This window comes from Electrophorus electricus, chromosome 5 (assembly GCF_041902795.1).
Source record: "Electrophorus electricus isolate QZ-2024a chromosome 5, ASM4190279v1, whole genome shotgun sequence".
Taxonomy (NCBI): domain Eukaryota; kingdom Metazoa; phylum Chordata; class Actinopteri; order Gymnotiformes; family Gymnotidae; genus Electrophorus; species Electrophorus electricus.
Window position 1 is genome coordinate 19,459,496 of NC_137501.1, and position 60,948 is coordinate 19,520,443.

A 60,948-nucleotide genomic window follows, 5' to 3' on the forward strand; every position below is an offset into this window, starting at 1 on the left:
AACCCTGCCTGTTATTTATGGCCATACCATAATTTAGTGCATACAACATGGTTGTTAAATCATGGTTTCCAGTGCTACAGTTTCCAGCTTGTTAGATATGTGTGTTATCTCTAAGTGCAACTGAGGTCCAATGTATGCAAAAGCTCATTAATCTCCTCAGTTTTTGCATTGTGTTGACAGTTGATCTGATTGGAGAACCATTGGTTGTTTAAATATTATCTGTTTTTTAAAAAAAAATAATATAGAGCAGTATAAATAGCAGTGCATTATAGCAGTATAAAGAGCAGTACATATAGCTGTATATATAGCAGTATAAAGTGAAGTTTATAGACCTGATAAAGAGCTACTAGACCTAATGACTTTTTTAGAACTTTAAGGGATCTGAAAAAAATCCTAAATGGAATTAATTTAAGATTGTGTAACGTTACAAAATATCTTTAAATGTTTAAATATTAAACAGAGAATTAAACAGATTTTAGGGAATGTCCAGCAAGCTTACATGACTGTAACTTAAGTAAGAAATACCTGCCCTTTTTGCTCATAGAAGGAGAAATGAGCATATACAAACATATTTATCTTAAATATATTTCATACAATATTCACCCTCCTTTAAGAGAGACATTTGCTTTCTTATTTCAAATTAACCACAGCACAGGACCTCTGTTTTCAATTGCCCAGCAACAGAGAAAACAAACATGAAATCACAGATCCAAAAGTGGTAGGTTAGCAAATATATTTTAATATATAATATTTATGCTCATTTCGGCACAATGACAATGGTATAATTTCAGTTCTGTCTAATTTTCTCGACCATAAATTGATCATACATATTTTCCATATAGTATCTTTTTAATATCTTTGCAAAATAGTTGTCCAATTTTCCCCTGAAAGAAAACAAAACAGCAGCATGCAGCCCAGGATTTGTTGATTTTTTTTTGGTGGGGGGGTAGGGGTGGGTGGGAGGAGTGTTGTTGGCGACTGTTGTCTCAAATTAATACATGTCCAATTGGGCAGTATAAGAAAAAAATACAAACATGACTATGTGGAATGCTACAGTGTTTGCCAACTGTTCTAATAATTAACTTGTTCAGCAGAGGCATACTTATAAATTTATTGACATTATGAACATATTCTAAACCACAGAGTAGTCGAATTTTTGGTATTGATTGTATAGCTGTCACCAACTAAAAATGAAAGGTTTTCATTGATAATTAAGAATATGTATTTCATCCCTCACCAGTTACCTTCATGGGATAAAACTACACAGTAAAATAGAATCAATCAGGAAGAGAACCTAGACTGGTGGACTGCTTTTGATGACCTGTCCACTGTCTGTTCGCCATCATTTCTGTCTTCTCCTTTAGTTGTTACATGACTACTGCACACTTTTGCCTGCTTCAGCACTGGCAGAAATGTATGTATTATAGCAGACCCTCATTTCCCACCCACATGCACACAAAACCAAACTGAACACCACAAATGACATATACTATATGAGGAGCTTAAAGGTCACACACTCAGTGCAGCACTCCAGCCTAACTAAAGCCACAAATCTCTCAAGTACTGTTTGCTTAATATATACTGTATTCATAATTTGTGAATACTACTGGTAATAGATAAGCTCTTCAAGTCTTTCTGAGCACCCTTTAGGCAGACTAACTAGGTTGGCACTAATAACAAGGTATGCACACATACATTTGTACTAAGGCTAATGTAAACTTGGTATATCCTGAAATTATTTCACATTTACTTATAAACACAGTCAATGTGTGGTCACCTCTACACATAATTGTCTAAACATACCTTGAGCATCTCAAACTGTTCACAAAAATTATATCTATTCTATTTTTTCAGCAATGGTTCCAGCTTTGAATGTGTTAACTATCAAACATTTTACTTCTCTTTCTAAGTCTTTAAAACTGTGTATACTGACACATTCAAAACCAGGAAAAAAAAAAAAAAAAAAAAAAAAAAATATATATATATATATATATATATATATATATATATATATATATATATATATATATATATATATTGCACTCATTCATGACACAAGTCCATCTCCATTCTAAACTTTACCTGCTTGTTTTAGAATTTGATTTACCTAGACATTTAGCTGATAGAGAAGTCAGTTAGGCTCATTTTCCAGCAATACACGTTTTTTTTTTTTCATATGTTCATGTAATTCTTACAGGAAGTGTCTGATTATAGAACTCAGGCACACACTCTGATGAGGGCTCCACATGTTCCAAGGTTAAGGCTTTGTCAAATAAATTTTTCTCTATCTCTACTCATCCTAGTCTTTTAACAAGGCAAACAAAAGAAAAGGAAAGAAATAAGCAAATCCAAAAACAAATCACTTGTTCTTAAAGGTCCCTCTTGCATAAACAGCCAGTGGAATAGTTTACTCCACATCAAAGACATGTCAAGCAAAAATCTGTTCAGAATGCAGCTGTTACTGTATAAGGAAAATGTTAGAAAGAGAACAGCAAACTACAAATGATCACTAAATATACCAATAAAGGAAAGGCGATGAAAGTATAAGTATAAAGATGAAAATGAACTTATGTATGTATAACAAAAGTTACAGGAAGATGACAAAATGTAAATAGATTAAAGAAGGTATCAAACGGGAAAACACTATTGACAGCTAGCAAAAAGATTATTTTGCAAGACTCCTAACCACAAGCTAAAATATTTTTGTTCATTTGAATTATACTTGTTTTCACAAGTGTCAATTCCCCATGTTTTTCCAGTTAGCAAATGTGTTTAAGGTAAACATAATTCATTACACAAACTCAAGATGCATTTGCATTAAATAAATTAATTAATAATTAAGCACACTGCTTTATTCACAATATTTACAACTAACCTTCTTGAAAAGGTACTTTATAAATGTAACTTGTAACTCCTTGTAACTTTACTTTTAAAGTGTGATTAGATTGTTTTGCCACCCAAGATTTTTTCTGCAATACTAAAGCTAAACACTAAACTCAGTCTCTGTTATAAGCAAACTGTGATAAATCTTTAGCACTAGCTATGTGTTTTTGCAGCATTGTTAAAGTTGATATGTTTTTAATATCTTGACATCCAATTTGACAAGATGATATTTTCATGTGTCTATGGCTTTACACAAAGTTTAAGACAGTGGTCTATTTATTAATCATGCATCATACATGATAAATTCTTGTATGGTCTTTGATTATTGGTTTAGTTGGACACAAATACCGAGTTCTCTAATGAGCTTTACATTGACCAAGATCAATAATAGCAACATATGTGACATCCACAGTGACTTTGCTATATATCTTCTGCATAGCGCTTGGTTAGTGCCCATGAACCAGAAAGAGGACAGTAATGTCACAATACAGTCATTGAATGGCATGCAAAGGATGTTAAATGGTCTTTTTACCCTGGGTTTATATGATATAAAGTCATAATCTAAGTCTGACCTCGTAGCTTCAACTACAATTACTGGTATACCAGCTACCAAGCAACAGAATTGGGCCTAAAAGCAACTCTTTACTCTTTATTATTGATCTTACTCTCCACTTGATACTCAAACTCGATTGACAACTTGACTCTTGCACTCTTTTATACCATAGCTCTGTATGTTTTTAACCAATAATTGCCTAATAGCCTTATAGTGACAAATCCATTACTCAAACAGCAGAGTGCTAATGGACAATTGATGTCATTCAACCAGTTCATCAGAATATTGGCGAGTCAAAGCTATATAATTAGTTGCTGTGCCAAATATAACCAGTGGCAGCAGTATCTGCGATGATTGAAGCTGCTGAAGAAAACTGCCCACAGACTAGACCACAAATGAAGTGAGGACATGTTAAGCCCTTTTTTTGCTGGTCTGGGGTCAGCTGTAATGTTATGCAGTGATAAACTACATTTTGCATGTGGCATTCTAATCAATGATCAAAATCACAGATACTAATAATGAAAGACAATGGATAACATTACTAACATAATAAAATCAGCAGAAAGAATTGCATCATCACTATGAAATAAAACAAAAGAGTCTGCATCCAAAAGAACCTGGGCTACACTATCAGTGAACTCACATTTTTGAGAAAAATGTGCACGCACTATGTATGTGTGTATTTGGAGATTTAGTCTTCTGAAGCTAACTGAATATATGATTCATCAACTCCCAAAGATTAAACAAGGAAAACCACCAAAGTCACACAGTCACGAACATTAAAATTTACAAGTTGATACCCATATACAGTTGGATTGAAAAATAACTAACAATAAAACCTCAGTTGAAACTCTAAGACTGAACCTAACCATTTTCTTAGTTCTGCCTTAATGTAGGGAGTGCTTTGGAGTAATTTATAAGATTCAGATTTAAGCATGATGGAAAACATGGAGGACAACTGAGTGGACCCATTCAATTCCTAGCCCTGTAGGTTATAACAGTGTATTTACACCTGTACATTTACTTCATTCAGTTCACAGCTAAAAGCAGCTAATTTTTAATCTAATCCACTTCTGAAAGCATTGCTTACTCTTGGCCTGCACAAAAATAATGTACCATTGATGATTATCTCAGATATGTTACAGGAACAAAGACACCAATTTAATTTTACAGGGCTTGGCAAATTTTTGAATTTTTTTCTAGACACCAGTAACTTATTCTAAGAAATTGAAACTGCATAGAATATGATACCTACTTTTTTTTTCAGACAACACCGTATTCATACAACTTGTATTGTAAAACAAACAACAGAACACAGAGTGCAATTCAAGCAAAATTTTGGCTTTTGGAATAAAAATAGGAGATGCAAGGAAAGTTATGGAGAGGACTTAGAATATTTAGATTACTTAAACTAATAGGATCCATTTTTGTACCTTTGCATGTTGGTGTGGTTTATACAGTTTATACAAATGTCAGCACAAATGCCACAGATAAAGTGCTGACATTTATCGTTTTTGAATGGAATTTCACAAATACACCACATTTTCACATCTTTATGAACCTTATATACATTTTCAGGTCCTTAATCTTATGTGAGTGAAGAGACACACAAAAACACTTGGAAATCATTCTGGTTCTCAGTGCCATATGAATGCATAACTGTATTTAGTATAGTGAAATAAACAGTCTGTTGAGGCTGGGGAAGGAGACACAGTGATATAGCAAATATTGAATGTCAATCAACAGTCTTTCTGCAATTGGGCAATGATATATAATGGCTTTATGCATGAAGATGCACTTGGGAATGATTTGTATAATTCCAGTATCAATACTGGGCATTCATTTCAGAGATGAAGGCAGAGTTTTAGCTTCCTGTGCAATTACTTGGCTTAAACACTAGTATGGGAATTGATATGTTTTTACTCTTTTGAACGTATTAATCTAATATTTTTTGCTTCACTCATTTTCTACAATCTAATTTATTGATCACCAACTCTACTTAACATTTATTCTAGTAAAATATAAAACTGAATATTCAAAATATTAATTACAGTGCCTAAATGCCATCAAAATTTCCCAGGGTTCTTTTTATACTGCATATGACATTTAATGTAATTTTAAGGTATACTGAGAAGCATAAATAAATATGAATATTGTCTTACCTTTTCATGTATCCTGTCTATGCTTGTGTAGATGTAACTTTGAGTCTGAAGCAAATAAAATGTTTTGGAACAATGGCTTTTTGGTTAGTATTTAGTTTACTCTTTTATGTAAAATGGACTTTTTCTTAGACAGTGTTTATATTTTGAGGTATCAAAGCCTAACATCCTGATATATAATAAGAGGTACACTTTTAATGTGGGCTCCATAAAAGTATACAATTTCTGTGGTGTGGATTCATATTATGATCAGCACCACAGAATATTTATGTATCACAGAAAATATTCTACTATTGATCTTAGTTTGATATGTGATGAGATACCAATATTGATATTTTTAGTTTTAATTAACTGTTTAGGATAATTCAACTTCAACAAAATAAAAAATAAAAAAATCAGTTTTTAAATCTAATTTTAGTCATATACACATCCCTCTATGGAAGGCATATGTTGGCTTTGTAATTTGTAAATGTAATTGAATGAATCTTGACAATAAATTCATTTGTGAGTTTTAAAGGGAATGTATAGCCATGTCAATTCTACTTACACTATTACTCAACAGTCTGGCTCGTATAAAGAAACAGGTTGAAATATGTAATTTAGAAACATGAAGCAGTTACCACAGGCAACAATGGAAACAAATGTTGGCTTCTGTTGCATTAAATGTTGCCATGGTGAAAATAAAAATTCCCTCTTTTACATGCACAAATGTACATTTCTAACCCAGGTAAAGCTTACTACTCATAGACAAATTTTCCACTGTAGGAGACAATCTCAGCAGTGGCTCTTAGATTATACAAAGACAACTGGTTTACTGGTCCTTTTCCTCTGTCCTTGTCTAATTGTCTGATCTGTTTCCTTCTTCCAAATCCCAAAACTTCCTGAGTCTCCAGGCTTTTAGTATGGCTGTGATACATTTAGCAATCTGACTGATGGCTTGGCTGTTAGAGTAGTGTTGAGTGGGGTAAGCTGGGGTTTAGTGACAGGGAATGAATTTGATTTGATGAGGTGGAGTGCCAGGGATGAAAGATGAAGGTCATGAACTTTGACTTCAGACTTTCTTAGGGGGAGGGGCCAGCTTGATGATCTCATCTTCTGATGGCTGGCGAATGATATCTACAAAGAAAGGAAGCATTAATACATTTTCTGAGAAATTTATGAGCTATATAGCAAATAGACTTCTGCAGTAAGTCAAAATCTGATTTGTTTTGCACCTTTTTTACATATTATAATACATTAAATTTAAGATGTATTGTTGTTCAGGTAATTGCCCAGAAGGTACATACAGTTACAGAACAATGGTGTTTTGCTTATGTTGTCTGTTCTGTTCATCAATGCATTGCACCAGTGAGAGCAGCCATTTGCAGTGGACATTTTAGTAGTTGTTTTATGCAGGTTTGAAAACTGCCCTGTGAGTTGTGACCTTGTAAAAACGTAAGAAAGTTGCTGATACCCTTGTATTTTTTAGCAGAGGGGATGCGTGTGAGTTTGGTGTCAATCTCATCATCTTCTGAGATCTTGAGCACTGTTGTACGGTACTCAATGACCCGGGTCAAAAGATCAGGCCGCCTTGAGATCTCAAAGATGTGCTCAATGTAGGAAAGGTTATCTGCACAAACCCAGCAATCCAAGAAACAGAAATACACAAATGATCACCAAAGATGATATAGCTTTTTTTTTTTTTTTTTTTTTCCTTTTCCAGTCTCTTTCTTTGTACACTTATTTTCTCACCCGGGGCTAGTTTGTCATTTTTTTCCAGGTAATTGAACCACTCTTTGGAGGAGGTGATGGAGTTGCTCTGCTCTTCTGGTATGTCCTCCTTGCAGGCTGACTTCAGCTGCTCCAGGTCCTCATTAGTGATGTTCTCTGCCAGGTCACTCAGCAGAGAGCTGTACTCCGACATGATCTGACAGAAAAGAAAATAATTATGAATATTAACAAAAATGTACCTAATCTTTTCATTAGGTATAATTCCAATTTATTACATACATTACAGCTCATTTGAATTAGCATTGTTACTCCACTCTTTTAAATTGCTCAGACTCATTACTCGTTGTCGCCCTCTTGTGGAGCTCTGTTTGAACAGAGTTGGAACAACCAGCATTAACGGGACCAGTTTATTTTTGAAACATAATGTCTAATTATGTTTATAATGTCCAACGCGAGTCATAAGCCACAAAGAGCAGATCCTCTGCTTTTTACGTATTGAAACCTTTTTTGGTTTTCCAGAGCAGATTTACATTTCTGTTCCATGTGGTCCTTAAAAAAAGAATAGGAGCGAAGTGCAGTGCAAATGTGCAAGCTCATATGTCAAACTATTCACTGGATCTGCAGCAGTCTGCAGAATAGTAAAACAAGCCCCCTCATGTGCATGCTCAAACAAAGAGCCCTCTGTGCCCACATATACAAATATACCTAGTCTGAGAATATTGTTTACAAATGCTGACATAGTTACCATCACTATCTGAGACCATTGTGTGTTACCACTGTGTGAGTGTGCAGCAAGCAAAAGAGCCTTTGCTGGTTGCAGTTCTTCTGATAGTGTTTCCTATTGTCTCTGTGCAAATATAAACAGAGGACTGAGTAAAGATGGCAGAAATACCAGTCTGCAGTTACAGTAGCCAGCCAGTAGAGAGCATGAGAGATAGACATTAAGTACACATTCAGTAAAGAAAAGAGGAAGAAAAATTCTCTGGAGTTTGGATTATAGATGTACCAGAGAATAACTATGGGCGCAAACAACAGTACACCAAAGCTCATATAAACATATAAATCACCAACATCATTGTTATTTTCTGAAGCTCCTAGTATTATCAGCAATAGCAGCTATTTGCTGTCCCACTGTCAACAGAGCCCACTATTTTTACTGTTCAGAGCTTCTTTGCCTGGTGGGTGCAATAAATCTTTTTAAAAACTGCTTAAATATCAAAAGTATGTTAAAATAATACTTTTTGACAAGTATAGTTTGTGTTACAGTAAATAAATGTGGTTGGACTAGTTTTATAATTAGTGTGCTCCCATAATTGGGGTTCTGGTGGTCAGATTGAAAACCCTCTTGTTGATACCTGCTACCATAAATATCACAGTTCATCTTATCAATTGCAGTGAGGGCGTATGTGAAGTTGTGGGAGGATGAGCACAGCAATACTGAAAGATGTGCATGGCAGCCTGGCATTATACATTATATAGGCCAAAATGTATGTGTGTGTGTGTGGAAAGAGATACTTTTTGTTTTGCCCATTAACATAATAACAGGAGGTAATGAGGTTTTATCATGACAGCTAGAGACCATGACAGATGGATTTTGGGCACCTTGGCTCCAGTGAAACATTTTTAAAAATGCCACTTTCCTTTTAAAATTGTCATTTTCAGTAACTTTGTGTCTGTCTAGTGTTATTTCTTCTGCTTCTCTGGAAAGAGTCTGACATTGCCCTCCACAGCCCTCCTTTGTTACACAGTGCACACACACACACACACACACACACACACACACACACACACACACACACACACACACACACACGAGAGAGAGAGAGTGAGCAGGAGACAGAGAAGGCAGACAAAAGCAGGCTTGTATGTGAGAATGTGAAGGACAGACCCGTTCTTCCAATGTGTGTGTGTGTGTGTGTGTGTGTGTGTGTGTGTGTGTGTGTGTGTGTGTGTGTGTGTGTGTGTGTGTGACAGAGAGAGCGAGGACCTTCAGAGGTACCTTCAGAGTCTGGGCATACCATTTGGTATGTTTTCTCTGTGTGTGTGTGTCTGTGTATGTATGTGTCTGCTTGTTGAAAGTAGAGACATGTAGACAGTTCTTTCCCGTGACTAAACTCTTAACTACCCCTCTTTACAAGGTCTGGCCCAAAGCCCCTTCATCTACAGATTGCTTGTTTAGTATATTTATCCCTCCCTTAAACACACACACATATACAAATACAAACAATGTTTTAGTGCTACTATTTTCCAATATATACTGTTTTTACTATGATGTACTTGCCAGCAAATGTTGGAAAGTGTATGTGAACAAATTGTGTTGCAGAAGGTGTTATAGACTGGATTTGTTTTCTCATAAATCAGTTCTCTTGAAGCAAATATATATATATATATATATATATATATATATATATATATATATATATATATATAGAGAGAGAGAGAGAGAGAGAGAGAGAGAGAGAGAGAGAGAGAGAGAGAGAGAATGCAACTGTATCCCCTTTTCAAATTGAAATGAAATGAAAATGCACAAACTTACAAAAGCTGGCTTAAGTGAGCCATGCCCAGCATCATCAGAAGAACCAAATCAGCATCATATTCATCAATTCATCAGCCTCATTTTCCTCCCATTCTCTTTTCACTACTTATCATAACTATGTAGTAGTTATGTAGACTATATAATATCTGATTTTTCAGTATATCAAATAAAATAGAAGAATGTACACGCACGCTTATGTACACGTGTGTGTGTGTGCCTGTGCGTATACATGCCACTACCACCCCAAATCTATTCATCCTTCACACAGCTAAGATCACCATGACAACCTGGCCCAGCTTGCCTTTCAGCTTGGTGACTGTAACCTAGCAACAGGGCAAGAGTGTAACCCCCCAGTTAAGTTCCCACCTCGCCCCTCCACTATCCCACCCCACTCTGAAAAGACAACACAAAAGAGACAGTGATGAGAGAGAGAGAGAGAGAGAGAGAGAGAGAGAGAGAGAGAGAGAGAGAGAGAGAGAGAGAGAGAGAAGAGAGAGAGAGAGAGAGGGAAAGACACAGAATAAGCAATAAATATGTATAGTCAGTTACAAAAATATGCCGTCACCCACATGCATAAATGGTAATATTTTATAGAAGAAAACATTTTTTGTTAATTTGTCATTTATCATATTTTCCTTATATGAAATATACTTGAAAAAACCAGTTTTAAAATCATAGCCTTCAAAAATAGAGAAAATCTATTTATTAGATGTGCAGTAATGGTTAATCTTGATATGAAAAGTACCATAAAATGTGGCTTGGTAATATTTACTTACTTTGTCGCTAAGATGTCTCTCCAGCAAATACACACACAGTCAGCCTCTGCGTAGGTCTTGCAATCACTCCTTCTAAGATATTGGTTTAAGCTAATCCTCACATCTGATGTCGCTGTTCCCCATTACATCAGCTCATTTGCTTTTTTGCATGTAGACTCTGCATGTTTACAGCACACTAATTCAGACTTGAGTTGACTCCTGCCAAATAAATTATTAATGCAGAGTTAATGATTCATCTTTTTCAGTTTATCCCCTGCCAACAAGGAATACTGTTTTCAAAAATTAAAATGAGTGTTTGGGTGCATATATCAAATATTTATGACAGGTTATCAAAGAAAACTTTCATCTAAAAATAATAGTTTAATCTCTGCCCCAATACTGATATATAAAGAAAAACCCTACACACTTACAACCCTACATTCTTTCAAAAACAGATGACATTTACTTCTTGATTTTGAAATAAAACTGCCAACAGTATGTGATTTTAGATTCACCAGGTAAACATGTGGCAGTATGGAACACTGCAGTCAAAGACAATCCAAGCAGTTCCACAAATGCAGGTTGTTTTTTTTAGATATCTCCCCTTTGAAAATCTCCATGAACAATGACAAGGGCCAATAACCAACCCATTCCAGAGTGATGGTTTGAATAGAATTATTCATTAGTCCTTATTTGTTTATGAATGTTCTTAAATGCAAACACTACTTATCTCCAACACATTCCTATGTATGAAGCTAAACTGTAGTCAAAAGATGTAACCATGGCAACTCTGTGACTAATGAGGATTTTGCATGTGAGGTCTCAGTGTCGGAACACACACACACACACACACAAACCACATACTCCTTCTCTCAGGAACATTCTACACCAGTTTACATTATTGTTACTTTTACTACAGGAAAACCAGAACCTCAAGTTTTCATTCTCCCCCTCTTTTACTTTCACTCTCTTTCTTGTCTTAGGTGCACGTGGCAAACTAATGCTGGCTGAAACCATGAGCAAAAACATCAGGAACACAATGTATGATTAATAAGTTAAAAATGGGATGACTACATTTTTATCTCATGTTACATTTGGTCTCTTCTTAATTTCTACATTTTATGGATGTGACAGCACGACCAAATATCCAGCAGCCTTACCATGCTACAAATGGATTTTATTCATGAAAAAAGTGCACTGATCAGTTGACCTGCACAAAAACACAGATGAACATTTTTCAGTTTTTTTTTTTACTTCGCTTTTCTATACAGATGTTTGATTACACTTACAAGTTCATTTTTAACATATCCCTTCGAGAGGTAACAGCTCTCTAATATATAGTGCAAAATATATAATCACAGAAGATATTTTCCTACGATTATGTTTCCCTCCATTTTACATACACACACACACACACACACACACACACACACACACACACACACACACAAAATTTAAGGGGACAAACACCAGAACCCCCTACAGAGAGCAGCTGCTGAGGAAGGAGAGGAGTTTCCTCCAAACACACGTTTGAGCAGGAACCCACACACAGAATCCCACACAATATATATATTTTTAACATTATTGACCATGATCTGAAATTCAGCAAAAAATAAACTGACTTTTAAATTCTTTCTCTCTGCCTAAAACAATATGAACATTCCACTAGACAATAACAGACCAAAATGTATTGGCCACACACACATACAGACCACATTACACCACATTACATCCAGGTTCTGAAACAGTAAATACTCAAAAAATAATTTGGATAAATTAACATTAAAAGGTAATGACAAGGGAGCATACATTTGTGGGTATTTTTTTAACCTATGGAAAAACAAAAGAATGTTGGGGCAAGCACTGTGCTAAAACAAGAAAATGTAGGGCATGCTGCTATTTTTCCCCTGATTTTTCTATTTTCAGATAGAGAGCAATCTTTTCATCTTAATGACCATCGTCACAATGCAGCCTACATCATCCCACATCAGCTGATTCACTCTCACTCACTCTCATCCTAACACACACACACACACACACACACACACAGATACACACATTCTTCCTAGCATTACTGAAAGCAGTGCTAAGAGGACTCGTTGGAATGTCTTATTTTGGAAAATATACACAAGAAACTGTTCAGTGCTGTATACATGCTGGGTCACAGTTTGCTGGATGTACTGAATGTTTTACTAGATAGGGCTGAAGTGCAGCAAGAAGAAGGTGTCAGTTACCAGAGCAAGGCACTATGGGTGTTGTGTGGGTGTCTCCCACACGTTCCCATCTCTGCAGTACCAAAAAATTGCTCATGGAAGTTGTACTCAATTATTCATAGACAGTTTTTCTTGAGGTCAAAATAGGAAACATGGTAAAGGCAAAAAGTATGACATCCACAACACCAATAAACAACAAGCTCTATTTCTAAAATATAAGCACATTCTTATTCACACATACCCTAATCAAACCTAAACTCTAAACTCAAACACAATGGCTCTGAAGTGTGGAAAACAGACCACAGAAAAAAAGGGATATCCACCATCCATATTTCTAACCTCTATATTTTTTTTACTCTATCATCCATTTCCCTTGTTTACTTCCCTCCGTCAATTTAATTCTTTAAACTGGACACCAGCCCAGTCATCATGCAGACCCAGCTGTAACTGGCTGGTCAACCTCACTTCCTGCTGTTACCATGGTAACACTTCCGGGTTGTACTGAGAGGGATGAGGAAAAAACAACAGCTGGGCTTTCTGTTCGAGGTACTGTATAATGTCAAGTAATCCTTTCCCCACTCTCCATTTTCTCTCAGATTAATAGTGTTATTCTCTGATGGAGGCTTATACAGTATTCTCTAGCATGTGAATTTTCACAACACTGAGTTTTTGTAACTTATGTACTCTTTGCATAAAGAATGCTAACTTTTTGCTGGTCAAACTCTGGTCTATGAAGTCTTTTTTTTTCATGTACCCCCATTGCTGCGCATATCTGTGGTCTCTCGCAGAGTTAAGGGTTATAAAATCACAGTGGCCACTTTGGCCCTGTCCCACCACAAATGGTCAATGGTAATTCAGGATGGTAAATCAGTGTCATATCACCAGCTATGAGATCCAAAGAGTGTCAAACCATTGCTCTTGGCCAAGATGAGATTGAAAGAAGGCTGGACCTGGGGTAGAGGGTTTTGGGAGGAGACTTGGAGTGGAGCTGAGTGGAGGGCCAAAGTCCTACAAAGTTTAATGATTGCTCTGCTCAGAGACACCTACTGAATCAGGTGCATTTACATGTGCAATCAACAAACCACACTGGTCTCTGGCTCTCTTGGAACAGGGTTTGACACTGGGTTTGAATTTACCCTCAGCCTTTGTGGCTTTGACTTTCTTCAAGCTGACCGGGCCCAACAGCAAAGTCTTGAGTGTATAGCACAGCCAACTAGCAAATGTATGCTCTCTAGAAAACAAGCTGGATGAGTTGAGGACTCAAATTACAAACCAATGTGAGATTAGGAAGAGGAGGTCGCTTCAACATTAAAAACAGATGGTGTTTGGACATACAGATTATCTAAAAACACTATTTAGATGACACAGAATTGCTGACTGTGAAATTTGGACCATTTCCATTTCATGGACCAAGAGTTTTTATAAGGGTGCTGATATTAGATGCATATGTTCCTCTACACACAAACTCTGTTACTTGATGCAATTAACAAACAGTAAACTGGACACCCAGACTCTGCACATGCAGACTCTGTTCATTGTGGCCCACGATCTGAACCAGTGCAACCTGCAACCTGCAGCATGTCCTTCCCAAGTACCACCAGCACGTGAGCTTTGCAACAAGGGAGAGAAAAATACTCGACAAAGTCTACAGCAACACGCAAGGTGCATACAAAACTGGGATGTGGCCACAAAACTGTGACAGTCCAACTACATCTCCATGTTCCTACACCCAGCATGCAGACACCTCCTCAAGCAGGCTCCTTTTAGATCGGCTAAATGTCTGGACTGAGGAAACTGATCGTGTGCTTCGGGACTATTTTGATAGTACTAACTGGAAAGTGTTTAGAACTGCTGCTATGCAAGAGGACGGTAGTGTGGATATAGAGGTCTACACTTCAGAGGCACTGTGGATATAGAGGTCTATGCTTCAGAGGCACTGTGGATATAGAGGTCTACACTTCAGAGGCACTGTGGATATAGAGGTCTACACTTCAGAGGCACTGTGGATATAGAAGTCTGTGCTTCAGAGACACTATGGATATTGAGGTCTATGCTTCAACAACACTGTAGATATAGAGGTCTATGCTTCACAGGCACTGTGGATATAGAGGACTACACTTTAAATGCAACAGGCTAGATCAGTACCTGTAATATTATCCCAACAAAATGCTACACATTTTCTCATTAGAGCTGACTGATGTGATTGCAGACATATTCAACCTGTCTCATGTACAAGCCTTAGTGTGCACCTGCTTCAACTATCATTGTACCCCTTCTGAACAAAAGCACAGTAACCTGCCTTAATGACTGTTCCACCATTGCACTGACCAAAGTTGTGATTAAGTGCTTTGAGAGAATAGTTTTGACTCACATCCAGAGAAGCATACCTAGCACTTTAGACCCCCACCCATTTGTATACTGTCAGAACTGGTCCATTTACGATTCTGTCAGCACTCCCACCCACACAGCCCTCACACATCCACATGGAGGGCAGTTATGTTTGAATGCTGCTTATTGATTTCAGGTCAGTATTCAATGCAGTCATCCCAACCAAACTGACTGAAACATTCCTCACTCTTGGACTCACACCTACCCTATGTAAAGGGGTGCTGAACTTTTATAACGGCCAGACCCCAATCAGTCAAAGTCAGAAAACACACATCCAGCACACAGTTGTGAGGGCAGGAACTAATCAGGGCTGTGTGCTGAGCTCCTTGTTGTACACACTCTTCACACATGACTGTGGGGCCTCCAAGTATAACACCAGCAGATGATACTACATTGGCCTGATTACTGGTGAGGATGTGATCACAGCAAACAGATGTGACACAGCAAACAGATGTGAGGTGACAGATGTGGTAACATGGTGTCAAGACAATAGTCCCTGAATTGAGACAAGACCAAGGAGATTGCTGACCCAAGTAGGAAGGGGAAGCAGCAGCATGCACCACTAAAGATGGGCAAAAGAAAGGTGGAAAAGGTGAACTCCTTCAAATACCTTGGAGTTCACATTAATGAGGACCTCATCCTTGACCAACAGTACACATCAAAACATCATAAAGAAATCCCAACAATGTCTGTACTTTTTCAAAACATTAAGGAAATGTGACATGCCAAATAAAATACTAAGCAACTTCTACAGGAATACTACAGGAGTGTTGTCATGAGTTTCTTGGTATGGTATGGGAATTGCACTACTCAGGAATGGGAGGCTCTCCAGCATGTGATCAGAATTGCACAATCCCTGTCAGGAGTCTTCCCATCATTGCAGGACATATAATGTTCCAGGGTCATTTTAAGAATCCATATCATCATTGAGGACAATATACACTTCCAACACAGCCTCTTCACTCCTCCCATCAAGCAGACGATACAGAAATGTGAAGTCCAGAACAATGAGGCTAACAAACAGCTTTAATCGACAAGTTAACAGGTTTATGAATGATTTCTACCCATTGCCCCCCCACCCCACTGCTAATACTGCCTACATACAATGTGGGTTGGACTCAACACATTCACAAAGAGTGCTAACACCTTCTCTGCTGTGACTAAACTAGAAATATTGCACTTTATGTACACTATGACAGATGCTCTCTGCTCATTGCACTACCAAGTACTGTTATATTAGAACTTCTATAATCAATATGGATAGCATTTGGTATTGTAAATACAACTTTCTTGTTTGATGTTCACACTATATATAACAATACACATAACTTATGTTTTTTTCTTTTTTTTTCTAACAAAGAGTAAATCTTTTCAATTTGTATATCTCATTGACTGTAGAACTAGCAATGACAGAATTTCATTTTATGGTGTAATTGTCTGTTTTATAATACACATGGCAATAAAATCTTGAATCTTGAGATGGAGAGTCTTCAGTTCTCAAAGACTTTAACAATACATACAACCTTCTGAGGAGATCCACTGGCTAAGACCTAATGTCACTTCCCCCTAGACCTAGACACAGACCCAGAGTAGGCTATGAAGATTAGCATCATACATTATCCGACACTGTGTATCCCCTGCTTATATGCCTGTGTTCACCTCCTGTACCACCTGCAAAACCTGCATCTAATCCCCATGCTGTTCAGCAAACTCAACTACTCTACACTTCATGTGCCATGCATAGTTTCATTTGCTGCACCATGTGCAGCAGCTGCACCTTTTCTGCTTTTATCCCAGGATAAGGGGTTACATGTCCCCCCCCATTCCCTCTGGGATCTCTACCCCTGGATGCAGGGAAGCCTATCAGTGAGGAGGCCCACCATCTGATGTCATGACAGCATTTTTAGACAGACTAATGGATCACCTAGAGTCCATAAGAGTGGAAGTTATATCAGTTTATTCTAAACCTAGCTATCCTAGTCCACAAAAGCCCAAGTGAGTTTGTACAATTAAAGCTGCCACTACAGAACCTGCTGCCAGATGTAACAGTGAGTGGTAAGGAGGCAGACGTATGTGTGGAGAAGAGCGAGATTTATTAGGGGCAAATCCAGATTCAGAGTCGGTATAATGGCTAGGGTCATTAGAGCCAATATGGAGAGTATGAGGATAAATGACTAAACAAACAAAAACACATGAAGGCAAACAGGGGAAGCAGGCTATAACAGAGGCTACGAAGAACTCAGAGGCTAAGAAAAACAGTCAGACTAGGATGCACAGAGTACAAACCTACAAGCATACAAATACAGGCTTTCAGACATTCAATGAACAGCAAAGAGACAGGGCACAGGGCACAACACAGGATTTAAATACATGAAATTAACAAGACTAGAAACGAGAAACAGGTGTGAAAAACCAAATGAGGGGCGGAGAAAATGAAACTATGGAATGGAACCAAAACACAAGACAGGGAAACCATGGAACAGGGAGGCTAGGAGGGACTAACTGTGACACCAGAGGATGGGAAAGAATTATTTAAATATCAGATCCATGTTGATCACCTGTTATTAGGGGCTAATTGTTGACTCCTTCCTAAATTCCCCCTGTCTATAGACAGATACAGTGACACTACTTACAGAGAAATTTAGACAGCCTCACCAGTTGGCTGAGATCACACCCAAAGTAATTCTAATAAGCAAAGACCTATTCCAATCCTTTTGTGATGGAGCAATCCTACAGCTCTTTTGCATACTTATGATCTGAAAATAGTAGATTCATATTGCGTTTATCATGACAAGGGTAGCACCCAAATGGCAGTTGTTAATCCACAGATTTGAACTATGTGCAGCATATACTGGAGCTCATCATTCCAGCATACTGGGATCAGATCTTACTCTGAAGATCCGTAAGACCACCTTGTGGTAAGACTCCACTGCATACTTTGAGCAATCCTGGATAATATGGGATGACCATATTGTGCTTGTGCTACTAAACATCTCTTCAATCTCACTCTGTCTTCCTGAATCTGAGAATAAAATTCCCTGGAATCATATATTTATCTAACTCTAAATAACAGAAATATCGCAAAAATATTTTTTTTGCTAGGATAAGGAGGAAAACTTAGAATATCACAAGTCAAAATGCAAAAAAAGATGCAATATACTTTTTATGGAGAAGTCTTTTAAATTTACATCTTTAAGACATTCTGGATATCAAGGAAAAAAAAAACATTTATTAATTTGACTGTGTAGAGAATGAACCGTTATGAGCTGAGCAGTGAAACTAGGCCTATTTCTATTTCTTTTTAAATTCATGGCTATTTTGTGTAATTTCTCCACATTTTGTAGCCAGTCTGAACTATAATAAGAGAACTGACACTGACAGGTCAACAAATGAGTTAATTAAATATTTTAGGTAATACTGTTAGATAAATGCATATCATTCATGTAGGTGCTAATGATATATGCCTTCACCAGTTGGAGATTACTAAGATTTAAGAGGTGGGTTGATTAGCAAAAGCAATGTCCAGTGCTTCAGTATGTTCTGGACCTATTTCAATACAGCATACCAATATAATGTATAGCTGGTTATTATCACTAAACTGTTGGATGTGCTCCATATACAAAATGGAGTTCATAGATAATTGGGCTATCTTTAAAGGTAAGCTTGCCCTTTTAGGGTGAGTGGAAAGAAGATTATTTTTTCCAGGAGCATAAGTTCCAATCTTATAGCAGATGTAATAATAGATAAATACCAGAGTGGTGGCTAGCTAGCAGACAGAGAGGCTAAACTGACCGTCTGCTGATTGAGACGTCATATTGATACTGTGTCGCTTCCTGAGACAAAAAAAACAAAACCTTTTTTGAAACAATTTGTGTGTTAATAATATAATTAGTTTTAAAGTAAATGATGTTCAGAACACCACCAGCACCTCTGATCTAAAGTGCTGATGATAAATTAAACCATCACTGATACAGGATTAATATGTTTTGTCTAACCTGGATCAGATCAAATGAAAGCAAAACATAGGAAGTCTATGTTTTCTGCTTAACTAGCCATGGAAGTGACATTGCAGTCATCTATACCGACACAATAGGTAGAAACCAGAAAGCTGATTATGATTTAAAATCCTTTGAAATAAATTTTATTCACGTAAATGATGTAGTCAGCAAAAATAATTAGTACAGGCCACCATGACCTTATTCTGGATGAGTTTGCAGATTTCCTCTCTAATCTGGTTATTTTGGTCGAAACAGCTACCATTGTCCTTGTCCCCCTTTTCATCTTCAGGATTGAGGGATGAGACCCATGCCAAGATGAGAATAGCACAACGCCAAATGGAGGCACAAGATCAGGAGATGGAGTTAAGATTAGCACTGCACAGGATGGAACTTGAATTAGAGCAGGAAGTACAGATATGGGAGTTGGTCTTAGAAGAGATGTTAGCTAGTCTGTATCTTCTACTCCTGACCGTACAATAAGGTCTGTATCTACTGCTCCTGACCCTACAGTAAGGTCTGTATCTACTGCTCCTGACCCTACAGTAAGGTCTGTATCTACTGCTCCTGACCCTACAGTAAGGTCTGTATCTACTGCTCCTGACCCTACAGTAAGGTCTGTATCTACTGCTTCTGTCCCTACAGTAAGGTCTGCATCTACCCCTCTTACTGCTCACTCAACTACTGCTTCTATTAATGTTTCTGCTGCTGCTTTTGAGGTAAGAAAAATGCTGTGTTAATGTTATATTTTTACAGAAGCTTAGGTGAACACTTACTGTAGTGACTTTGAACACATCACTATAGCCTTGAAATGGCCAAAGGAAGTATGGACTCGCCTACTCTGGTGTAAATTTGTGAGAAATGCACAAGAAATTTGATCATCCTTGTCTTTACAGGACAGTGTTGACACTTTAATAATCCTTAGGACTCTTTGAGATCAGCATTTAATTCCGTACTAGACTCAGTCAGTTTCAGTTGGTGTGTATAACCTACACATTATGGTGGACATGCATTTCATTTAACACTGACATGAGGCATAGACTTTGAAAGCATAACTTTTTTTCTTATTTTATTTGAACTACGTATCAGTCATGATATAGTCATGCCGCCTCACTACCACACTGAATGCACAATCACATCAGCACTTACCACATAGCTTTATTGCAAATCTCTAAAATGTATCAATTCTGTTTGGGATACCCTGAAACCCTGCAGAACTTGACCGAACAACTGAATGCTTACTCTACATTTACACTGCAGTGAAGCAAGGCTATTTTGGCTCTGCTTCTCATTAATTTCTATGGAGACAGGTGGTGGTTGTGCGTAGAGGATTATGGGAGCTACTGTATTGCGAACCAAGTGAAGAGTGCATTGAAAACTTAAGCTATTTTAAACTTTATGCAAATTAGAAGCATCACCTCATGTTTATCATGTAATCAAAGCTCAAGCCGAAATCAGTGCTGTGACAAAATGAAAAACATATCAACAATCATATACACTTGTAATGCTTTCTACAAAGTACTGACCAATGTTAGTGGATGATTGCTCAGATGTTTACTTTACTAGGGTTACATTTACAGTGCTATGTATTTGGTTAATGTAAGCTTTATTGCTTGCACCCATATACTGAAATGCAAACTCTGCCACTAAATGTATCCTTTCTTTCTGCTGAGGTACATCTACTCCTGATGTCATGTTGTTTCTTATTCTTAACCTGGCTCTTCCCACCCATTGACCTCTTCTCCTGCTGTGACTCCTCTTACACATCAGCATGATTTGTCATTTAATTGGATGGATATTTATGTACATATCATAAACACAGAGACACATATGCTCATGACCTACTTAATTAAAAACACCTTGTGGATTCATCCCACCTGAACAATACTGTGTTGCATAATACTGTGTTGCATAATAATTGCCAAATTATTCCACAATCATTGTCAAACATTTTGACTCAGAAACTAAAAAAAATTGTAAAATGAGAGGAAAGTTGACTCTGTTCACAAACTTGGCCACTACAGAATGCTGCTGTGATTATAGTCGTAGTGCACAACAGAAAACCTTTATATAATTTGTCTGACCACTGTATGTTTTTTTCATTGACAGTCATTATCCAAGTGGCTACGGGTAAAGCATTCTATTGACTTTTTAATAATAACAGCTGAAGATAATAATGGTAATGGCTTTCTTGAAATCTTCTTTGCATTGACTCTCTCAGAATTCTTTATCACACTGATATCTGTATATCAGGTCCATGGGGTCAGTTATGCCATGTTTTATATGAAAACAATAAATGTATTTTTTATGGTAGGTACATATATTTTCTTATAGCTGAATTTGTTACATATATTTTGGAAATCCAAAATTATATATAATGTTTATGCATGATTTACACATAAGTGTATCATACACAAAAAAAGTTTATGTAAGAATATTTTACATGCATTCAACTGAGAAAATAAAAAAGGAGTAACTGCACATACTGTTAACAAAGCTCTTGAATATCACAATACACTAAATAGTAATGTTGTATTAGTTATTGTGTTGCATTGTATTAATAAAGTGTTGAACTGTGTTAAACAGGCGAATAAAAGGTGAAAGAGTAATTGGGCAACCAGAGCAATATTGTGAAAAAGTGACTTTTGGTTCCAGGTGTTAACTTACAGTGACAGAGAGGGTGAAAGTAACAGTGAAATGTTCTCACATTCCTCCTGCTGCGAAAGTCTTTGTTTTCCATTTATCCCATTGTTCTCCTTCTCATCCACCCCTGCTTCCTGTCTCCCTTCTAGATCTCCTGTTACTTTGCCTGTTGCTTACAGTCTTCATGTCTAAGCTACAGTATCATTCTGAAGGCGTCTTTTGATATAACTTTTGATATCTTACGTCATGCTGACACCAAACTAAACTAAAATACATGAACAAATGAAGACGATGTTCCTGATGTGCATTCATTGTACATGCAGTACAGAAATAGATGTGTGTGTGTCTGTGTGACAGAGAGATAGAGATATACTGTTTAACAAGTCACAGCTGCACACACATAATACAAGCTCACACACAGAGAGGAATACACATACAAATCTGAATCACAGCCACTGTTTATCACTCTTTTTCTCTCTGTCTACCCTCTGAAACACATGTAAAGTAGCTTTAATCAGATTGGTGTTCACATTTCCAAACTAACATCCTCCCCCTACCCTCCTCTTTCTCTCTCTTTTCTCTCTCTCACAATGTTTCATAACTTCCTTTTTCCTTGAAGGCCTCTCTCAGTATAACCAATATGGCCACAGCACAGAAGGGTGAGGTCCCCTTCTTGACTCACCTAATACCCTACATTGCAAGTATGTCATCATGCCTGGAAAGGATTGTTAACTACTCAACTTCCATACAACTGCATACACGGTGAGCGTTCAGTCCAATGTTCACATCTGCAAGAAGGTTACAGTGTTAGATAGAATCAAAATATCCAATCCATACCTCCTTTTATTTGTATCTGCACATATTGTAATGAGATCATCATACATGGGAATGCCAAAATGCTGTTAGCCTTGAAGGTGATTCTTTCAAATGGTCCTCAGTGCCTTCCATGACTCTGGGTCTTGGCCAGGTCCTGGAGAGGGTGTACCTGATTGTCCTGATGGCTCTTTGACTCAGAGCAGGGAGTGGTGGGTAATGTTTGTGTGGGAGTGATGTTTAGTCAAACAGGCTGATGGTTTCACACGGGTTAGTTTAATTCAGGAGTGAGGCATTATGTGTGTGTGTGTGGCTGCAGTGGCTGCATTTGTTCATGTGTATGTCAAGTCAAAATTCAAGTCAAAATTTTTATATAACACACATTGTCACAAAGCATCTTTGCAAATGTATGGGTCCAGATACATGATGAGCAAACCTGTGGAGATAGTGGCAAGGGAAAACTCCCTGGGTAGGAATTAGGAAGAAACTTTGGGAGGACCAAGATTCAAGAGGGAACCCATCCTCCACTGGGCGGCCCAGCTAGTAATCAGTTCATGCTTTATTGCATTGTGTTAGTCCAAAAGGAGTCAAATATGTATACAGGGGTATGTATTATGCTTTAAAGGTCCATGCATGAATAGTTGCTCTATGTGCAAGTCAGAATGAGTAGTGGTAGAGGCACCCAGTCCATAAGAAAATTTTTTCCCAAATTTAGACTTTCAGCTCTCATACCTGGCCATTCAGCCTTGAGTATTTAATCTTATATTGAACAACAATGAAGGGAAAGTAAGTAAGCAAGTCCAATATACTCTGATATGCAATTCATATTCAAATATCAAATTTTAACTGTTACATTGTGAATTGCATTTTTCTCATGTTAATGACAACTCTGTTGTGTACATTTAAATCTACTTGAAAAAGTGCACAAGGTCAGCATCCCCATTTTTACTCCTTTATAGCAAATGAAGGACAGAGAAAAATGTATGTCACTTTTGAAACTACGTGGAAAACACACACCTTTCCTATGACGTTAAGGAGATTGTCACAGTGATTGCATCACAGTCTAGGCATGATGTAATTAGCCAACTCATTCATAAGATGTGCTATAACTACACTGTGATGCCAGCCCTTTAAAAGAGAAGTCACATTGATAAAGCCCAAATGGAATGTGTGATTCACCCTAACACTACATCATTAATCTGTGAAGAACAGTTGCCATGGTGACCACTAGCTAGCACACAAATGTTCATGATAGCTGAGGTGAGAAATGCTCTTATGGCTCATGTGTGACTCGGATTGCAAACCTGTTGGTATGTGCTATTGGCATGTTGCATAGGAAAAAAAAAATAAAAATCAGAATCATTATCAGAAAGCAAGATTAACAATGTAGCATGGCTGATCCGTGCTATTGCTAGCATAGGTGGAACCAATATTGTGTCCACTGTATGAAATGCTTATTTCCTCATACTTGAGGAATGCTTTACTCCCATTGCTAGGACAGACATTGTACTCTGCAGTGAGCTGTCCAGGATCCTGGACTTCCACTTCAGAATAGAATGCAATTATGTAACATAAGGCCTTTATCCCCAAATGATACTGTGGTATAAGATATTCTAGAGCAGTTAGCACAATTCCTGTAGCAATGCCTATTTTTCTGCAGCTGTAAGATCATTTTAGTTACAGGTTTTATACCTAGAAGGTTTGCAATGCACTGCCATAGCTTTGTAGGTTAGTAAGTCCTTTCAGAATATAGAAAACATTAAAGCAGAGACAACAAAACTGAGAGTTACTGTTACCGATTTGAAACTGAGGAGCTGGGTAAGTTTGTTCTTTGCTGAGCTCAAAGGACAAATGGAGAAATTTACAGTCGTCTTCACCTTTGCTGGCTGAAAGGAAGTACGCCAACACAGGGCTTTAAGTCAAATCATCAAACATCAAATGAATTCACTGCAAGTAAACTGCATAATATTGAAACTGCTGAATGTAAGGCAAAGTTCACTGAGGCCTACTGTTCTCTCAGGCAGTTACTCCATAGAGAAATAAGGCGGAACTCTCAGTTCCCAAAGCAAAGGACAGTGGTCTATGTGACCTTGTGGTGGACATTTCCCAAATGACACAATTCTTAAAGAGTAGCCAGAAAAAGAGGGACTGTGGAGAGAAGCTACAGACCACATACACCCATACACACTTACTCACAGAGAGAGAGAGAGAGAGAGAGAGAGAGAGAGAGAGAGAGAGAGAGAGAGAGAGAGAGAGAGAGAGAGAGAGAAATTGCAGCCCCAAAAGGATTTTCACATAACCCGCTTTACATGCCTGGCCTGTATGATACTGCAGTCTACTTTTGCAAAATCTGAAAATCAAGTGTTTTACTACCATATTACCAGCTTGCACAAACACATCCATACTATTTACAGTGGGGGCCACAGGAGCTTGTATACGATACACAGTAGGGGACAACAATGAGAATGAACATGCATGCATAGAGCTTCTGAGGAGGTTCGTTGGTGAAGACTGAAGGTAGGAAAGGGACAGTAGAGGAGGATAAAACATCAGACAAGGAAGTTTGCAATGAGAACATCACACAAAAAAACACTACAGAGTATTAGTGAAAGGAGCTGGAGATGTCTGATATTTCCAAGCTCTTGACCACTCACTCGCTGAATAAGTGTGGACAGAAATTGAATGCGTTCTTGAGAGAGGGAGGGGGAGAAAGAAAGAGATGGCGACGTTGTGGGTGCCTTATTTGTTTTCAGTAAAACAGCATTTCGAACAACCGCTTGACTCTCTGTCTGAAAACAACTCAAGCCACACACACACACACACACACACACACACACACACACAGAGAGTCACTGAGCCAGGAAGTGGATGTCGGGGGTAAGCGGTTTCTGCTGTGATGCCAATTTTCCTTAGCAGAGAAAAAGAGAATCAATGCAATAGGCAAGAGTGCAGAGAATTGCTTATGCCATTTAAAGATCCTGAGTATCTAACCAATTTATACTACCAAAAATCCATCTGAATTTATATAAACATAATTTATTGGCTTGTTCCATAACCAGGTAAGAAAAAAATTTCGAGCCTAAAATATACTGAAGCCAGAAAGGAATGAGAAGCACTGTTGCGAGTTACGACTAAGCTAAGTGCATGTTTCGTTTTCTCCTTACTTATGCACGTAAGGGCAGTTCTTTGTAATTTATCGATCTGTCCTTTTCTGCCGGATCTTTTATTTTCCTTTTGCTTGTTTAAGGGATTGTTCTCGAAAACAATCGCGATCAACTGATTAAGGGAATGTGACGCCAGTGCAAATTCGCGAAATGCATATTATAGAGTCATTTTATAATTTAATACATTTGTTTCCAAGCTTATAGATATAGACAACACGTTCAGTTTTCAGTTTTTGACAGTTACGTCACTAATGTCAACGTCAAGTGCGCTCCCTAAAGGTTGTGAGTCCACGGAAACTGGGCTTAATTTCTTTAGCATGAGTTCGTGACTACGATAGCTTTATGCTACGCTCGACTTCTCTAGTTTATTTTGACAGCGCCTGCCAAATTCTGTTGCCTACAAATATGAATTTGTGATCAATCGGCTGCTACGGAATAAATGCATCTTGCATTATCAGAAATGCATCTTAGACTACTAAAGTAATGCCATCAGGTTGCTGGCACAGTAAATAAGGCCGGGCAAAACAACTACCGAAAATTCACGAAGAAATGTGGATATCCGTTACTTACTCTGGACGCAGAATATGTAGTCAGTCAGAGGGGCTGAATGGATGCTATCGGTGTAGCGGAGACGAGATCCACGTTCCTGTCAATTCTTGGCTTTACAACTACTGGCACTGACAGTCTAGTCCGTGCTGTAGAGATCCTGTTGCGGTCCTATTTCGTCCAAAACCACAATGTCAAAGCATGAACAACGTCGATAAATGTGATGTTAAGGAGCTTAATCACACAACTGTCGATATTGCTTTAACGGTCGATAAAATAGCTGCTTTTGGCCGCTTGTCTGTGCGTGTGCACACACCGTCTAGCCGGTTTAACAGTGGAAACGCCTCTCTCTCTCTCTCTCTCTCTCTCTCTCTCTCTCTCTCTCTCTCTCTCTCTCTCTCGCTCTCTCTCTCTCTCTCTCGCTCTCTCTCTCAGCTCCTCTTTTCCAGTCACACGCACTGCCGAACTGTGGGACACACACATAGGCGCACACACACAGACACGGATTTTTCGGGCCTGATGTCACTATTCGCTATCCGGTCTAGTAATTCCTCCTCTTTTCTTCTCTACCCTCCCGCCATACAAAACTCCCACCCTTCTCCCACCCTTCCCTCTCCCACGCTATCGCATTCGTTTCTGGCGTGCATTCAGACCAGAATTATCAAATTTGTATATTTTATAATAGCATCATTTCTTTTTTCTGTAAATTAACATTGTTTTGAGCCAAGGGTTAACTGAAACCCTCAATAGGAAAGACGAGGCATACAGCTGTGGGAATGGCAATGGAATGTCCGCTGAGCTAAGTCTGGAGATGTGCAGCACCTCTTCTGGCCATGAGGGACAGTAAATGAGTAATCCTGTTCGTTGTTGTTTTTTTTGAGACTTAACTATTATTGAAGTATGAAAATGCATTCACCACACTTTATGAGAACACATTTACCTGACACTTTTATCCAAAGCAATTTACAATTATGACTGCATACAACTTGAGCAATTGAGGGTTAAGGGCCTTACTACGTGGCACAACAGTGCCAACTGATGCCTGATTCAACGAGGCTGGGCCCTTTTTCATTGCAGAGTTAAGGCATTTGACTTTAAAACCAGAAAGTGAGATATAGAGACCACTGTTCTGTTAACTTAAAATCACAGTTCTTGGAATGAAAAGACAGCAAGGTGGATTTTCTGGACACAAGCACAGAAAAATACATAGGAAGAAAAAGAGAGAAAACACTACAGAAATTGCAATAATTTGATTGGAATCCAGATATTTTGTTCATGTCATATTCTAATCAAATAATACACATGGCAGTTATTTCTTTCTCCACCTTGTTTGAAGATGGAACCACTGACCAGTGCTTTTCTTTCAAGTTGAGAGAGAGAAAGAGACAGAGAAAGTGAGAAAATGAGATGCATTTAAACAAGAAAGGTGAAGGGATATAATTATTGTAATATTCAGATTAACTGAAGCTTTTAACGGCACTCAATGCATGCTGTTAAGCAGCCTTATCTGCCTACAATAAACAACTTCAGAGGATCTACCCATGCATGCAACATTTATATTCCACTACCAAGCCTTAACATTTATGTCTTTGCTATACAAATGGATTATGAACTCTATAGTGTGGTGTTTATACCTAACCTTAGAGCCAGTATCATTTTATTTTAAAAAGTTTCTTGTGTTCAGTGCAAATGTTCAGTCATCAACAACCTTTTTCATCATGTTAAACACTTATCAAATATTGTGGTTTTTATAGTCGCATGCATGTCACATGACAAATCACATGACTCACTCACACAGTCATCCAGTCTATATATATATATATATATATATATATATATATATATATATATATATGTGTGTGTGTGTGTGTGTGTGTGTGTGTGTGTGTGTGTGTGTGTGTGTGTATTTAGCTGTAAATACAAGCACAGTCCAAAGGGATTGTACAAAAAGACTTTTCGCTTTTAAAATAAGTTAGATATAAACAGTATAAAAACAAAAAAGAAATATATTTGCCTGAAAACATGTTTTAAACATTTATTAAACATGTCTTCAAATATATTTTATTGTTTGCTTGTGACTATTATTTATTTATTAGTTTTAGTTGCCTGTGCAGTTTTAGTTGAGATAAAGGGGTTTGTCAGCTGTTATGACACAGACTAGGTATGGGCCATAACATACAAAGGAATGCAAGACCAGTACTATTGCTTAGTGGTTTTCTTTAATTTATAAATAAAGTTAAATTTATAAAATAAAGTTAAAATGCATATACATTGTAGTGTATGCTGTTTAGCTAAACATATTGATATTTTTAGAAACTTTGTTTTTATCTTGTACTTTCCGCTTGTGATTTCTTTGAAATTTTAATATTACCAGAAATAACCTCAAACTAAAGCCACTGTCATAACATAACTGACAATTAAAAGATCACAAGACTTTGGCTTTAAGTGTGCAGTGGTTTTGCATTCAGTTAGCATCCAAAACATGCCCTTTCCATGCCACCAGTTTATGCAACCAATTCTGTAATGTAGGAGTCCAAGATGTGTGATGGATAGTGCAAATTATGGTAGCCTTTTTTGGATTCCTGACTCTACCCAGAATGCACTGCAAAGCACACAATTTAACATTATCACCTAATGCTGCTAAAATTTGTTCTTGCCTAAAATGCTTCTGAAGAAATAATACCAGTTTTGACAGCAGCTTCAAGATGATGTTGGTTATAGTCTTAATCAAGGCATAGTCTGGATGCTTCACCTAGCTGGGCTAGCTATCTATGGCCTTTGTGTGGCCTGTATTTATATTTTCTATCAGCAAGTTGTTACAATATTAGAAGTCTCATGACTTCTGTTTTTTAAGTCTCATGTGAGCTCACAATGGGGAAGTTTCACTTTTTCCATCACAAGATATTCTCATTTATGGAAAGGAAAAGAAAGAGGCTTGTGCAGACCAAGTCAGTAACAGCCAAATGTCCTGGGGTGACAAACAGAAAAGGCAAACTGCACGAGAGTAAATCGGACAGAGAGAAAAAAAAACTAATGAAAAAGAAGAATAGCTCTGGTTGAGTATAAAAGTCTTTAGGTTTGGGGAGATTTTCCTTTTGTGTGTCAAATGAGGGGGAGAAAAAGCACAACAGAGAAAGAGTGCACTGTGTGTCATCTGAGGCTCTGGAACATTCTTCACTCTTTGATGCGTCTGAAAAGAATTGGCTGTTAGGGTGTGTATTTGTCTGTGTGTGTGTGTGTGTGTGTGTGTGTGTGTGTGTGTGTGTGTGTGTGTGTGTGTGTCTGTGTGTGTGTGTGTGTGTGTGTGTGTGTGTGTGTGTGTGAGAGAGAGAGAGAGAGAGAGAGAGAGAGAGAGAGAGAGCTGTGAATGAGTCAACAGAAAGAGAAACAAAGAAAATGCAGAGTCATTTTAAAGCCTTTCTCTGTATCTCTCTCTCATACTGTTTTCACTTAAGGGAGATGGGTGGAGTGTGATTTTGTACCATGTTTTCATATATTGTCAGTTCTGTCAGTTAAGGGGTTAAGGGTTAAGTGCTATTTCTATCTTGGAAACGTCTATTTGAAATTCTGATGTAATATTTAGATATCCACTTCTTGTGCAAACCATATTAAATAACATAAAAGGCAGTACACTTTGATGACGGGTAACAAAGCCTAATAAGGCTATTTGTGTCAATATTGCCAATGGTGGACTTTAGTCAAAAGTCAATTGTTACAATAAAATGTGTGTGTGTGAATCAGTGTGGGTGTGCTGGCCAAACTGTGTCCTCTTGTCAGAGTGGCTCTTTCAACCACACACAAATTCACAGCTGCAAGTCTTCCAGTGTCACCCTGACTTGCTAAGAAGCTAATTTGTGGGCCTTCACCAAACTCTGGTTAATTACAGCTCCTCTGGACTCAAATCTTACCATAATTACAGACCTAATTAGGTACCAAGATCTTTCTACAGTTTACCTTTGACACCTTACTGGCACTGCACAAACTAGAATCAAAAATGTATTTTCATGTTTGACTCCAGAGCATTGCTTTATAAAGATACCCTTTCAACAACCAAAGTCAGAGCCCTCACAAGGTTACCTGAACCATTAATCCATTAGGCCTGCAATTACCTGGACTCTACCTGGAATTTTGGCTCTGACATGGTATCATAAGTAGAACAGAGAACTGAGTGTTTTCCAGGTATCATCCCTATCATCTGGCTAAATCAATAAATAAAGCAAGTTTAGCATGCAAAACGTTTTTAAGTATGCAGCAGCAGGGCTCTGATGGCTGATTAGCACCTCTCTGTGCAACTCATGGAGGCATCCCTGGATGCACCGCAGCCTGCCAACCGCTTGTCTAGGCCCCAAATACCAAGCACCCTTGGCATCTCTTTTTGGCCTTTTGGCTCACATATGAATGGTGGGCGATGTGCATGATACATATTATCAGTGATTCCACAGAGTGGCAGAAGACACCGGGGACATTTTAGAAATCAAGATGTCCTTCTGTGTCCAACATGTCCTTTTGTGTCCTACTGCTCACTGGCCTCAGTCCAAAGAGTGTGACTTGGGCCAAAAGAACACAAGACATTAGATTCTGAATGATGATACTGAAGAGAAGTGATACAGTTTCATTTTTTGCTGACCATCTGTTAGTGGTAGAAATGAATCATTTACTACTACTTAAGATAGAATCTACTTGAGTAGCAGTCAGTACATTTGTGGCTTAGGGGCCATTGTGTTATAGATTCATCACCAAGAGATAAGATTCTGGACCAGATGCCCAGTAGGGTATGTGATGGCCGACAGAATTATAAAGTGTTTAAAAGAAAGAAAAAAATTGAAAACAATAATTATTTTTGCAAGATGAGATATGTCTTGTGACAGCTGCCTAAGTGTAGAAGATCATCCATATAATTCTGGTTTAAGTGGTGGTAAATAAACTGAGCCGAAAGGCAACAGTTACAAGAAGTGTAAAATGAGAGGGGCTATCAGTGTTCCTAACCAAAAATGACTGAAATCAGATTCTCAAATGTCAAAGGATTTATGTGCACAAAAAAATATTTCATGGCTTATTGCAGGTTTTTAAGAATCCTATGAAATAAAACAATCAAAACGTAAGCAATTATTTAATTAGCTTTAAAACAGTCAGTTTACTTTAATTCCATTCAACTGTATTTGTAAAATAATTTTACAAATTCAATGAAATCTTAAATGAAGTTTATAAGATTTTATTAAAATCTAGGTCCAGATCCTAAATTAAACAATAGGAGGGAAAAAAATAATTCCTAAATGGGAATGAAGAAGAAACCTTCAGAAAGGGCAAGACTCAATACATGAGGCCTCCTCTAGATGGCACTGGAAGGTGAATTTTTAATCACTGAAGAAAAATGTAGGAGGTAAGGCAATGATGAATGTTAAAAGTCTCTCAATGTTCCAGGGTCTACTGTTATGGATACAGGATGCTAGACAGTCAGGGGACAATATATAGCAATCAATTAACTATGTCTGAACATATCACAGAACAAGGACTGGTTCTGAAAATCTTGCTATGTATCTACTACTAGATGTGTTCCCTCACATCACAGTTCACCAGATGACTAGGAAGGCAGTCCAACTTGGATCAGTCACTGACAGCCAAGTTGACATGAGAAGGAGAAAGCAGCTTCCGGTCATTGTAGAGGGTCTGAGCCATGTGCCCAAGTTCTTGATTGTGGCTGTACAGGATGCTAGGATTTTCTCACGATGGTTGGTACTATGTTCAACCACAAGAAGAATGCTGAGCTTAAAAGAGAGCCAAGTGAAACTGTCAGCGGTCGCAAAGCACAAATTTGGGGTTCCCAGTCAGTGTCAACCCTACTTTCTGTGTGAGAACCGGTGGTTCTTAACAAGCTGAACATGCATCAGAGCCAGTTGATGGACCTTCCGGGGTGGATGGCAGCACACACTAGCAGCACCAATGAAGCTGCCGACAATGGAGAGTGTGGGAAGCCCAGAGAGTAGCAAAGGTTGGTGAGAGGAGTGTTGATTCAGTCCCATACTGGCCATGTGAGAAAGGACTGGCGTGCCCGCTGCTGAGGAACAAGCAGCCCTGGATTCAGCTGGGATGTTGGGCAGAACGGACAGCAGTGTGAGCAGCACACACCCACACAGTTCAGGTCGTGTATTGCTGCTTTATGGGTCACCAGCATGACTCATCCTTGAGGGGGTCTATGTGGCAGCATGCCACTGGCTGAAGAGAGGGGTGGGGGGGGGGGGGGGCACAGCAAGGACTCCCATGATGCTGTGTGCCTCCCTGGAGAAAACAATTGTTATATAACTTATTTGTTAGGTATCTGAGTCGTGTGAATCTGTTAGGTTTTGGTTATCATCTCTTTTTTGTAGGTATTAGGGTGTTGGTTGATGACTAACTTTGTAGTTACCTTCTCCCATTTTCCCTAGGTTTTCCATCATTCTGCTTGTTTCTGCTGTGTGTGATCTTTGCAATAAAGCAGTTTTTGTGAGTAGATATATGTTCTATGCCGAGGCAATGCTATGTAATGCATAGTATCCATTCACACAGGTGACTGTCTTAAAGATATTTTTATCTAGTGAAAACCTATATATCCGAAATACTATTGATTTTCCAAAACAAAAAAACAATATCTATCTATCTATCTATCTATCTATCTCTCTCTCTCTCTCTCTCTCTCTCTCTCTCTCGCTATATATATATATATATATATATATATATATATATATATATATATATATATATAAAGGACATAAAATTAAACAAATTTAATTTTAATTCAGAATTTTAGGCCCTCACCCTACAAGTGCATAAGCATATATCTTGTCTGTTAGTGTCTTGTCTGTTAGTTCCAAGATGATAATAGGCAGTATTTTGAAGTCCTTAATAATCACCTTCCAGTAGAATATCTTTGAGTCACAGTCCAAGTGTATTACATGCACCATGTAAAGAACACTGGAAAAACATCACTGGATTCTAGAAAACATCTTAAAACACACCAAAAGGTAAATTTAACATTAGGGTCCAGGCTATTAAGAAATGCTAAACACAAGTTTAGAATGCTAAATGGTTATTGCTACATTTTTAGTTGTATACAGTTTTTGTCTTAACACAGCATAAATTACATTTGTGTAATTTCATTCTTTTGATACCTTTACTATTTTTCTAAAATGTATAAAATAAAAAAGTAAACAAAGAGTAGGTGTGTCCAAACTTTTTAATGGCACCATGTATATTTAAATGTTTATAAATTATATAGAGTAGATCAAATTCTAAAAGATTATTTTATAGATAAATTCCTGTTTTATCTTTTCAGTGGGTGATATCTTTTTTTCTCACAGTTTCTTCACAGCCTTCTACCAGAGGCTTGTGAGTTTGACGGTGCAGACTGAGATTGACTTGTTGGAGCTGCTACTCTTGCTTAGGGGTCGCAGCCCCAAGTGGCCCTTTCTCAAAAGATGTATAATATTCTTACCTACAAGGGGACAATCTAATATTCTGATTAATCTGGCTAATAGTTAACATTAGCAGTAACACTAACTAGATATGAAAAATCAAACTTTATAAGACATTATGTAAATGAAATTGCTATAATTGAGAATTTTATCTAGCTTTATTAGCTAGTTAGTTTTTCTCCAAACTGATTTTTATGACAAGCCAGCTCATATCAAATTTAACAACAACAGCACAAGAATAGTCTACTAAAAATTTAATTTATTTTAAATATACTATATTTATGTTGAAATGTGGACCAAACAGAAACAGCAGAATTAATACCATAAACGATCAACTCCTATGCTGCTGCTATGAAGTACTGTCAAACAGTACAGACTGATTTAAAACCTGAGTTTGGTTTAATTACACAGTTACAATTTAAATTTACTGTTAAATGTTGGTATTTACTGGGGCAAAATACCCTAATGTAGGTAGTTATATCCTTTTGCAAACACCAACATCTAAACTTCAGTATACACTTTTTTTTTACTTGCATAAACCAAAACCAAAGTTGATAGATATGTATTTACATAAGATGGAATATTGTAATCTATCTATAAATGCATACCTCCTTAGTAGTTATACTTGTTGGTATTCATGTGTAAAGACACAGGTATTAGACACTTTATATTAAGTGGAGGCTAACAATGTGAATTACAGCTTTAAGTGCTGGGGTCATGAAGTCATTGCTTCTGAGTGGCCTGAGAAAGGTCAGACAGTCCACAAGCATACCACAAACATCTACACGTAAAAAGACCAGTGCACTGGGATGTTCAGAATCCTTAGCAAAAAATCCTAAGTAATCCAAAAACAGGGTCAGTGTACAGACTGCCACAATGCCACCCTGTATATCTGCCCCTGTGCAGGTCTTTGGCCTATTAGCGTTAGAGTTTTTCAGCATTGTAAGTGTGAGAAATTTTTATATGAGGTGGTTTATTGATGACTTTGAAAGTTTCAGTAGCAATTCTACATTGTTTTGAGATTCAAGAGTGTATTCTTTATTCACCTTCTCAATCTACTCAAATTTATTCCTGCACAGGTATTTATTTTAGGACTAATCCCAACTTTCAGACAGGGAATCGAATGCTTTAGCCGACTACTTATGTTGAGCAGGTTGCTCTTTTCTGCCTGTGCTCACTGCAAAGTGAATTTCATAGACAATTTTAACATCTTTTGGGAACATGGTGAACTTTTTAAATTGAATGAGATACACTCCAGTCCCCTTGGCTCTTGGCTGTTGCACTTGAACATACTCCACGTCATCTACCACACATCATGGATTGCATTTTTCAGAAAGATTATCAAGAAGGTGATCTCTTTAACATCAAGAATATTTCCATAGTAATGAACTTTCCAGTTTGGCTTTAGGGCTCATCACAGCACAGAAACTGCACTAACATAAGTCCTTAACAATCGCAGACTAAAGTGTGATGCTGTTAACCTGTCTATACTAACTCTTCTTGAGCTCAGTGATACATTTGGCACAGTAGACCACTGTGTACTGCTAAACCATCTAGGACACTGGTTTGGCCTAACTGGATTGCTTTGCACTGGTTCCAATCACATCTGACCTGTCATGAGTACTATGTCTGACTGGGTGAAAGTCCCTCTAAACACCATGTGCTATCCTGTGGTGTCCCCAGAGCTCAATTTTGGGTCCAGCACTCTTTAATCTTCATTTGCTTCTCTTGGCCACATTTGTTAGTAATCATCTAGTTCCACCAGTAAGAAGACAATGAACAATTTTATATGTCTCTAGCCACTGACCTCCTGGGTTCAACTTACTCGATTCTTAACTGCCTAAAAGATATCATGTCCTGAATGTATCATAAATTCCTGCAACTTGATGACAACAAAATGGAATGTATCATCGAAAATGGTTGTGACAGTACTGATGCAGTAACTTATCTGGCATCCCTATCAGTTAAGGCTAAACATTATTTCAAAAACCTAGGTGTCACATTTGTCTATGACCTGCCATGTTAGCAATGTCTCCAGAATAGCATTCTACCATTTTCATAACACAATGTCAGAAGTATCCTCACAGCAACTGACAGTGAAAAACTTCTGCATGCATTTGTATCTTCATATCTTGCCTATTGTATTGCACGTCTCCCTAAAAATACCATTTCAAGCCCTACAGAGGGTTCAAACTGCAGCAGCCAGAGTACTAGCACATGCAAAGATGAGAGATCATATTTCTCCAATCCTTAAAGAATTGCACTGGCTACCTGTGTTGAAAGGTGCTTGCAGCTGCATGCTGAGATTGAAAATCTAAAAGAAATGCATCTTAATTCATCCAGTACACAATGAAGTATGTGCCCATTTCACAAGGTCACCTCTCAGGACCACCTCTCAGGAATATGTATTGCTTCCCTGGGGAACATTCCACTGATCCAGGATCCTTGCTTAGAGCATCTTCTAACTCTCACCGAAAACCAATCTAATGGGAGCAAAGAAACAGTTGTCATACAAATGAAAATGACCCTCTCCTCCACAATAGAGACTAAGACTCAGGAAGGTGTGTTTACTTGTCTCACACATCGATAGGCTCGATTGATCCACTTGCATTGGCATTAGCTGATCCTTGGTTACGATGTTAGGAGATGGACAAGATAGTGAGACACTTGCTTGTCTTGGTTTGGGTGGTGGGTGTGTTGTAAGTTGTCAATTGTAATAGTTAGTTGTATGAAGTCAGACGAGTTTGTGGATTCACCTTTCACAAGGAATTTTGACTTGTATTTCCCTCGAGACCCCTGTGAAACACGGTTCTCATAGCTGTCATGCTCCACACGCTGCCTGCTGCAATAGTGTGGAACTCTCTAGCATACTTGCACTACTGTGTATCTCCCTTGATGAAGTTTGACAAGTAGGGTCCCAGGATCCATTCCCTTCCTGTGGACCAGTGTTACTTCTCCAAATGCTATGGTCTGAGTCAATCATTGGAATAAAGGTGCAAAGACCAGAAGTTAAACTTTATTAATAACTCCAATCTCCTGTTACATTTGGTTAAACTCTATAAATGAATTTTTGACTCTGCTTCATGTCACCATCTCTTTATTTTTCTCTGACTGTCTACAGATAAAAATAAAACATGCTTTATGGATAGGCTCTCAAATAGACATTGTATGCCTTATTAAGTCTTATTAACATTGGCATTTTTACCATATTCATTTATTTAAGTGTTTAATTATTGATTAAATATTTAATTTATTTGTGTTCTCCAGTGACCTATATCAAGGATATGTGATTGTATTACCTATCAGGACAGCAAGCAGACTGCTTGATTTCATTCTTATTTTTAGTGAGAGGCAAACCACTCTTCAAGCCCCGCTTCAAAACTTTATATGGAAATGGAATCTCATAGCCTCCCACTATGGCTCAAGCATACCCCTCCCTGTTTGAGAGAAGCTATCTATGTTGCTCTCAGTGAGTAACAGCTTCTATCAGAGAGGGAGGGGTATGCTTGAGCTCTGCTTCTTCCAACAGGTGCTGTTGAAGATGACCCCATCCAACCACCCAATCACATCGAACCCCCTTTTAAACCATCCAGTCACGTCCTGCTGTTTATTTATTACCAGACTGTACAGCTCCAACTTCACCAACAACTTTAACTTATAGCCAGGCCCACCCCACCCTCCACTTTAACCCCTCCCCTTAAGCTTTCCTCAAGTATTTGTGTGCATATGTGTTTAAAAAGAGGTGTGAACTATCAGTCCTGGATGAACAAATTAGAATTTGTTTCTCACTCTTCATGTAACCTGCTCTTAGGAACAAAGATCTTTTTTTTTTTTTTTTATATATATACACACACACACACACACACACACACACATACACACATATATGTGTGTGTGTGTGTGTGTGTATATATATATATTTTTTTTAAATTTATTTTTAATTAATCAAGGTGTTGGGAAAACATGAAGTGGACTTCAATCTTTGCCATAGTTGTCCTTGCCCTAGGAGTTCTGTGTTGGGGGCAAAGGCTACTGGAAATCCCTGAGTATGATGGTCGGGACCGTGTTCATGAACTGACCAACAAAAACTACAAGACTGTGATGAAGAAGTATGACATCATGGTGATCTACTATCACAAAGCCATTGGGGAAAACCTTATGGCCAGAAAGCAGTTAGAAGTGGAGGAGCTCGCTTTGGAGGTGTGTTCAGGTGATTGCTTGGAACCCGTGGTGTGTGTTTGATGAAAGGCAAAAGATAAAGGGAGAAAATGCAGCAGTAATGTTTGACCCGAATGGAGCTTAAATGGCCAGAAGGTATTAGTTGTCAGTAAAGAGATGGTTGAGACTTCAGCAGTTGAAGGTAATGTGTTGGATACTATCCATGGAAAGATGAACAAATGCATGGAGAGATTGAACCCATCTAGCCTTACATCTCACAAAATGCATGAAATCAGACACAGTTGTTCCCAAGTGAAACTTATGTGTGTATGTAGTGCTCTGAGTTACACAAAGATATGTAATAGCAGAAAACTTCACCTTTGCACTGAATATCTGCTGATTTTCAATGTCTTAGAATACTATTTCCACCTAGCCTTTATCATTCAAACCAAATATTTTCTTAAATAAGCAACCATGGCAAGTCTTGATACCTAGCTAGGTAAGTGCTTACATAACTAAAATAGTCACAATGATGCCATGATGGGTATTCTAATACATAAATATAATTATTTTTAGTAATTGTAACGTGTGGCCCAAGTGCCGAAGGGCGTAGAGCAGGATGCGCAGACTCCCTCAACTTTGTGAGACATTTAATAACATTTAACAGGGCACTCACACAGAACAGAACATTGAACATAAACACATCTGAACAGTATTACACAAAGTGAACATTTAACACAGACCGTCTACACAATGATGAGGACTGACCTACATATGCAGGCTACCTTAACATTGATATTGACAATGACCAATGACCAGGTGCACACTGACAGCGGTTTATAGACATAGAAACAATTAACGTCAAAACCCTGTACAGGTGTGCACCCTCACGCAGGGTGTGGCTACAAACAAACGAACCCTCTGCATGCAGCAGGCCATACCATGTGACTTGTGGGGGGGCGGAGCGTTCCGTGACAGCAGTCTAATCTTACATCTTAAAGATTTGTCCCTATCTAGCCTCTATTCAAAGCAATGTACTGTGGCTAAGAGCTCTCTATTAAACTGATGACCTACAAGAATTATATATTTTTCCTATCATAGCACAAAGATCTTTACATCTTTGCAAGATGGTAGGTCATCAGTTTACTGTTCTATTCACTGAGTTGTATCTAAGACTGTCCTTTCACCACAAAACACTGTGAAATTGGTCTCAGATTAGTCATATGATGTAACCAAATCTGAAACCAGATCTGACATTGTTGTGTAAATAAGAATATACCTCTGGCTTGGTTGAAATGTCTAAGTAAATGTAGGGCATCTAAGTTATCCATGTATAAGGGAGGCAGTTTTGCACCTAAGACCTTTAGTTCAAAAACTTGAGAGCTTTTGTTAAAACATTTGAGAGAATCTTCCACTATGTGAAAATTTATTATTACAAATAATGGTTCAAGGTTAAAGATTCCACTTGAAACCTGGGATTCCACTTGAAACTCTCAAGATCACCATAGATATACATACTCTTGGGTAATGTGACGGTAGTGTTTAAGATGCGTCTGGGAAATCTCTACTAACACCAAGTGCTTGGGCAAGACTCTTAAGACTACAATTTGCCTATCTCTGAAAAATAAGCGCATCGACAAAGAGAGTCGAGTCATTTTGGATGTCGCCTGGATTAAAAATGATCTGGGTCCAATACTGAGGAACCAATTCAATGGTAAGTGGACCACTAGAGCAAACCATACACGGATGAGGTTGGACAACACAGGTCTATATATACACAGTACAGTACACATGTTGTTTGCTGAGAAACTGGATATTTTGTACAGTGGTCCTTGTGCAAATTCCAGATGTGCAAATTCCTGTCTTTATTAAAATTCTTCTCACCTTTCCAGTGGTTGGTCATCTTATTTTTCATCTTACTTACTTGGTCATCTTACTTGTGCCTTCTATCCGAAGCTTTTTGAGGATCGTGCTCTTAGGATGTGCTCTTAGGACAATTGTGCACTTCTGGACTGAGATTGTCATTACGGGGATCTGTGGGAGCCACTCCTCTAGCTTAGGGGTCACAATCTCAAGTGCCAATATCATCACTGACACAACCTTTGTATTAGGTGCTGAATTGCCCATCTTGGATCTTGTCTGCTGTGATGCACACCTGCTTCAATTGATGTAGTACTTAGTGCTTGTTCATTGTGATTTATGCATCTGTACCTCTGTGCTTCTTCAGTGATATCTTTACCAAGCCATTAGGAGGATTGTTTTATGCTAGCCATCTCATTCTATGGAGGGCCTTATCCTACTCTGGCACCTCCTCCCTTTCAGGCAGAACAGCAGTGGTGACTGTGCATATCCTTGCTATTACCACACTTTATGGTCACCTGAGAAATTGTCTTCAGGTTGGCTTCAAGTGTTGTCCTCTATTGAGTTAAGGATAAAGATGATCTTACTGACCTTACACAGGGCTAGGCATTCGAGTATCCATGTGTGTGGCACTGAGTCAGGCAATACTTAGATTATCTGCCATTAGTTGATGTGCTTGGATTTTGTATCCTAGTATTTCAAGCATAACTCCTGCAGTGACATACAGTATCTTGTTGGTTTATACTTGTGGATGGAAATACTATACTTTATATTTGTGGATGGAAATGTGCTTATTGGTACATATGGTTCATATATATTCATACACTGTCTGATGGTAGCTTGTGTCTAAGTTGGGAGAGCCTACAACATTGACTGACAGTTGTTAAAGTCATGACCATATTCTGAATATCTGCAGCTGGCCTACACAGTATGCTGACAATACGCTTTGGCGTTTCTGGATTCATGATTTCTAGCATTTCTGTTTCATGCAATTGCAATAGTTTTGTCTGTATGTGACAGATCAGATTTTATGCCTGCTGTGAACACAAAAATTTGGTTCTGTCAAATCAGATTTTGGAAATTTTTACTCTTTAATGAAATAATGGATTATTTGTTCTAGAGGTCAGTTGACAAATTTTTTAGGTGTTAAAGATTATGGCAAGAAGATTAAAAAAAAGAGAGGGTGCAGGAGATGAGCTAACAGTAGTGGGAAAAAACATATGAATATCAGAAAATTCTCACTTGGAATTACATATTCAAGGATCAGTTACATATGCAGTGAAGAGCCACAAATAAAAATGGCATAAATATGATGCGAAAAATAAATTGGATTTATGTGTTCATGCTGTTACGAGTTTTACCATAGTAATATAATAATATTATTTGTGAACATGGTGATATGGCAATAAATTGTGAAATACCATTTTATATTATATGGTGAAATAATGCATGAGATGGATGCATAAACATCCACATTCAGGATGCATAAACATCCTACATTTAGGTATTTATGTGTTACAGTTATCTGCAGGTTATATACAATTGCTTAATAATTATTTGAATGTCATTTTGCCCTTTACTGCTGAAGTGTGATCTACATATTGTACTACAAACCTCTCAGCCTTGTATTTAAATGGCCAAACACAAGTAGAGTTGTGTTAGCTATTGGCAAGAAATGTGTGGAGAGTGATGTGGCAGGTGATTAAGTGTGACACTCAGCTGGATAACACATATGTCAGCAGATTGTTGGCTAGAGAGGTATATATAGCTTATGGTGTATGCTTTCAGCTAGATAAATGTGTCTTCTTTGCTCTTGCATGTCAAATTATATAGACAGTATATAGGCAAGTAATAATATCCTTAAACAGTTCCTAAATATATATTTCCCTTGAAGAGTCAAAATGAAGTAGTATAATTTTAAATTATATTGTGACATTTTGTCCTGGTAATACAATCACATATCCTTGATATAGGTCACTAGAGAACACAAATAAAATAAATATTTAATAAATAAATAAACACAAAATTAAATAAATACAATAAAAATGCCAATGGTAATAAGAATTCAGTGAAAATAATAAATACAGGACAGGACAAATACAAAATGAGTAGACAGTGCAATTATTTAGTCCAGTACACAGTACTGGGCATATGTAAAGCGAGTTGTGCATAGGAATCAGTGACATGCTACCCTGAACATAGCAGTCACCGGTTGCAGCCAGAACAGTTCAGAGTACAGTACTGGTTTAGTACAGTACTCTAGCAGCAAGTAGGATAATGTGCAAGTCTGCAACAGAAGTGCATAGTTTATTTGTAAAGTTACATTACACAGTACATTCAGAGAACATTCTGAGAATTTTCAAAAGACAGTTAACAAATTGTCTAATAAGTGCATTTAAAAAATATATTTTTACATTTCCTCAAAGTGTGGTGATGAATGGACCTCTCTTAACTTTTAACATTAAGTTTTAGTCTATTATCTCCAAAGGCACCATGTTCAGATGTCAAGATGATTAACATGCAACCTATTCTTGGTTTATATGAGGCATTATTATCTATCATTCTTGTCTGACAATGTGGAAATGCAGAGAAGCCAAATGCTACAAAAAATATCTAGATAGGAGCATTGTGGGTTCTCCCTGTTAGCAGCTGAACATTAAGAAAACACATGGCACACTTAAAAATAAATGAACAATAACAAAGCCCTCTGAATGTGGTTCATATAGATGTATTATTTAGATAATATCGTAAAATTGCGAGGTAGGGGAGCAAGATGCGAGCTGATGAGCAAAAATCAGATTTATTAAAAGAAACCAAACAATTACAACAAAGGCAATAAAGGAAAACAAAAGGGCATGTAATGGCAGTAAGGAGGAAGCTGGCATAGTATTAGACTGGAAACAGTTTAATGAGAAGCACTGGTGGTAGGAACCTGTGGGTTAATATAGCTGTGGTGTGATTGGCAACACATGTGTGAGAGGTGTGCTGTGAGCCAGAATCATGGTGCTCATGGGGTGTGTGTGCTTGTGAGCACATGCTGCCTTATGCTTGGCTAGGTACCAGTTAAGATGTGACAAATGTACCACAAAAATATTTCTTTAATAGAGAATTTCTTGTTTTTAAGTCCCATGTGGCAATCCAAAAAATCTAGACTCCCACATTGTCTCTTGTTGTGTTCATTTGGTCACAGTTGCAGAAAGAGAACAAGCTTTAATCACTGAGTGGGCCTTCATAGAATGCAAACATTTGAGCTCAGCATTTGAGCATGTGATATTATGGATGAGCAAGTCAAAAAGTGAGATGCAAGTTGCAGGGTGAGCTGTGTTTAATAACAAAAACAAAGACAAAGGCAAGGCAGAGAAAGAGAAGGAAAGGTATTAAAGCCAAAATGAAAGTAATTTTTTGTGAAGCCTGGGGATGTGTGTGGAGGAAAGTCAGTAGACTACTGGCAGGTTAATGCTAAGAACCTGGTATAAGGACCTTTTGGGATTAAATAGTGGAGAACAAAATAGGTGACAATAAGTGGGTGATTGTGATTTAGGAAATGATTGTGACATGTGACTGGATGTTTTGACGCATGGGAGCTGGGGGGTGACAGAGCACAGTAAGCATAACCTAACAATGTTTTGCCAACTTTCTTTTAGTTATTTATTTTCATGATAGAGAAAAATTTTATCTGCCTTTATCAGACATTATCTGCCCTCAAACACAATGATCAACTCAACTGAATTTACAGAGACTTATGACAGTAAAAATCTACCAGTGCTACTAATCTCTAGCATGCATCATCTGGTAATTCCTAAAGTGACCTTGCTGTCTCTTTCAGTTGTAAAAGAGTGAAGTTAGTGTTCTCTGTTTTGCAATGTATACAGTGAGTCAAAAAGACTGACCGCATAGTTGGGTTCAATATGAAAGCAAGACAACTAAGCAAGCATAGGCTTCCAAGTTTGACATTGGAGACATTTGGATATCTCCCAAAGAAATACAGAATTTCACTGGTTTCCTTCGTCATACTCCTGAGAAAAATATCTGGCTTCTATCTAGGGGGCCTCTATCTTGAAATCGAATCTGCTTTGTAGAGTGACAAAATATTTGTAGAGTGACATGAGCTTTGTGTCAAAGCTTTTTTTTTTCTCTTGGATTGTGTTTTTGTCCTTTTGTCCACTTCCCTCTCCTCTAAGCCCTGCGTGTGGATCCCCTCCAGTAGTGACGTTATAATTCATTTCAGAGAATATCATATATCTCGATCTGCATTATGTATTTCCATCTGCAAGATCTCAAGCTCAATGTAGCTACAATTATTGCAAATATATTTTTCCAAATCTCTATCAGATGTCATGAAGGTATCCTCAAACAGATATAGATGTTCATTGAGTATGCCTAATAAACGAAAAATGAGACTACTTGGCATGATCACATTACCATAAGTTGACCCTGCAGCTTCTTTCAATCTTGCAAACTAATTTTTGCACAGCAGTTTAAAATTTAGAATGGACTTACTACATATTAAATACCCGTGCTCACTATTAATGTTTCCTTAAGGTATATATCAATTTTACAATTAGGCATGATAGGTCTTTGTATTAAATTAGCAAATCTCTACTTTGCTCTGACTGTGGCTCTTGGTGTGGGCAGTGGTAGCCTAGTGGGCAGGACTTTGGGCTTGAAAGGTTGTAGGTCTGAATCCTAGCTCTGCCACACAGCTACTGTTAGACCCTTAAACAAGGCCCTTAACCCTCAGCTCCAGTGGTGCTGTATCTCCTCTGATCATGTGAAAACTGCATTTGTATTGATAGTAAATTCAATCTTAATGGTTTTACAATAGAGCTGCAATGGAATATTTGCATGTTTATACAAAATTATGACAAGTAAAGTGAAAGTTGTACTTAGGCTGCCCATAAGAAATTAGTTGGGGTTTTTTTCTCTGTACATTAGGGATGGCCCCTTCTACACTTAGCAATGTTTGTGCATGACAATATCCAAGCTTGCATGGACACTTTGTGTTCTGTAGAGAATGCAAAAGGTTCTGCAAGTTTGCATTGTCTAGAGAGTGGGCAAGGTTCTACAATGTTTGTGCTTTGTAGAGAGTGGGCAAGGTTCTACCATATTTTCTGTAGAGAGTGGGCAAGGTTCGACCATGCTTGTGTTTTGTAGAAAGTGGGCATTTTTATATTCTGTGGAGAGTGGGCATGGTTCTACCATGTTTGATTTCTGTAGAGAGTGGGCAAGGTTCTAGTATTTTCTTGATCGGCAAAACATTTGAGAGCGAGAAAGATCTCATTACTGCTAGATTGATGTGCAGTGCTAACTTCATTGAGCAGCTGAGAGAAAGAGAGGAGCACCACCAATCCAGAGCTGGGATTATGCCACTCATAGATGAGTCACTTCATATTAAATTAAGCCTGTTTGAGCCTTCTTATGGTACATCAACAGTGTCCACCCCACAGCAGACCACTGATGGGAAACCATGATGTCAAAGATGAGTGCAGTGAATATGAACATGTGCATGTGTAGCCTTTTGAACAAATTAATTGTATGACACTACACTGAATTTATCTAATGTCAAATTTAACTAATGTAAAATGTAACTAAAGTGATACACCATACAATGACAAAGCCTTTGTTTTCTGAAGCTGATAGTGGTAAATGTAAGGGATTATGACAGCTCAGAATAACATAATGAACACCAGTTAGTGCTCAAACAACCTGAGCTTTCAACCAATATTTAGTATTTAAAAATCGTATGATATTGTAAAATATGATATTGTCTTGTCTTTTTTTCTTTTTATAAACCCATCTGGACCTATTAAAATCATACCCATTCAACATGATGTTCATTTTAGGACTGCTTTAGCAACATCAGAGGCCTGTTAATTGGAAGATAGAAGTGTCAGAAGTGATTCAGCCTCATTTAACTATAAGCTTTACAACATTCATTTCAACTGCTACTAAAGTACATAGCAATTATCTGGGGGAAATTTTGAAACAAAGAGTGTCAGAAAATTTCAGGACAATCATCAATGTGAAAAAGTTTAGAGAGACAAATATGAAGAGAATAATGTGGTTTATGGACAGAGTCAAAAACAGGTGGTCTGCATTTTCTCGCTCTCTCTTTCTTACACATACACACCCACATATACACACACACACACAGACTGAAGGCATGTTTATGGCTGTGGCTCATGTCTGAGTCATTTCATCTGTCATCTTTTATTCCCCTGCAGCAATCTGCTTTAAAACTAATCATACAAGGACACAGAATCATTTTTTTCACCACTAACCTAACAAAACTTAATATGAAAGACTTGGTGCTGAGAATGGGCAAGTGGTAGAGAACTGAATATCAACATGATTGTCTATTGAAGAATCATTATGTTGGCTTTTGTGGTTTCAAGACGAAGAAAAATTAACATTTTCCACATGCCCCACTTTTTAACCTAACAATGTAGATAAATTACATTGTTGAGATGTTAGCTTTAATTAATTAATCTAATAGTCAGTTACCAGTGATTTCATATGCAAATTCCTTGGGTTTTTTTAATGAAATTTCTTTTCCCTTGCATTCTGAACACAATCTAGCAGAGCAGGATTATCAGAACATACATTTTAAGATAAAACAAATTTATCAGAGCAGGCAGGCTTGGGGCATGGAGACCACATCTGAGTAAATATATTTACAAGATCAAACTTTCCTCAGTGTAGTTCTGCTCTCACAGTTAGAAATAGGTTTGTCAGTTCCATGTGTGCAAATTGTATCTTGTTGTACAGATAATCAGCTCCAGGCTTTTAGCAGTTAAAGGAGAATATATTATAGCTATTAAAGGAGAATATATTATAGATATTAAATCTGGTCAGTTGCAAATCTAATCACTTAAGAAATTGGCTTCATTGATTCAGTTTTTTTTAAACATTGATTATGTTGTATGCAAAGGCTCCTAAGTGGATTTGGGGTGTATATAATTGCAAAGCCTTGATGTTTATGTCAGTGAATCTATTGTCCTATGGATTAACGCATAGAGTAATTCAAGTATGCATTATTGCTTAAGTGAATCTGCTTGATCTCAGTTGCATTGTGGTTGCATATCCTCCCAGATACATAATTCTACATTCTGTTGGTTTTCTGAGGTGTATAATTTTGCATTCTATTGGTTGATTTTGTGTACTCTCTGGGGTTGAATGGTTCTGTTTTTTGGTACCCTACTCTAAAAAGAACCTTGACTTCTCTCTGCAGTTGCTAACAAGTCCTGCCGCCCTCACGTACCAGGTATGTTCAGGTCCTTAAACTGTTCCTAGTTCCTCACTTCAACCTTTCTGCTTTTTAGTATTTCATTTCTATTTGTCTAAGATTTGTTCGGCTTTCTGTCACCAGTTGAGAGATTTTTTTGACACATTAGTCAAAATAAGGAAAGAAAGTAATCCTATTGTGAATTTTTATTTTGTTATTTATTTCTTTATTTCTTTATTGTGGCTTAAGTGGCTTAAGCAATCCAAAGTTTTAAGGGACAATTACCGGAGAGAAATGAGCCAAAACTACTACACTAGTCACACCATTTGTGTTTTTATATACACAACTATGCACAAATTCAAGCTAGATAGGAACTCTTGTTGTACTAGCTCTACTATGAGATGGATGTATTGGTTACAGTTATCACTGACCCACAACAGTGGGCCAAGATTTGATTTAAGTGTCTTTAAGCCTATGTGACAGTTTAAAGCTGTGTGTCTTTGTGATGCAGCTTCTTTGTTGTGAACTGATAAAAGCTTTACTGATGCAGCTTGGTTTTTAATGACTTGTATATATTAGCAGCTGTGATAACATTGTGATTAGGCTTCTGCTGGGCATGGGGCAGAATACAACAAGACAAAAAGACCAATTTAGTAAATCCTAAGACAAAAATAAGGCAACTTGAGTTTATCAAATTATAACCAAGCATAATGAATGTGCAGCTCCTGTCCTGAGGACAGTGTCAGGTCTATTGTGCAAATGGAGCAAATGGGCAAAGGTTCAGAAGTAACACCCTCTAGTGAATACAGAGTTTGGTGGTTGTGTATATATGGCTGTCAGTGTGTGTGTGTGTGTGTGTGTGTGTGTGTGTGTGTGTGTGTGTGTGTGTGTGTGTGTGTGTGTGAACAGATGCCATGGTTGTACTGGGCTGCATGTATAGTGAGAAATTACAATTTTCCTGCTAAAGAGTTTCTACCTGGCAGTTCACTGTAGTGCTCAATGGGCCATTCTTCAGAGAGCCTGCATAATGCAGTCCTACATTTTCTGTATTGAGACTTTTGGGGCTATAACACCATCATGCACCCACTCTTTGGTATCTGGAATCCTAGGAAGCCTCTGCTTGATCCTACAGTCCAGGGTGCTCATATTATGGTTAGATGTAGGTGTGTCTGTGTGTGGGTGTGATTTTTTTTGTCTGTCTGCTTGTTTATGTGTATAGGAATGCAACAGTAACATTTTCTGTCCATTTATGCAGCTTGCCGCTCAGGTGCTTGATGATCTTCATGACAAGGATATTGGATTTGGTTTGGTAGATGTGAAGAAAGATGTTGCTGTTGCCAAGAAATTGGGTAATTATGCAATGCATTGTAGTCTCTAAACCTCAATACAATATTCACATCACTGTTTCAGTACTCAGTCACTATCACCATCTCCTCTCAGAGTGCTTATAACCATACAAAAAATTTTTTTTTAAAAAATCACTCTTCTTTCAATGGCTTCCCTGAATGTCAGGTTTACCATCCCCTACAGTGCTGTAATGTCTGTGAATAGCATTATTTAGTTTAACTAAAAGCAGAGCACTTCTAGTGACAGAACTATCTTTGGAGAGTGATGTGCCAACTGTTAAAACTTTTAAATCATACTTCGTTCTCAAGTCTGGCTGTCCTATAGCTATTATTTGCTTTTGCTTATATTTAATCTGCTTTTTAGACAAAAATTTAGTCGAACATCTCAAAAAATAGTCCTAGCCTATTACTGTAAACTTTGGAGTGTAGCATGTGCCCATGAAGCAAAAAAGCAATTGAAATCTAAATTCTATAAAACATTCTGTATACCAAGCAAATTCAGAGGATGTAATCAGACTCAATGATTAGTAAATTAAAGCACATAATCATTGCTTGTAAATCATATCTCTATGACTAAGGATTCTTCTCATTTTGGACAGGTTTGGAAGAAGTTGACAGCATCTACATTTTTATCGATGACGAGATCATTGAGTATGATGGAGAGTTGGCTGCAGAGACACTGGTGGAATTCCTCTACGATGTGCGTCATTCTGATTGGACTCGTTTGGCTTGTAGTCCTGACTGACCCATTTTCATTATAGTTTTGCCAAAGAGGTTACATGATCTCAACCCATTACTCCTGCCTAATGCAAAATCATGATGTCAGCCTTCATTATCTGTAATATGTGGGTTGCATTTATGAGGGATCTGGAAGTAAAGTAATTAAAAACATCAGTTTTTCATGTTGTACTCATTCCTTTTAGGTGATCAAGGATCCTGTGGAGATCATTAACAATGAGAGAGAGCTAAAAGGTTTCTTTAACCTTGTTGAGGATATCAAGCTAGTTGGCTACTTTAAAAATGAGGATTCCTTAAGTAAGTACATTTCATACACCAAAAAAAGCCTTGTTTGCCCAGTCAAATGTTATGTGATGATAACTCAAGGCAATCAGTGTAGTCAGTATTTAATATGTATCGATGCCCCTTTTAGCCTTTCTAACATCAGGTTTAGTATTCACATGGTAGTCATGTTTCTTTATGTTCTACACATTTCAGGCTTTATTGAGTATGATGATGCTGCTGAAGAATTTCACCCTTTTGTCAAATTTTTTGCCACCTTCAATCCCCAAGTAGGTAAAGCCCAACATGTATAATTCAAAAGACTGCAATAGACTGTAATAGATTGTAATTCTACACTACACAGAAGGAAGGAAGGAAGGAAGGAAGAGGGTTCCCAAATCTAATTATGAGGGACCACAATTATTGTTAATTATTATAATTAATTATTGTTAATCAGTAATCAACCACTGCACATGTATATGGTTATTATGCATTACTTTGATTCAACATGTCATTTAGTTCGAACTCACTGTCCCTTTATGTTGGAACTGGTTCACGGTAGGATATCTTTTGCTGACTAAGCTCTAAGATTTAGCTTGGAGCCCTGAATTAAATTGTGATGACCTGGGAGTCATTGTAATTAATGGTCTTTCTGCCATCTCCGACATTTTGGGGGATATCAGGATGACCCTGTTTATTTCGTAGGCAAATTCCTGAGATGCAATACATTCCAAAAGTGGATGTTGATTTGTTTCTGTAATTCTCTTAACTGCCTAATCTAAACATAGATCCAAGGGTAATCATCATTGGCAACAGTACAAAAAGGTTCCAATCCATCAGCAGAAAAATACATATCTACTAAACCATAAACTAAGTTTGCAGGTCACATGTGCTGTGAGCTAACAGAATAAAGACAATGAATGAACCCCCCCCCCCCCCCAAAAAAAAAAATAACAAACCTAAAAATCGAACCAAAAACATTATCAAATGAAAAATCAAGACCTAATCTTCACAAGAAGTGTTGACCTTTTTTTCAAATAAAAAAGTTCATTCGTTTATTCACACATAAATATTATTTGTTGCAGTTCCAGACTGATCTACTTGACTTGCTCTGGGATCTTTTTTAAACAAACTAAGCATGAAGGGCAGAGATGCACATGTTTGGGATTCATATATGTTGATATTCTTTGTTCCAACTAGATGGGTTTCTATGGGACGATTCACCAAGAACAAAGAAAATTTAAATCAGAAGAAAAAAAGTTAATTTTTGAATAGTTTTATACACCATTGTCATAATACATTAAATTAAACATTGTATAAGGCAAATTAACACTGGCACCTAATTAGGTACTTACCTACAATTTTGTGTTATCTAAGCTACCTCATCTTAAAAGATACAGACCAATAAAATCACTTAATATATTTCCATATAAGATTATAACTGTAATTATATTATCAGTAAACATAATTAGAAGTGGATAACTAATTTGTTGACAATAGGCACAATGTAAGTGAATGTAAAAGAATAAAGACGATAGGCAAACATGGTAATTCAAAGGTTAATTTAAGATGACCATATTTCTTGAGCTTATACAGTTTAAAGTCTCAGTAGACACAATGTTAAACCAAAAGGTTATTACTTTGTAGAACTGAAATCTGTGGAAAGAGAATACAACATAACTGTGAGTTGGAATGATGGAATGAATCACAGAGAGGTTGGGACCAACATCCTGTTGATTGTAAACTGACAATTCCAACAGAGGGAGAAGGGAGACATTAACTTTAAGGGAACAAATTTTTATTCCAATAAAAGAAAAGTAAGCTATCCACTACATATAGCTTTTGCAAAATTCAGTCAGAAGAGTTTCCTCATTGGCCTCACTGTTACATCTGTGCAGATCGCTACAAATCTAAAGCTGGATCTGAATGAGGTGAATTTCTATGAGCCCTTCATGGATGAGCCCGTCATCATCCCAGGCAAGCCATACACAGAGGCAGAGCTTATCGACTACATCGAGGAGCATGATAGGTGAGTCCAAGTAGCAGCCACTTTGCTGACATTCTGTTAAAGCTTGACATGCAGTTGTCACATGATTAGATAAGACTGTGCTACTTCAAGGGGGTTGGATTCAAGCTCTGAGGTTGCCACTGCACAAGATCAGTGTTTGCTCTCATCTTTTATGTAAATATACACAGGATAAGATGTCAGATATCTTGTGCCAAACCATTAGTTTTGCAAAGGGCTAAGACCTATTTCCCAAACATTTTTTTCCCCAATAATGCCATTGTCTATGTTTTCTCTGGGAGACTACAGTGGAGTGCCATTTACATTTCCAGCATTTAGCAGAGGACAAAAATTTAGCGGAGCGACTTACAAAAGTGCTTTGTCATTTACTCATAGAATAGATCCTAGCCAGTACAGTATGTTAGAGTCCAATATACCAATGGTCTATAATACAGTAGAAATACAGGGATCACTGCTGATGCCTAGAATATACTATCTTAAACAATAAGTGTAATAAACAGTACATACTAGAGTTTGTTAGACAACATCAGTGTAATAAACAATACCCTACAATAAGTACTAACTTACTTAATATAGGAGCAGAGTCAGTTCTCATTTAAATATTCCACGAATAGATGGGTCTTCAGTCTGCATTTGAAGACTGCAAGGGACTCTGCTGTCTGGGCAGCAAGTGAAAGTTCATTCCACTATCTTGGAGCTAGGACAGAAAATAATCTCGATGCTGGTCTTCCATGAGACCTGAAGCATGGTATTTCAAGTCAAATCATAATTGAGGTTTGAAATACTCGAGGTAGGGATCGGGCTTTGGCCATTGACCTCATGTATGAAGGGGCTGGTCCATTTTTGGCTTTGTAGGCCAGCTATTGGAAGTGCAGCTACTGGAAGCCAATGAAGGGAGTGCAGCAGTGGAGTAATGTGTGAACATCAGAAGACTGAAGACTAGTCATGCTGCTGCATGCTGGACAAGTTGTAGAGGTTTGATGGCTCTTAGAGGAAGACCAGCAAGTAGAGAGTTGCAGTAGTCTAGCTTTGAGATCACAAGAGACTGCACAGGCACCTGGGTAGCTTCCTGCAAGAGAAAGGGTAGAATCCTTCATATGTTACAAAGGAGAAATCTGCAAGACCAGGTTAGATTTGAAACATGAGTTGAGACAACTGGTTGTCCAAAGTTATGCCCAGACTATGGGCAGCTTTGGATGGTGATACCAGGGAGTTCTTGAAGGAAACTGTGAGGTCATGGTGATACCGGTCTGTAGTTTGTAACGTTGGAGCCATCGAGTGTGGCCTTCTTGAGGATTGGTTCCACCCTGGTGGTTTTGAATGCAGTAGGCACATATCCAGAAGATAAGGAGTTGTTGATGATGATAGAGATGAAAGGAAGCAGATCTCTTGAGATTGTCTGGAACAGATTGGATCCAGTGGTCATGTAGTTGGATTGCTGGAAGTCAGGAGTTGAAGAATTGTGTCTTCAACTAATTTAATTTGGTTTCTCCACCACTCCCTTCATGTACCATGCCACACTACTTAGAAAACACAGCATTCCTAGCCACTTCCTTAGTCATAACCATCTCTAGTCTCTCAACCTTGGTAATTGCAACCTCTCAACTAAAAAAACTGAGTATTTTGTAGCAGGATAACATAGCTAACCTAGGCATGATTTTCAACAACCACAAAGCAGTTTCTGCAACTGATCACTGGGGGAGCCAATAGTTTGACAAGAAACATTTGGTATATTTCCTATAAAGTCAGTATGTGTAGATTTGTGTATTTTAGAATTGGCATTAAGACTGTGACTGAAACTGTCACTTCTTCTCTTTACAGACCAACCCTAAGAAAGCTAGAACCCCACAGCATGTATGAAACATGGGTAAGCTTTGCTAGCAAGAATGATAACTGCATAATTAAAATGTGTCTTTTAGTTTAAGTGTGGATGTCCTATATAAATAAACACACACACACACACACACACACACACACACACACACACACACACACACACACACACACACACACACACATATATATATATATATATATATATATATATATATATATATATATATATATATATATATATATATATATATATATATATATATTCAGACAGGTATGTAGTAGGAGGAACTACTTTGTTTGTATATGGAAAAGCAGATTTTTAAAGCATAACATTAATTCTGTGTAGAATTCCAAATGAAGATGGTTTGAAAGCCTTAAAACATTTTATTGATGCAAGACCTGAAGAATAACCTTCACACAGATATTCTTGGAACTTCTGTTAACTCTGAACTGTTCCACCTTTGACTTCAAGTACTACTCACAAATAGTAAGGTGTTAGTAAGGGTGCTAAGGGTACTAAAATGGAGCCATCCTCTGTGTTGTGAAACATTTTATTTTGCACAATATACTGGACCTATACCCTTGCATTTATGGCATTTAGCTGATGCTTTTATCAAAAGCAACTTACAATTATGATTGAATGACTGAATAATAATTTCTGAGATAAATTAATGACATTTTTGGTATTACTACATGCACATTTGAAGAGCTCCAAATGTTCATATCTTCATTCTCCAATTTCCACCCAGGCCTTGAAAATACAGAATATGGAATTTACCACATCCTGGCATGAGGATAACTGTTTTGGATGTTTCAGTGAAGTTTGGAAATTCTTGTTTAAATATCACCATTTATTATAAACCTGCAGACTCTCTTTACTATTCCCAGTGTAGCAACATGCATAATTTTATGGAGTATTGAAAAGGGGCACCACCCTAAAATATAAGGAAAATAAGTCAAATAACGATTATGAAGTACTGAAGGTTTATTAACATTATATCAGTCTCATTCCTAAATTATTTCATGTCTTGTGCAGCGACCGAATACCATTACTTCAAATATATTTGCCCCAATGACCAACTTGTTGAATAAATGGGAAGTTTATTGATTAATGAATTTTAAAAATTATTGACATTGTGAAACAGGTGTTATAGACATCTATGACGGACTTGGCTCAGGCAAACAGAATACCTAATGAGTGACAACTGAAGGAGAAAAGAAAGGGGGCTGCAGAGATAAAGGAAATAAATCAAATAATAATAATAACAAACAAACAACAAAGAAAAGAATTGGTCAGGGGATCAAGCCAGAGAACTGTTATTCCCATTATTATATAGACTAATGAGGAGAGTAAATATTAACCTGAACAAAATTATCTCTAGGAAATGCAACTCACTATAGACACTCTGAGATAGCATAAGAATGGAACAATTATAGCTCTTATGACAGTTTCCAGGGAAAATTGTCAATTTGGCTGGTCTGTCCACTGATGTTTAGGTGTGGCTGTGGTCAGCTGGAAATCTGATCCTGAACCTCTGGTGCACTGCCAATGAACCGGTACCAAACATTGTCCTGAATCAGCAAGTCTGAGCATCATGGAGAGTGTAGAGCTGAGATGGACGGTTCCTTGACTTCGCATGTTTCAATGCGACAGCATATCCTAGATGTAGTTTGTAGAAAGGTTATTATCTGTTGGTCAAACAGGATTAATTCTAACCTTACCAACTATGCAAAACAAAACTTTGATCACATTGATGTTCTTCTTTTCTGGATCCAACTTTCCTCACCTTTAACCATCTGTCATGCCACCCATTTCCCCAGTTCACTACAACTCCCAACCTTCTGTTCCCCACCTAGAGGAAAACCCAACCATTCAAAGACAGTTCACACGATCATCACCAGATTATTAGGTACACCTGACTCAGTATATTTAAACCTGCCATGTCATTCTCTTGGCAAAGTATTGCTACCAGTGTTTTCTGTGCATTATTCTCCTGATTGCCTGTTTATGTTTATTATCCTGTTTCTGTATTGAGCTCTTCTGTTCTTTTCCTGCCCCCTGTGGACTTGTCTGCCTGGTTCTGATTGCCTTTTGGATTTCTACAGGGACTGTTTATCTACCTGTTTGTATTATCCCTGGCTTTACCCTACTGGTGTCACCACTGCCCAACCTCCTGTCGTCCCTGTTTTCATCGTTTCCCTGTCATGTCTGTTTCCCTTTACTTCCTTGTTCAATTTTCTCCGCCCCCTCGTCTGTTTTTCCACGCCTGTTATTACTTTTACCTGTGTCTGGTTTTGTGTTAATTAGTTCATACATTTTAACCCTGTCTGGTTCCCTGTATCTGCTGTTCATTGAATGTATGTATGTTTCTCCGAGCCTGCTTCCCCTGTTTGCCTTCATGTGTTTTTGGTGTGTTTCCTAGCCTTTGTTTTGATATTGTGTATCCTCGTACTCTCCGTGTTGGCTCTGTGACCCCATGATGACTACGACTCTGGATTTGTCCTTAATAAATCTCGCTCTTCTCCACACATGCGTCCGCCTCCTTACCGCTCCCCGCTACAACTGGTTCTGACCCTTGCCTGTGTATCGATCATTGTTCTGGATTTTCCTGTTCTTATTAAACCTGCACCTTTTTATTCGCTAGCATCTAAATTAATCTGCAAAGTTACACCACCTCAAAAAACTTTTCTTCTGTAACGTTGTAAGCAAAGTCAAATGCTTGTGGATAAAAGGCAGGAGTTTTATTGTAATCCGGATCCATAGGGGTTAAACTAGCCAGGGTCAGAACCAGAGAGATGCAGTCAGGGGTAAACACAACCATTGATGAAAACAGACCGAGTCCAAAAAAACCATAGAGCAAAATCACAGGCAGGCAAATCCAACAGGGGTAGGCAAAAATTGGAATCGAGAGTAACGGAAAAACTAGTTCAAAAACAGCAAAAGACCGCTCGGTATGCTCAAGTAACCTGGAGACAATGCTTCACAAAAACAATTGGTCTTAGAATGGCTTATATATGTGGAAAACAGGTGAACTCAATATGCAGGTGATGAGGATCTGATGAACTGTCGATGACTGGATGAGTCGTGCTCCTGGAGATGAACAGCATGATGGGTATTGTAGTTTGTTTGGGTGTCTGGCGGGGTGACATCTTTGTTTCTGAGCATTGATGTTTATAACCCTTGACTCCTGGTAGAGGGACCGAGGCAAATTATCCCTAGGTCCACTCATGCATAAAAGAGAGCAGTTTTCATTGCAGTTCAGTGATGATAGCTAGTTAGCTCTCACTCAAAATTGAGTGTGCTGAGCCTGTTATGTATGTAACAATGCATTATTGGCCATACATGATTAACAAATCCAGATGGGGAGTTTGTTATAGTCATTGAGGGGCGCTATGGATCCATTGTCTGTACAATCAGTAAGGAATACAAAAATATTGTTATAAAAAAATTGATAAAGTTATATTTTGTACATGATCCTGGTCTCATTGCAATGATCATGAGAAGGCCTTTCATAAGTGAAACATCAAATTCCAGTATTCCTTCAAGAATATGGCCTCTATAAGTTTTTCTTGATCTAAAGTATTCCAGGTTGTGAAGTCATCCCTAAATTCCAAGTGAGATTCTTTATGGCCTGATTGCACTTCAGTCCAGATCATGGGTCTTAAAGTTTGGTCCATGTGTCCTGGTGAGGTAATAAACCTTCCTTACAAAGTTGTTTGGAGACCTGATAAGGGAAGGGAGTGCCCTTTTAGCTGAGCCAAAGGAGTTCTGGTATTCATAAAACAAGGCCTCAGAGTGAGTTATGAGTTGTCTGGTCGCCCCATATGGCAGCAACTGGTATTCCAGAGCATCTTGATAAGGAGACTTTCTGTGAGGGGTGTTGGGGTTATGTTAAATTTAATTGCAGGAGCGGGCTGCAGCTTCCACTATACCAGTACACATTCCAAGGCCTGTAAAAACTCCATCCTTTACTCACAGCTACTTAAATGCATTTGCAATAAGAATGAAGACTTCCTCCAGAAGAGTATGGAAATGTTCAAAACCATGGGTTTCCTAAGGAGGTCACAGATGGTACTATTGCTCAGGTTTTACCTGTTAAGAGACCATCAGCCATTAATATAACTGCCACAAAGTTATCAATTGTCATCACCCATTCCTCTTCACACATTACTGCAGGACTTGTTTACTATATTACTTGCAACATATGTAATCATTGTAGAAACCAAGAGAAAGCTTGCTAATTGGTTTGTTGAACACATTTGTACCATCAAAATTAAGGATTTGTCATTTTTAGCAAGGAATTTGTCAGGAATTTGTCATTTTTAGCAAGGAATTTTAATACTAATAGACATTACATTTCTGTTTGCCAGTTGTTGCTATGGCAGCAATGAAATTAGGAAACTCAAAAAAGAACTGATTGATTCGACTCTTGGTTCCTCCTATTAATGTTTTTTTCAGTTTTCTAAAGAACCCATTCAGAATTGTCTTTCCAATCTTTGGTCACATATTTAATCAGATATTTTATTTTTAAAGCTTTTTAAAGATACAAATAACCTTAGCTTAATAACCTTATATAAATAACCTTAAATTATTCTTCATACCATAGAGTGATGTGTTTTGATACTTTATATAATGTTCTTATGAATTATTATTCATTCAGCAGTCCATATTAAAATGTAAGCTACCCACACCTACCATATCAACACATTGATAATATGACTAATGTAACAATGCCTAACCCCACAGAAAACAGGTAGAGCAGAAATAAAATGTGCTTCTTGTAAACTGTAAGAGGTCTCTTTCTATGTATGTAATTATGTAATGTATATACTTGTTATGCCTACTTCCACTTTTATTCAAATACAAATAATTATACTGCCTCAGTAAGTACAGATAGAAATACTGGCTCTCTGCGTATCCCTAGTATCTGTGTGTGTTTCTGATTTAGGAGGATGACATCAATGGGCAACATATTGTGGCCTTTGCCGAGGAATCTGACCCTGGTATGCTTAACATTTTAACATGTTTTTTTTTGTTTGTTTGTTTATTTGGAGTTTTTTTTGTAAACAGTGAATCATTTCTAGGGGCTTCCTATATTTTAAAATAGTTGGGTCACAGTACAGAGTTCTTTTAACATCTGTAACCTTCAATAGATGGATTTGAGTTCCTTGAGATTCTAAAGGAGGTGGCCGGTGTGAACACTGAAAACCCTGACCTCAGCATCCTCTGGATCGATCCAGATGATTTCCCCTTGGTGAGACCCTCCATAACCCTAACCCTAACCTTGACCCCTGGCAATGACAGCTGATCTGCATTATCATAATCCACTGAAGCTTAAAGGTCAATTTCCCTAAAAATACAAGGACATTTGTAAGTATCAGGACGTTATGAAGATTTGTAAGGTTTTTCAAGAACCATCAAAACTTTTGTACTGGTTCAACAATGAAACATGTTGGGCTTATAAGGCTCATTTTTAGAATATATAGGAAAAATTAGGCAACATTATATAGTGTAGTTCACAGAACTTAAATGTTGTTCCCTTAAATAAGACTGTTTTACTCATATTTTGACTGTTAGAGCACATGCATCTCAAACAGAGCCTGTATAATAAACAAATGAATAAAGATATGAACATAAATACATACAGATGTTTGACCTTTGTGTGTCATTAGCTGGTGCCCTACTGGGAGAAGACCTTTGGCATTGACCTCTCCTCTCCTCAAATTGGTGTTGTGGATGTGAAGGATGTAAGACCGTCACCCACAGGGCTGTGCTAAGATAGTTCATTGCTTGAAGGGCTGTGATAACATTGCCTGAAATGCTTGACATGAGAGTTTGTAACTGTCCTTTTTGCTTTGTTGCCTGCTACTTGTAGTCTGCAAGCCTATATTTGATTTTCCCAATTGTCTCTTCGAACCTTTCTCTTATCTCATCTCATTTCAATCTCTCTTGTGTTCATCTGCACCATATCTATTCAAAATATTGACATTAGCTTTATTTACATCCAGTTTTTTTAATACAAATAATATTTAACACTAAATTTTGTGAACAATTTGTATTACTGTGAACTCAAGTAATGTGGGACATTAGGTTATACATATGAAACAATAGCAACATTGTCACACATTATTTATAGCAAAATCTTATATAAAGCAAAATCTTTGTGAAAACAACAAGCTGTTAGTAATAAAATACATGCCATTTTTCCAAAACACATTTTCATTTTATGCCTAGTAAAATGTACAAAAGGTTGATGGAAACATGGCTACTGATTGTTGCTCCCTTTCCTCTTTTGTTATATCTACCTCAGATTTCTCCCCTCAGTCTCTGCATGTAAGTTTGTTTGTGGTTCAGTTGTCCTTTCAGTTTTTATATGTCCCTATTTCCCTCTGCCCACATATCTCTTCCAAAGGCTGACAGCATTTGGATGGAGATGGATGATGAAGAGAACATGCCCACTGCCAACGAGCTGGACATCTGGATTGAGGAGGTGCTGGTGGGCAAAATTGACCCCAATGACAATGAAGATCATGATGATTTTGATGACATAGACAGTGAAGATAGTGATGAAGAGAAGGAGAAAAAGGATAATGAGGAGGAGGATGATGCAGACAAAAATGATGATGAAATTAATTACAATGATGACTGAGCACTGGCCAAAACACCATATCATCCAAGATCATAGGTCATCCAAGGCTTTTCCCATTTGTTCCTTGGAAACCTTTTACTTCTCTAGAAGAAATTGCAATGCACCTGTACAAAGTACCTTGAAGATTCAGGAGATTAATAATTCACTTGTTTCTTTTATGTTAGATTCTGTATTTTGTTCCTTACTAGGAACTCTTTCATCTTTTCCCTATGGTCCATGTTCATATTCAGCCTGTCGACTCTGTATTATCAGAAATAAATAGGGAAATATGTCTGGGTGCTGATGTATTTGGCCATGGATAGGAGTTACACCTCTATCTATTCTTTTGAAATTCTGTGTTTGCAAGAGTGAAGCAGGAGTATATTTCTTGCCACATTCTATATAACCCTTCCATCTCTTGAGTAGACATTTAATTTCCATATATATGAAACACTTCATCTAAAAATGTTATAAGAACAATAAGTAAAAGTTTATTTTTGTTACTTTATTTGATAGTGGGCAGGACAATGCTCTTTAGAATGTCTTACTGGGAAAAACATGAATATGTGACAAAAGTTAGATTGGAAAGGCCTTTTTAATGGTTTCTTGTTAGAAAACTGCAGGGAAAAAAATAATCATTTTCAATGTGAATTCACATTAGAGTGGGAAAATCAAGCAATCTGCACAACTTTGAATGAGGTATGGGTATTGCTGCAAGACTAGCCACAGCCAGCATTTACATTGATGGCATTTAGCTGATGTCTTTATCCAAAGCGACTTACAATTATGACTGAGTACAACTTAAGCAAGTGGGGGTTAAGGGCCTTGCTCAGGGGCTGACCAGTGGTAACTTGCCAGTGGTGGAGCTCGAACCAGCAACCTTCCAATTACAAGCCAAGGACCTTAATCACTGAACTACTAATGCCCTTTCCAAAACTGTTAACCTTGTGGACTTTTTCTCATTCCACGGTGTCGAGAATATACCAACAATGGTGTGACTGGTGAAATGTTCAGCAAAAGGGGATCATGTGGATGTAAACCACTCAGGTCAGAGGAGGATGTC

The 60,948-nt window shown here is 37.7% G+C and overlaps 2 protein-coding genes across 3 annotated transcripts; one reads left to right on the forward strand and one right to left on the reverse strand.

The window, feature by feature from the left end:
• Positions 1-6,504: 6,504 nt before the first annotated feature.
• On the reverse strand, positions 6,505-26,767 carry pea15 (proliferation and apoptosis adaptor protein 15). The gene is made up of 4 exons (XM_026998732.3): positions 26,383-26,767; positions 7,327-7,501; positions 7,049-7,204; positions 6,505-6,711 (listed from the first exon to the last, which is right to left on the reverse strand). The coding sequence occupies exons 2-4, from the start codon at positions 7,496-7,498 to the stop codon at positions 6,647-6,649; spliced, it is 393 nt and encodes a 130-aa protein (XP_026854533.1). The 5' UTR covers positions 7,499-7,501; positions 26,383-26,767; the 3' UTR covers positions 6,505-6,646.
• Positions 26,768-37,548: 10,781 nt separating this feature from the next.
• casq1b (calsequestrin 1b) lies at positions 37,549-60,177 on the forward strand. 2 transcript variants are annotated; one of them, XM_035529551.2, is made up of 12 exons: positions 37,549-38,006; positions 47,056-47,088; positions 48,305-48,398; positions 48,995-49,095; positions 49,319-49,430; positions 49,611-49,684; positions 51,293-51,423; positions 53,242-53,287; positions 58,206-58,260; positions 58,411-58,511; positions 58,930-59,004; positions 59,670-60,177. In XM_035529551.2, exons 1-12 carry the CDS (start codon positions 37,770-37,772, stop codon positions 59,904-59,906), a joined length of 1,296 nt encoding a protein of 431 aa, XP_035385444.1. In that variant the 5' UTR covers positions 37,549-37,769; the 3' UTR covers positions 59,907-60,177. The 2 variants fall into 2 exon arrangements, with proteins under 2 accessions (XP_035385444.1, XP_035385445.1); XM_035529552.2 differs by lacking the exon at positions 47,056-47,088 and having other exon boundaries at positions 37,551-38,006.
• Positions 60,178-60,948: the final 771 nt, after the last annotated feature.

Coding starts and splice junctions, on each gene's coding strand:
- pea15 (XM_026998732.3), bottom strand. CDS start 7,498: ATGTCGGAGTACAGCTCTCTGCTGAGTGACCTGGCAGAGAACATCACT. Junction 7,205..7,326: donor AAATGACAAACTAGCCCCGG/GTGAGAAAATAA, acceptor GGGTTTGTGCAG/ATAACCTTTCCTACATTGAG. Junction 6,712..7,048: donor CTCTGCTAAAAAATACAAGG/GTATCAGCAACT, acceptor CTTTCTTTGTAG/ATATCATTCGCCAGCCATCA.
- casq1b (XM_035529551.2), top strand. CDS start 37,770: ATGAAGTGGACTTCAATCTTTGCCATAGTTGTCCTTGCCCTAGGAGTT. Junction 58,261..58,410: donor TGCCGAGGAATCTGACCCTG/GTATGCTTAACA, acceptor AACCTTCAATAG/ATGGATTTGAGTTCCTTGAG. Junction 58,512..58,929: donor ATCCAGATGATTTCCCCTTG/GTGAGACCCTCC, acceptor GTGTGTCATTAG/CTGGTGCCCTACTGGGAGAA.